Source organism: Coregonus clupeaformis, chromosome 35 (genome assembly GCF_020615455.1).
Source record: "Coregonus clupeaformis isolate EN_2021a chromosome 35, ASM2061545v1, whole genome shotgun sequence".
Classification (NCBI taxonomy): domain Eukaryota; kingdom Metazoa; phylum Chordata; class Actinopteri; order Salmoniformes; family Salmonidae; genus Coregonus; species Coregonus clupeaformis.
The window spans coordinates 17,211,988-17,284,076 of NC_059226.1; the positions used below are offsets into that span (position 1 = coordinate 17,211,988).

At 44.4% G+C, this 72,089-nt stretch overlaps 1 protein-coding gene and 2 pseudogenes across 2 annotated transcripts; 2 read left to right on the plus strand and 1 right to left on the minus strand.

Annotated features, from left to right (window-relative positions):
- Nucleotides 1-6,575, plus strand: part of LOC123482675 — a 7,314-nt pseudogene extending 739 nt beyond the window's left edge.
- Nucleotides 6,576-10,128: 3,553 nt separating this feature from the next.
- LOC123482604 lies at nucleotides 10,129-40,477 on the minus strand (annotated as a pseudogene).
- Nucleotides 40,478-53,285: 12,808 nt separating this feature from the next.
- On the plus strand, nucleotides 53,286-57,816 carry LOC121570541 (P43 5S RNA-binding protein). Of its 2 annotated transcripts, none has more exons than XM_045210655.1 (9): nucleotides 53,286-53,755; nucleotides 54,011-54,111; nucleotides 54,230-54,326; nucleotides 54,551-54,639; nucleotides 54,789-54,862; nucleotides 55,039-55,119; nucleotides 55,536-55,765; nucleotides 56,769-56,822; nucleotides 57,270-57,816. In XM_045210655.1, exons 1-9 carry the CDS (start codon nucleotides 53,624-53,626, stop codon nucleotides 57,582-57,584), a joined length of 1,173 nt encoding a protein of 390 aa, XP_045066590.1. In that variant the 5' UTR covers nucleotides 53,286-53,623; the 3' UTR covers nucleotides 57,585-57,816. The 2 variants fall into 2 exon arrangements, with proteins under 2 accessions (XP_045066590.1, XP_041737946.2); XM_041882012.2 differs by having other exon boundaries at nucleotides 53,287-53,755; nucleotides 57,267-57,816.
- Nucleotides 57,817-72,089: the final 14,273 nt, after the last annotated feature.

Consider the following 72,089-nt stretch of genomic DNA (forward strand, 5'->3'; position numbering starts at 1 on the left):
GCCTATCGAACATAGACAGTGAGTGAAAGTTATTTGCTCTGTGTGGGAATACCCCACCCGCTTCTATAGAAAGCTGATTTAACTGGGAGGGCGCCCATCTGGCTGAGTCGGAAAGAAAGGCCTGAATAATTATGTTCTCGCAGTCCTAAATTCCAACCTTTGGACTACTTCTCTATTTAAATATGAATTGTTATTTATCTAACTATTTACAAATAGGCCTATGTTAATTTGCTCATATTTTCACTGTTTAAAATTCAAAATAAAAAACATGTCCCTCTCCATTGGGCATCTCATCTGGCGACTGTGTTCAACATGGTTGCTGGAATGTTTGTAAAATTCAACAAACCTACCCATGCAAAAAAACAACATTGAAGAGATGTCGAACTTGTGAAAAAGTATTTGCTTTAGAAGTTTAAATATGGCAATAATAGCATAATCTTTATTGAACCACCACACAGTCATACATAGGCTATATTTAACATATTTTTTGCACTTTATTCAGTGTTCTTTTCCTCCCAAATATATATTTTAAATAATGTAGGGCCTACCATGTCGGCCCATCAAAATGCTAAATTATTAAATGTTTTTTTGTATTTTTCTACTTAACTTGGTCAGTATTAGTTCTAAAAATCAAAGACGTGTGGCCAGGCTAACCTAACCCCAGGAAATCACTGCCTTCGACTGACTCCTGTGAAACTCCTGCAACCCTGACTTTCTGTCCCTCCTCTCCCGTCTCTCCAAGCCGGGCCAAGGCTCTGTACGTGCAAAAACAGACATGACCATTCACTTGTGAAGAAAACCCTGGAGAAATTATCCCGAAATCGTGTTTGGTTGGAGAAACTATAATAGAAGAATAAGCATAATGGCTAAAACGTTAAAGAAACCTGGCTTTCATTTGGTTTCTGTGTAGTTTTGGTCGCTCAGTTCTGGTCGAAGCCCAGTATGAGAAATATAGCTTTAAGAGTTTCCCACAGAAAGATCTGATGCCACTTGAATCTGCGTATGGACATGCTCTGGACCAGTATGGAACGCAGAACTGGAAGGACAGCATCAAGTACCTGGAATTGAGTTTGCGTCTTCACCGGCTCCTGAAAGACAGCGAAGCGTTTTGCAGCCAGAACTGTAGCGCACTGTCGGTCAGGACAATGATACCCCTCTTCGCGGACAGCAGTCTCCGCATCATGCGGCATTTCTTACTCCGACCGTGCCTTAAAAAAGTGCAAAACAAATTTCCCAGTGTTTACAGTGGCCTATCCCAAGAAGATGTTCTGGAAGCTTTTGAAGAGGGTACCCTACCGGTACATACAGTATGCTTACTACCAGGTGAGATCAAATAGTTATTCTGCTGAATTGGGTGGACATTAAATACATTTAGGGTAAAGATATCCAAATAACGGTTTATAAACGTCTACATGTCTATACTATTGTTGGTCACAGTAGGTTTTCCATATTAGATAATAGGCCTAATTGTAAAGAATCTTAGGATATGTTTAATAAATGATTCATTCTAATATTCTCATCTAATTGTAATAACTAATGTTACATATTACACCGTTATACGTATCTAATGCATAATAGGCCGATATTTACAGAAGCTACTGTCATAACCTGATACTTCAAATGAAATAGCATATAGTAACCTTTCCATCAGCAATACTTTGTCTGGCGTAAACAAGCGGAAAGAATAACGTTTTCCTAGACTTTCCTCAGCCCACCTGTTGAGAAATGCAGCAAACTCGGCAGTTGAACACACATGCCACGTCTCTTAAGCAGCGCCCCGTTAAACAGTCCCCCGGTAAGAACAAACGCCTTCTTATTTTCTACCAAAAGCAGACACCACACGTAGGGCTATGAGGCAGAATACCATTAGGCAAATCAACAGCGTTTCCCCGTGGCAAAATAAAGGGGTTTACTTTTAGTGAAGTAAGCCAAACACGCTTGCAACTGGAATGTGTAAAATATATGTGTGCAACTATTTCACGCGGCCTGTGCGCACCGCATTAGTGTTATAATTTGAATGTTTCCTCCGGCAAGCCTACTCACTCCCTTGGAAACATCATATAAGGCCATTCCCTCTGCATGCTCTCAGCATCTTCCTCTATTCACATCCAGACGTTCTCATAGGTTTTCCATGCGCGTGTCAGCCAAACCGGTGATCTCGGCTCTGTTTAGAGCATTCTCCGTTTCTTCACTTGTTCAGATATATTCCAAAAACCCTCCTCCATAAGACAGACCAAGGTCACTGTTTGAATCTACACAGCATGGGTTCTTCACAATTGCCAGGCTTAGCTACTACATGGCCAACCTTTGAATATAGGCAGAATAATATTCTTCTTACTGCCAAAAGTGTTGATTGACAGTTGATAATTTCAGCACATGCCTTAAAGCCATATAGTGTCAGTGGCTGAAGCACACCTCTTAGCAGTTGGTGAGGTGATTTGAGTTTAAGTCATGTTATTCTAAGGACTAAATAGTGTTAGCAGGACCTGCTGCATGTAGAGAAACCCTTGATTCAGCTAGGCATCCATTAGGGAATGAGAGATAGTGTCTATAGAAGTCATCCAACGATGACACCAAGTACCAAAGTAAGACCGACCAATCAACTACTGGACCCTATGCCACACCAATAACAATAACAATGATCCATTCTGTATCTCCTCTCTCCCACAGTTAAACAACATAGAAGAGACCGTGTCCAAGCGGCCCACCACGTTCCTCAGAGGGCAGAAGACCTTTATCTCCAAGAACATGAACTACTACAAGACCCTGTTTGAGCTAGGACGAGTACCTCATCGACCACGAGGAGGCGACCCCTAGGGGTCAGTGTGAGTCGCGCCACCATCCGCCACAAATCATAGCTAGCTCGTCTGATGCCCATCACCTGACACAGTAATAGAACCATGGTAGAATGGCTTACCAAGAAACACTTCCAAAAGGACTAATTCAAGGTAAAAGGAGTTGGAGCACTCAACAAAAAAAGCTGTACAATGGATTAAAGTGAGCAAAAATAAATAAATCCCAGCCTTTTTTTTTTTTGAGTGCTCCAACTCATTTTTACCTTGAATTAGACCTTGAGTAGTTTTTCTCAAGATTTTTGTCATGGTTGTTGAAGCACCCCTCCTTTCCTTTGTTTGCTGAAGCGCTTGGCAGCCCACCTGAACACAGTACTAGAATGATTCATTGAAAATATATGTGTTGGTTAGTATGTTATCGATGGCTTTCTCAATCTAAACATGACAATGGCTGAGAAACATACTATAATATTTCTTCACAACTCCGTTAGCAAAAAGTCTTCTGAAATAGAATGTAGGTTTTGAATTCTATCCAAATGTTGGTTGTTGTTCTGCAACTGTATGCACTATGCTTCCACCAGTCCTCCCCTACTCCTGCATCCCTCCTGTCCGCTTCAGCCCTTATCTAGTGTCTCTAACTGTGCTGTCCTTTCTGACCCCTGGCTGTTGTTTCTTTCAGCCCTTATCTTAGTGTCTCTAACTGTGCTGTCCTTTCTGACCCCTGGCTGTTGTTCTTTCAGCCCCATATCCCAGTGTCTCTAACTCGTGCTGTCCTTTCTGACCCCTGGCTGTTGTTCTTTCAGCCCCATATCTAGTGATGTCTCTAACTGTGCTGTCCTTTCTGACCCCTGGCTCTGTTGTTCTTTCATGCCCATATCTAGTGTCTCCTAACTGTGCTGTCCTTTCTGGCCCCTGTGGCTGTTGTCCTTTCCAGCCCGTGTCTGGTGCTCTCTAACCACTTTGCTTTGTCCTTTCTGTCCTCCAGCCTGCATGTTCCTGAAGGCTGTGAAGCCCTGTATAACTCCGGAGATTTCTAGCGCCCAGTGCTCGGGACATGGAGCAGAGCCACCACGGAGTGCCGCCTCCAAAATATCACGACCTCTGCCTGGTAGGCTACGAGGGGTCATATGAGGTCACAGAGTACAAAGGCTTCTACCCTACACTGGCAGGTGAGTGTCTGACAAATCCCCATCTACTCACTTGGTCCCTATTGAGAGGGCAGAAACTCTGGTCGTAGTAGTATAATGTTTCTCTCTCTCTCTCTCTCTCTCTCTCTCTCTCTCTCTCTCTCTCTCTCTCTCTCTCTCTCTCTCTCTCTCTCTCTCTCTCTCTCTCTCTCTCTCTCTCTCTCTCTCTCTCTCTCTCTCTCTCTCTCTCTCTCTCTCTCTCTCTCTCTCTCTCTCTCTCTCAGATCTCTACACAGAAGTTCCGAAGTGTAAAGTGAAGTGTGAGGAGAACCTGATGGTCGGTGGTTTCTTCGTAGAAAAGGTTGTGGCTACCATGTACACTCCTCCCGTTTGCCTCACACTATAAGCGTACGCACATAAAAGTGTCACTCCTTCAATATAAACTTTACTGCACTTGCATTTCATGACCGTAAACTAGTACAGCAACTATTCAATGATATACTTACTACCTGAGTAGAAGGTTGATATGCAGTTGTCAGATGACCCCCCCCCTCCCTCTGTACAGTGAATGGCGTGCGTGTAGCGGCTCCGTGTGCGGCCAGCTACATGCTGTTTGGCGCTAACGACCAGGTGATGCACCAGAACATGGTGGACTACCGCTTCTACCGAGAACAGTGGGGCCTGGAGGAGATGCACTTCCCTGCCTCGCCCGGTGAGTAACCAGATTGCTTCGACATAACCTTCACGCCCAACTCAGCGTCCCAGTATGCCTGTCAAGACTTAACTTATAATTTCTGATTAATATGAACTATCATCTAGAACAGTGGTATTCCAAAGTCAGGTTCGCGACCCGGGAACTGCAGTGGGATGCGGCAAAATTTTTTGATTGAATGGGACAATATACAAACGTTTTTTGAGAAAGATAATTTGAACAAAAAAACGTTTTATTGTATAAATATATTATTATTGGTTTTCTTTTCATTTTCATGGGAGATGACAATGCAATGAATGAAAGGTTATTTGTTGATGTAAAAATCAAAATTTACAGATTCTAGGGGGATCCCCCATAAATTCTGGTGAAAAAAATGGGGTCCTGGCTGAAAGGGTTTGAATACCACTGATCTAGCATTATGGTAATAAACTTTACCCAGATTAACCTCAGCCCCTGAACCTGATTCCATACAAGATACATAATAGTTTCAGATTTGGTGTATGTGTAGCTGTTGTTTCCTTACTAAAATGTGCTATGGAGCACCACAGCTCACAAAAACCAAGAAAAGGAAAGCTGGAACATATACTGTAGCTATGGTGTGCTCCAACACCCTACAAATTAATTAAAATATTTTATATTCAAATTAAAAAGGATTAGGTCCTATAATTCCTTGGTTATGCTCTACCAGTACAGCACTTGCAGCAGCTGCTACGCCATCAATTAAATAAAACCAACAAAGCTACCTGAAAGATATAGGCCTTTTGAAACTGTGACAATTTCTAATGGGTTAGTGGTGCTGTAAAAACTTCATGGTATGCTAACTGGAGGGCAAAAGAGCATTTGAAACAAAGGGAAACAACATAGAATGTTTGGTAGGTTAGCGCCATAAACAAATGAGGACTGTAGCTTTGTGTTCTCCTTGCTTCTTGAGTCAACCAATGATATTGACGCGCCACGTTTGTTGCGCAGGAGGCACTGAGGTACTTTAACCAAACAACCAAGCAGAGGGAGATGCTGGAGTTTGCACTGAACTACCTACAGACAGATGATGAGGTAAGGCTTGCCTGCAAAGGGGTGGAGATGGAAGTAACAGAGGAAACCAGTTTTTATGAGCAGGACAAATTCTTGACAGAAGCACCAAACTCAGAAGTAATAAACTGTAATAAATTGGCTGGTTCGCTTCAAATCTGGCGAGAATTTGGTTCTGGGTTGCCGTAAATATTTCCAATGTGCACAAAATTTTTGGGGGTACAGTAGCTAGTATGCTACTTTGCTACTTATTTTGTGACTGAAAAATGACCGGCAAAGTGTTTGAATTAACTTCATGAAAAGAGGTGGGGGAAGGACCACTGTATCACAGTATTTACTTTGGGGAAGCTGATTCTGACTACAGGGGATCTGTGAGGGAGACTACTGTGGAGAGAGTGGAGGATAGAGATTGAAAGAGGTCAGTAGCTGGAAGAAAGAGAAATGGAGAGAGATTGAGATTGATAGGGTGAGGGGAGGGGGTTGTGTTTTCCGACAGTGGAGTGTGGTATGTAGCTGGGTGGTGTCGGCCTCTGAGGCCCTGCCACATGGGCTTTTCTCTGGTCAGCCCCTCCCAGCTAACCACACAGCCTCAGCCTAGACCTGAGAGGGGGAGGAGGACAGAGAAGGGGAAAAGGAGGGAGGGAAATTACAGCATGCACTAGTAGTGAGAGATTTATAAGAGCCAGAGAAAGGCAAAGAAAGTGTGAGAACGATGACAACGTGTGTTAGAATTCTATCCCTGAGATGTCTGCTAAGTGAAATCAAGCCTCATCTTAAAGTGTAGATGTGTTGTTGTATGTAACTCAGTGTTGTGTTCATTGGCAGGATGTGGTGAGTCCAGGAGGAGGTGGCTGCTCCCTCGGCCCCCCTGACGCTGAGTTTGAGGGGATAGGAGATTACGAGAGTCCTTCGTAGCAGACTGGTGGCAGGAACCCAAAACCAAGGGGACGCTGGGGAACCTGCAGCCTGACCCCAACCACCAACTCCACCATGAACACCACCCCTCCCCCAAACAGAACACTACTCAATTCCCCTCTCAAAGAATATGGACAGCCCTGCAGAGCCAGACCTTCCCCCATCCAGAAGTGCCAGGATACTATATTTAGTACACCCCAAACCCATTAAATTGTTCCATGGTATATATACTATATATTTCACAGCTAAAGGAACACAAAGGGAGAATTTACTTGCCAGTTGCACACAGTTCCACCATTAGCAAGATCACACAAACACCCACACAGGACCTGTTGAAGGTCAGAGCTGTACATGTCTGAACTGAAAGCTAAATTGTGCATCTGTTTTAGCATAAGGAAAGATGTATTATAATTGTTAATACTGAATGACTGTTATTGTTGTTGTTACATTTCTTATTTAATGAAATGATTTGCCTTTGTGCCTTAGCCCTGGTAATAGGGCACTGAACTATGCCTTCTGTCAATATCTAGGATGTTTGATGTTGAATTCTGACCCATTGGAGGTGTCTTTTGTGGGTCCAGCGGTAAGATAAAAATCCACACAAAATGCCAAGTGAACAACTGCAGAAAGTGTGGAATAAAGTTACATATTCTTTTAGTACATCTCTGTTATTGTCTCTTTCAGCAAATCCATTGCAGGACAGACATATGGTATAATGGAAACTTACTTGTGACATCCTTAGGCTGTGTTTTCACAGGCAGCCCAATACTGATCTTATGCCTAGTTATTGGTGGGATTACTTGAGATACTCTGAAGAGGTAGGGTTTCAGATGTTGGTTTCAGACCCCAACTCGGGTTGGGGTGTAAGGTTTGAGCATAGCCTGAAGGTAGGGAGGGGCAGTTCCTCTTGCTGCTCCGTAGGCAAGTACCATGGTCTTGTAGTGGATACAAGCTTCTACTGGAAGCCAGTGGAGTGTGCAGAGGAGCGGGTGACATGGGAGAACTTTGGAAGGTTGAACACCACGGGCTGCGGCGTTCTGGATAAGTAAAAAAAAATTAAAAAAAGGAGTTTAATGGCACAAGCGGGGAGCTGTCAACGTGATGGAGAGGTCTTGGAGTGTGCAGGCCTTTCCCGGGAGGGGAAGCTTGCAAGAGAGGAGTGTGGAGCACTGCCATTCCACATCTTCATTCAAGGGAACATTTAATGAGGTGCAATGAAGTCTGAAACTAGAAATACATCTAATGGAAAAGAAAAAGGTGTCAGTCAAAAATGTAAATGTATTATCATTGGCAAAGTTCAAGAACATAAAATACAAGGCAATGTACACTTTTCCTAGTCTCTTGAAGTTTCCCTTCAAGAATCTTATATAGAGAATCACATTTAGGCAGTAGTTACTGAATATAGTTATTCTAAACAATAAGTAAACACATTGCGCAAAGGACATACATCTTGGCCTCAAGTTATGACACCATTGACATAGCATCACATATATATTCACACAATGGAACCAGAGGAAAAAAAGACAACTTTTTTCATTTCAATTCATCTACATTGTTTATTTCAATTGTCTATTTAAAAATATGGGATATGATGAGTTTCTTTTTCTCTGCTTCCTAAATTCAAAACGCAAGCAAACTAACCATCATCTAAAGATTGCACATATTCTGTACATATGGTAAATAACTATAGTGCATCTGTCATAGTGCAGAACTCAGCTGAATCAAACAGACCTCTCCATACACCTAGTATACCAGACCCCAGGTTGTGTCCCAAATGGTAACCCATTACCTATATAGTGCACTACTTTTCACCTGCAGAGCCCATGGATTCTGGTCAATAGTAATGCACTAAAAAAGTAATGCACCTTATCTCATCAAATTTCCACTGTGCTGTCCTGGGGTCATTTCAAACTCACTGTGTTAAAGCATCATCAGCATAAGGCTCAGAGCCTATCAACAAGTGTCCAATATTTAGATGGCATTTAGATTGACAGCTGGAATGATAGATAGATGGCCAGATTACTAGGCATGTGCCTGACAGATAGACAGATAGATGGACAGCTAGAAATGGCTTAAAGGAGAGATGTACAGTTGTACGGCAGGAGACAGATAGATGCTTAGTTGAAACAGATAAAAACGAATCAATATTAACATTGAATTTTAAAACAATTCCATAGAGTGTATTCAACATTCAGTATTATCTTCTTGTACATACTGTATATACAAATAGATATGTGTTCTCACATTCTGTAGGCTAGTGCTCGTTTAAGTTGGTTGTTACATAATAAATAAAAAACATGTTTGTAAGTGTGCTGCCATTGGCTCCAGAGCACAAAGCCAGGTAACAGAAAGATAACTATTTCTAGAAGTAAAAATCTATAAACTATCTACCAGTGTTGTTGGCAGGAGTGTTACGGTGAACAAGGGGCACAACTGTCCCAAACACAACAAGTACGCTTTCTCATTCACCTGCTCTCTTCCTCTAAAATATCTCACTCACTCAATCTCTCTCACACACCCACCGCACGCACGCATAAACACACACACACACACACACACACACATACTGTAGGGTTGCAAAATTCCAGTAACTTTCTCAAAATTCCCTGCTTATTCCTTTACAATTCCGGGAATCTTCCAACCAGGATTTCAGTAAAACTTGGAAATGTTGGGAAAGTTACCAGAATTTTGCAACCCTACACACACACACACATGCTCACACACGCTCACACACACACGCTCACACACACAGTTTCAACCTCCTTTACCATACACACTTTGGGCCTCTTCGAAGGTGGTGAATAAAAATACAGACACATACAGACAGGCTCTGTTAACTAACACTATGTGTGGAATGTTGTGTTCGTAGATCTACGGTTGAAAACACTGAGTTATGGTCTCTGCTTCTTTTTAAATATGATCCCAAAACCATAGGGTCTAACTCCCCCTTCCTACATCTCAACAGACAGGAACAAAGAATGAACAATCAACATAAACCCTAACATCAGTCCAGGATGTTTTGAACGGTCTACTGCTTTTGTTTCATAGTCATTCTCACAATAAGTTGCTCTTCTTTCTCCGTGTTGTTGTAACTAGATAATGTCTGAATCTGGGTTGTCATCCAGTCACTTGACAAGGCCTCTCTGAAAGGGGGAGTTTAGCTGATCCAATAGCCACTTGAGAGTCTTTGATCAATGTTTGTTTTGCTGTGTTTCCTTGACAACTTAAAGTTGATTTAAATCGTTTTTCAGATGGCAGGTCTGGGCTAGTCCAGCATTCTCAAACAGCGGTCAGACGTTTGTTTCCAGACAAGCATTGGAAAGTTGAAATGTTGACATGTTCTTCATTGGACTGTTGTAAGCGGAAGGAAAAGGAACTACAGTACGCAGACACCGAAGTGCATCCTACTTAGTCGCTGGAAAGGAGGAAGACCCTGACGCCACTCTAGGGACCAACAACAACCTTCTCATTCTGGCCGTGGCAAAGACTTTATCCTGATTGGATAATATAAGTGGCTGGTATGCAATGTGGGAGGTGCTACACTGGCGGAGGGGCCGGAGATAGACAGGTGGACAGACAGGAAGTGGACAGGAGAGGAGATGTTAACGGAAGAGGTCTGGAGAGGTTCGGGACAGGAGTGGAAGACTTGTTCTTTTTCCCTCTTCTCCGACTTGGAAACAACACAGAGTGAGAGAAAGACAGACAAAGACAGACATCTTATCCTCCACCAGATCTGGAAAGAAAGGAAACAGTGTAAGAGAGTAAAAGTTGTAAGGTTGTAAATAAGTCGAGCAGTTGGCAGAAGGTGATTGTAGGACTTGGTGTGAGGAGAGTAAAGAAGACATGAAATTGAACTGAAAGAAAACTGCATTCTCTGTGGAAAAGGTCATGAGGTGGAGAAGACAAAGGCTGAGACTGATACTAGAGTTTTGCTGTGCTATATGGGATTAGGTCAGAGGATGAAATCAGCTGTGAAATGAGGTCAGTGGCGGAATGAGGTTAAAGGTCAGAGGCGGGATGATGTCCGAGGTCACCTGTGAGATGGGGTCTGAGGCCATGCTGTGAAGAGCTATGGGATGAGGAAGGGGGATGAAGGATGTCACCATGCAGTGTCAGGGGCTAGGTCATACCTTCCTCTTCGGATATTCCTTCAACCAGGAAGGAGGAGGAGCAACACATTGGCAGAAGAGATATGAGGAGAGGAGACACATCAGTAATAGCAGGAGACAAAGAAGGCTTAACAACAGTAGATACTGTATAGTGATGACAAGGCATTTCAGAATCATGGTATATTGCCTCGCAAAAGTATTCATAAACCCTTGGATTTCTACACATTTTATTATGTTACAAAGTGGGATTAAAATGGATTTAATTGTAATTTTTTTGTCAACCATCTACACAAAATACTCTGTAATGTAAAAGTGGAAGAAATAGTTAACATTTTAAAAGGTTAATAGAAATTAAATAACTAAAACATAGTCGTTGCATAAGTATTCACATAACTATTCAACATGTTAGAAACACCTTTGGCAGCGATTACAGCTTTGAGTCTTCTTGGGTAAGGCTCTAAGAGCTTTACACACCTGGATTGTGAAATATTAGCCCATTATTCTTTTCAAAATTCTTCAAGCTCTGTTAATGTGTTGGGGATCATGGCCAGACAGCAATTTTCAAGATTCCTGGCGACTCAGGAACATTCACTGTCTTCTTGGTAATCAACTCCAGTGTAGATTTGGACTGTCTGGTGTAAAGCAACCTAAAGCAGGGTTTTTGCTCTAGGATTCTGCCTGTACTTAGCTCCATCCCATTTCTTTTTGTCCTGAAAAACTCCCCATTATTTGCCGATGTCAAGCATACCCATACCATGATGCAGCCACCACCATGCTTGAAAATAAGGAGGCAGTTACTCAGTGATGGGTTGTGTTGGATTTTCCCCAAACATCAGGCTTTGCATTTAGGCCAAAAAGTGTATTCCTTTGCGTGTTTCTTTGCAGTATTACTTTAGTGCCTTGTTGCATACAAGATGCATGTTATGGAATATTTGTATTCTGTATATTTGTATTATTCTTTTGATTCTATCATTTAAGTCATTATTGTGGTCACTACAATTTTGTTGACCCATCTTCAGTTTTCTCCCATCACTGCCATTGAACTCTGTAACTGTTTTAAAATCACCAATGGCCTCGTGGTAACATCCTGTCCTGCAGCTCAGTTCAGAAGGAAGACTGTATCTTTGATGTGTCTGGGTGGTTTAATACATCAACCACAGCATAATTATTAACTTGACCATGCTTAAAGATATATTCAATGACTGATTGTTATTGTTACCCATCTACCAATCACTGCCCTTCTTTATGAGGCTTTCGAAAAGCTCCCTGGTCTTTGTAGTTTAATCTGTGCTTGAAATTCAATACTTGACTGAGGGACCATACAGATGTGGTATGTATTTTTATAAATCTTTATTTTTTTTTATTCTTCTACTTTGACAGTAGAGAGAATTTTGAGTAGATTGTTGACCAAAAAATGACAATTAAATAAATTGTAATCCCACTTTGTAACACAATAGAATGTGAAGAGATTCAAGGGGTCTGAATACTTTTGCAAGGCACTGTATAAAGCCCATTCAAAGTGATGTGTAGTAGACAGTGTTCTCCCACTGCTCACTCCAAGACTACAAGAAGTCCAGATTTTTTACACTTTTTTTCATACTCTAATTAATTATGTTGTAATTAGGGCTGGCACAATTACCGTTTAATCGTGTAACTGACGATTATGGATGAAGGCCGTCATGAAATGTAATAACCGTCATACATTTTTTTGGGGTGTATGTGTGTGTGGAACAAACAGCCGACTGAAGACGGGATGGCCGGGTATTCGTGCGGTTGAGTCCGTTTCCGCAGTATCATGGACTCTTTACAACGTGATGAAACTTTGTTGCTCCTTGCTGAAACAAGCAAAGTGTTGTCGCAAACAAGTATTTGGTTGCCTAGGCAACTCCCACTTCCTTGCAGCAGCACAGCACATGTAGTCAGCAGCAGAGGAGAAAATGTGCGTCTTAAAAATAAAACAAGTTTGCTATTCAAACGATTATTACGGTGACTGCGGTCATTTGGCTGACTAATAACAGTCATCCAAAATTCCATGGCCGTCACAGCCGTAGTTGTAATAAACAATTTTCTTGTTTGTTCAAATGAGTGTAAAGCTTACCACTAAAGAAGATATTTAACAGACCACGTTAATATTGACACAGCTCATGCACACATGCACACACAGTTACCCCTGCCCCCAAAAGGATTAGTCATTATTCCCAGCAACATATTAACTATTTTGAGAAATGGATCAATCAAATTAATTTTGATGTACCAGACAAATAAAATAAGAAAAGTAACACAAATTAGATCATTCTTGATGCAAGTGATGACAGGGAAGTGGTATAATCCTTTTGGATCAGAGACTAAGGAGTGAAGCGGCATTAGCAGGCCAGGCATGCACACAGCTAGGGCTCCACTGCAGCAAGGGCACTTTGGTTAGGGCACTACTGAGTGGGCATTACTGAGTGGACACTACTTTAAAGATACTCCAGATGAAGAGCTGCACTAAGGAGAGGCATCATAGAATGAACACTCTACAGGAGGCTTTAAAGAGAACCATAACAGTTTGGGAACTTCATAGAGGACATAGGAGACTATAGGGGAACTGTCCACTCCTGTCCCTGGCAGGAGTGCTGGGTTGAAGCCAGTCTGAAGGTGTGAAGGGGAGGCATCTCTCTCTCTCTCCCTGCATGGAGGAGGTCAGGGTTAAATTCTACTAGGTCTTATAAAGTGAAGTATCAGAGTTACCAGCCCGATACTCATTCTAAATATCACTGTATGTTTCAAAGCAATTGGATGGTGAACTCAACCCATCTGTCCCCACCATTGGTGGGGCGATGAGTTGCAGCCGTTCTTTTGGAGGGGTGTGAGTGGGGGCCTTGGGGAGAAGCAGACAGGTACAGAGGCATGCCAAAACTCTTACTTAAATCCCCATCCTGTTCCCCCTAGGACTATAGCTGCCAGAAGAATAGCACCTGCGATGGACCCTATTATGATATTGGTGCCACTGGGACCTGCGCAGAGGAAGGAGGGGGAAGGAGGGGTGCAGAGGGGAACAAAACAACACCACCAAAAACACACGTCAGAGGACAGCATCAACACTGTACATCAACAACATCAACATCCGGAAAGAGAGAGAGAGAGAGAGACAGAGAGAGAGAGACAGAGAGAGAGAGACAGAGAGAGAAAGAGAGACAGAGAGAGAGAGAGACAGAGAGAGAGAGAGAGACAGAGAGATAGAGAGAGAGAGAGAGAGAGAGAGAGAGAGAGAGAGAGAGAGAGAGAGACAGAGAGAGGAGGAAGAAAGAGAGTAGGATGGAGAAAGAGAGAATAAGAGAGGACGTGGGGTGGAGGAGGGAGAGCGAGGGGAGATCAGGGAGGCGACAGTTAAAAAAGGAGGGTGTTTTTATTACTTCTTTCTCATCCCCTCTCTTACTCTTTCAGCTGGACACCCTCTTGCATAGGGTGGGTTTGGTTTTTTGGGACCTATGAGAGCCCTATGAGCCCTGTGTCAATGGAAAGGGAAAGGGGGATATCTAGTCAGTTGTACAACTGAATGCATTCAACCCGAAATGTGTCTTCCGCATTTAACCCAACCCCTCTGAATCAGAAGCAGACTGTAAGATAGTAAGGAAGACACTTGAAGATAGAAGCCAGGTGCCTGTAACTTATAGAAACACAAAGACACAGACGCGTGCATACAGTATATGCACACATGTACACGTTCAGCATACACATTCTCACACTACCTCACTCACACATGCAGACACAAAGTCAGTCAGTTTCCCTTACTCGACTCCAGTGCCGTTTCACCCAAAACACAACTAAGGCAATAGCTATCTTAAAAGCTAGACTATAGATACCCTAAACTCCATATATGTACACAAAGATATGACGTGATGGTAGACAGATAATGAGAGGGATAAGGGGAGAACAGACAGACAAACAGACAGACAGACAGACAAACCGACAGACACACAGAGGAGATTTGGACCTTTCTTCTCCGTGCTGGCAGGCGGCGTGGGGTCAGGGATGGGGTCAAAGACACTGCAGTCCTTCCCGGTGTAGTCCCTGTCACAGATACACTTCACCTCGTTACTGCATGTCTGAGAGAGAGAGAGAGAGAGAGAGAGAGAGAGAGAGAGAGAGAGAGAGAGAGAGAGAGAGAGAGAGAGAGAGAGAGAGAGAGAGAGAGAAAGAGAAAGATTAAATAATTGATAACACAAACCCAACAAGCTAACATGACTCTATTTCAATGCAGGCATGTGTGGTGGGGTGGTCCCTGTGTGTCTCCTCACCCCGTGGTCAGAGCAGGTGCGTCCCAGCGTGGAGCCAGAGCAGGTGCTGAGGTTGAAGGCTGCCACGGGGAGACAGCGACGCTCCAGACACATCATGTTGGGGCCGCACGGCGTACCATCCTCTACGTAACCCAGGTCTGACCCATCCTCCAGCAGGACATGGCCCCCCTCTGGACACACAGACACACAGATGGGAGAGAGGAGGAGGAGGGAGAGGAGGAGGAGAAGGAGCAGGGGAGAGGAGGAGGAGGAGCAGGAGGAGGGAGAGGAGGAGGAGGAGGGAGGAGGAGGAGTTGAGAGGAGGGGGAGAGGCAACGAGGGATAAATTCATAAATTAATCTATTCTGTTCAATCTATGAGAGCCTCCCAAACACAAACATTAAAGGGGTAGAAAGGTACAACTCACCGGCAGTCCAGGTACTTGTTCTGGTGGTATATTGTAAGGCTGGTCACTTCCCCCTCCAGATCCCCAAACTTTGGCTTCACTGTCATATTGGCACAGAACAGGAAACCACACAGCACATCCCTGAGAGAGAAAGAGAGAGAGGGGAGAGAGAGAGAGAGGAAAGAAGATGGGGGAGAAAAACATATACATCTCCGGTCATGTCTATTGTGTAATAATGAGAGTGATAGAAGGCTTACGGCTTGTTGCACTGCAGCCATCCCTGGCCCTCAGGACTCCGCCCACAGTTGCCCTTCTCTGTGCCCTCTGCATTCAGCTTTTCATAGCAGAAGCGGTCTGCTGAATCTGAGACAGCACACAACACAACACACATTAGATCCATATCATTGCCATCTGTAACTCAGATGAAGTTCCATATCAGTCCACAAGATGGCAAAGGACTGCCATGGGCATAGCCATTGAAACAGTACCAATACATGACTACTGGCCAGTGAGTAATTCAGGGGTGTGAAAGACATTCAAGAAATGAATTAATCATTAATACTTACTGTAGCCCCACAGTCCCTTACACTGGCCATCGAGAGTCCTGCACCGACCACTATAACAACGACCCTGAGAGGGGGAGAGAGAGAGAGAGAGAGAGAGAGAGAGAGAGAGAGAGAGAGAGAGAGAGAGAGAGAGAGAGAGAGAGAGAGAGAGAGAGAGAGATGAAAACAATGGTTAGCAGTAGGACAGACATATCTCAACAACACACTGACTGCAGAGCAAAACCCCATTCAAACAAAGGTGTGCCTTACCTGACTACTGTCACACGTGTATCCATCCAGCTTGTGCACATTATGAGGGCACTGCAACAGGAGAAAATGACATACAGTATGGTTTACGCCAATTTGTAAGTCGCTCTGGATAAGAGCGTCTGCTAAATGACGTAAATGTAAATGTTTACTTCAGACCAACTCATGCTCCCAAAGACTCCATCTCCCAACATGCACCAGGGTAATAGTGTAGTGTAGAGTACAGTACCTGGCTGGAGTCTCCTGTGCAGCTCTCTGGGATGTCACAGTCATTCACAGCCTGTCTGCACACCGCTCCTCTCAGCTCATACTGACACACAAGAACAACATCCCACACATGACCTCTTCCTGTCAAGACAGTATAGTAGCACTAGCAGACTCCTAATTCTCAAGATCGGACGCTTTTATCATTAAAGCTGTGTGTAACCCCTTAATAAAAATGTTGGGTAATTCAATGTTCGGTAATGAATTAGTTAAATACTGAAGAGGCACTAGCCTCCATAGAGTGGAGTATGATGAGTGTGATGAGTAATATGTAAATGAAGTGGTGGTGGTAGTGGAGGGACTCACCCTGCACCCACGGCAGCACAGTCCGCTACTGCACATGGCATCATGGGTCAGGGTACACTTCTTACAGCATGCCCCTCCACTACGGGCACACTCCTACAGCAACACAGACAAACACACACAGTCACTGAGACTGTTCATCATACCAACATCACCATGACAGTGTCTGTCTCAAATGGCACCCTATTGCCTTCATAGTTAAATGAAGGTTAACTCAAATAAATAAATAAAATAGTGCCCTACTTATGAGCAGGGCCCATATGGCTGTGGTCAAAAGCAGTGCACTATATAGGGAATAGGGTGCCATTTGAGATGCAGAGAGTAGCTCCATCCACACTGGAGGGTTCTGGTTCCCTCATCATGTATGGGTTACAGTGCCAGTTCCTTATAGAGACCCTCACCAGCTGAGACCCACAGTCACACTCCTCCCCGTCTCCACGAAGCCGTTCCCACACTCAGGAGGGTCCAACAGCTGATACAGAGATGGAGGGATGGAGGGACAGGAGAACAGATGGAGGGAGAGATAATAGATGGAAGGAAGAAAAGAGGAGAAGAAAAGAAAAGAGAAGGTCATAAAGAAGGGGAAGAGAGAGATAATCATGGATGGGCACAGAGCTTTATGTAAATATCTAATATGGAGAAATGAGGACATTGGGATAATTAATTAGGCTATATATAACAGCACTCCAGGGACCTTCAGCTTACACTCCACTACCCACTAGACCACCAGGCTAGGCCACCCTCCCACATCCCTCACCCACACCAGCCTCACCTTGTTGGGCTTGTTGAAGAGGCAGCTCCCGCCCCCCTGGAGCAAGAACTGGATATACTCATCAATACTGCAGCGAGAGAACTTTCTGGGCAGGTAATATCTGTACACACACAACAAGTACACGCACACATACAGAGATGCAGGGAGAGAGACAGAAGAGAGCGAGAGAGAGAAAATGGTCAAAGCCAATGATAGTGTGTTTTTTTCCAACATGTAGTGCCAAATCAAATGTAAAAATGTTTTCAGCAATTTTACAATCTGACTCAAATGTTATCATCTGTGGTACAAACATGCTGATTGTAGTAGATGGATTTGACAATAGCTTGACAATGGCTTGTCAAATCAGCATTGTACCATCTGGTATTGAATAAGCCGAAGCCAAATCCCTCAAACGCTTGTGAGGTGTGTTCTGAAGACTGATGTACTGTATATGTAGTCCTAAAGTCAATCTTTACCCAGTGTCTTCCATAATACAACCAAGCCAAGCATCAGGACATCTGCAGTCTCCTGAGAGAGATGGAGGTAAAGGAAGAAAAGGAGGGGGAAAGAGGGAGTGAAAAGTCATGCAAGAAAATTAGGTGGTTAATGACATTCATCTTGACAAGAAGGAATTTACATTTACTCACTGAGTTAAATCCTTGAGAAAAAACTACTACTATTATTTCACGAGTAGGTTTAAATGAAATCAATCCATCACTGCCTGTACCACTCCCTCCATCTAGCCCTTCCTCCCTTCTTTTACTGAATCCATGGGCTCTCTCTCTCTCTCTCTCTCTCTCTCTCTCTCTCTCATCCATCCATCCATCCATCCATCCATCACCCTTCCCCTGCTCTGATTGTCCTTACCCGCAGAGCTGCGTATGTTGTTCCACCTCATCCCAATGTTCTGACCCAGACTCTGGCACAGAGTGATGGCCATAGGACCCACATTCCCATACTGGAACACAAATACACACATCCACTCTGTATCAATGGCTTTCTCTTTGACTGAAGTTACACTCCTCACATTCCTCACTGAAAAAACAAAGAAATCAAAGAAGAGTCATTCTTAAATGTAGTAGCTGTGTCAGTTCCTAAACCATGAGCCTGGAGTATAAGCTCATTGTTGTGAGTCACAGTCCTTTGATGCTGAGTAGGAAACACACAGTTGTCTCTCTTACCTCGTTGATGCCCCCTCCTCTGGTGAGAGAGCACACACCTCCTGTGTAGGCCGTCCCACTTCGACTGCTCTGGAATGTACGCCCCCTGGAGGACAGAGAGGAGAACAGGGGTCAAACCTGGACATGTAGTACATATAAACCTGCTGCAACCAGTCAACTATACTGACTGTGTCCCAAATGGCACCATATTCTCTTTATAGTGCACTACTTTTGACCAGAGCCCTCTAAGGGAATAGTGTGGCATTTGGGATGCAAACACTGACTGCCCAAGGTTAGATACAGGAGTAGGCCCTCATATATCAACCTCCTTTCCATTTCAGGGGGACAGAGACAGGGGGCGCTCACGAGAAGAGGTGCACGACATCACTCTGCTCCTTAATGCTGTCCTTCCTGTACTTCATGAAGTTCTGCAGCGTTGTCAACGGATCCGTCACCACGGGAACCATGTTGGCCGACGACCAGGTCTCCATGGCAACCAGCACGATGCGTGTGTTCAGCTGTTCCCTGTAAATCTGCAGGCCAAACATATATTGATGGTTAGGAGCAGGGTCGTTGAGTTCAAAGGTATAAACAAATTCATATCTAGGATCATGGACATAATAAGTAAGATATGATAGATTGTTCTTGTAGGCTACAACCTAGCCTATGATCACTGATATGACTTTAACATAACAATATCATCATAATTGACTATTGGTATCAGTACAATATAAAGTACAAAAGTTAAGTATGGAGTGACAAACAGAGCTCTTACTGCATCTGCCATATTCACCACTGCTTTGGCAAAGTTCCTGGCCTGGGTAGTGGAGCGTCGCAGCTGCACAAACTGCAGACAGACAGCAAACGTTAGGTACAGTGTGCGTCACACACACGGATGCACGTATGAACACACACACATCAATTTTTTCCAGAAAAGGCTAACTCACCATTTCATAGTCATTGACCACCATCAGCTCGATGTATTTGGTCTCTGACTGCACGGTGGGCCTGCGTGGCAGCTGTCTCTTAGAGCGCCTCAGCACCTCACTGACCAGGGGATCCTTCGTCTGCTCATCACCATTACCTCTGACTCTATCACCCTCACTGTTGTCTGTGCAGTCTGGACACAATACAACACAGAGGATTGAGAAATGACATCAAAGAGAATGGATCTACCAATATCAATGTGTCTTCTCATTGGTAGGTATGAACATGAATGATTGTAGAGAGGAGAGAGGATGTAGGATGTTGCCAGTACCTGGACAGTCTGGGGATAGTCTGACATCAGGCATCCTACGCACCAGGTGGGCCCCCTCAGTCTGGAGAGGAGTCAATGAGACACCAGGAGAAAACAATGCCATCTTTACCATGTTCATCCATATTCATCAACTGCATCCATGTTACTATGAATGTATGAATCAATAACATCAACACTACTACACAGGGCTATCTATACCGTTATCTCCCAACCACCACACACACTCACCTGATTGGTCCCATCGAAAAGAGGCTCAATCCCATAAGTGAACATCCCATCAGAAAACATACCACTGAGAGAGAGAGAGAGAGAGAGAGAGTGAGAGAGTGAGAGAGAGGGAACACGTTCATTATACAGTGGGGAAAAAAAGTATTTAGTCAGAAACCAATTGTGCAAGTTCTCCCACTTAAAAAGATGAGAGAGGCCTGTAATTTTCATCATAGGTACATGTCAACTATGACAGACAAATTGAGAAAAAAAAATCCAGAAAATCACGTTGTAGGATTTTTAATGAATTTATTTGCAAATTATGGTGGAAAATAAGTATTTGTTCACCGACAAACAAGCAAAATTTCTGGCTCTCACAGACCTGTAACTTCTTCTTTAAGAGGCTCCTCTGTCCTCCACTCGTTACCTGTATTAATGGCACTTGTTTGAACTTGTTATCAGTATAAAAGACACCTGTCCACAACCTCAAACAGTCACACTCCAAACTCCACTATGGCCAAGACCAAAGAGCTGTCAAAGGACACCAGAAACAAAATTGTAGACCTGCACCAGGCTGGGAAGACTGAATCTGCAATAGGTAAGCAGCTTGGTTTGAAGAAATCAACTTTGGGAGCAATTATTAGGAAATGGAAGACATACAAGACCACTGATAATCTCCCTCGATCTGGGGCTCCACGCAAGATCTCACCCCGTGGGGTCAAATTGATCACAAGAACGGTGAGCAAAAATCCCAGAACCACACGGGGGGACCTAGTGAATGACCTGCAGAGAGCTGGGACCAAAGTAACAAAGCCTACCATCAGTAACACACTACGCCGCCAGGGACTCAAATCCTGCAGTGCAGGACGTGTCCCCCTGCTTAAGCCAGTACATGTCCAGGCCCATCTGAAGTTTGCTAGAGTGCATTTGGATGATCCAGAAGAGGATTGGGAGAATGTCATATGGTCAGATGAAACCAAAATATAACTTTTTGGTAAAAACTCAACTCGTCGTGTTTGGAGGACAAAGAATGCTGAGTTGCATCCAAAGAACACCATACCTACTGTGAAGCATGGGGTGGAAACATCATGCTTTGGGGCTGTTTTTCTGCAAAGGGACCAGGACGACTGATCCGTGTAAAGGAAAGAATGAATGGGGCCATGTATCGTGATATTTTGAGTGAAAACCTCCTTCCATCAGCAAGGGCATTGAAGATGAAACGTGGCTGGGTCTTTCAGCATGACAATGATCCCAAACACACCGCCCGGGCAACGAAGGAGTGGCTTCGTAAGAAGCATTTCAAGGTCCTGGAGTGGCCTAGCCAGTCTCCAGATCTCAACCCCATAGAAAATCTTTGGAGGGAGTTGAAAGTCCGTGTTGCCCAGCGACAGCCCCAAAACATCACTGCTCTAGTGGAGATCTGCATGGAGGAATGGGCCAAAATACCAGCAACAGTGTGTGAAAACCTTGTGAAGACTTACAGAAAACGTTTGACCTGTGTCATTGCCAACAAAGGGTATATAACAAAGTATTGACAAAACTTTTGTTATTGACCAAATACTTATTTTCCACCATCATTTGCAAATAAATTCATTAAAAATCCTATAATGTGATTTTCTGGATTTTTTTCTCATTTTGTCTTTCATAGTTGACGTGTACCTATGATGAAAATTACAGGCCTCTCTCATCTTTTAAGTGGGAGAACTTGCACAATTGGTGGCTGACTAAATACTTTTTTGCCCCACTGTATATCTGTAAGACTCCCATTATATAGCAGTGATATTAAATCAAATCACAGTGCAAATAGTCCGGGTAGCCATGATGAGCTGTTCAGGAGTCTTATGGCTTGGGGGTAGAAGCTGTTGAGAAGCCTTTTGGACCTAGACTTGGCGCTCCGGTACCGCTTACCGTGTGGTAGCAGAGAGAACAGTCTATGACTAGGGTGGCTTGAGTCTTTGACAATTGTTAGGGCCTTCCTCTAACACCGCCTGGTATAGAGGTCCTGGATGGCAGGAAGCTTGACCCCAGTGATGTACTGGGCCGTAGGCACTACCCTCTGTAGTGCCTTGCGGTCGGAGGCCGAGCAGTTGCCATACCAGGCGGTGATGCAACCAGTCAGGATGCTCTCGATGGTGCAGCTGTAGAACTTGTTGAGGATCTGAGGACCCATGCCAAATCTTTTCAGTATCCTGAGGGGGAATAGGTTTTGTCGTGCCCCTCTTCACGACTGTCTTGGTGTGTTTGGACCATGATAGTTCGAACTTAAAGCTCTCAACCTGTTCCACTACAGCCCCGTCGATGAGAATGGGGGCGTGCTCAGTCCTCTTTTTTTTCCTGTAGTCCAAAATCATCTCCTTTGTCTTGATCACATTGAGCGAGAGGTTGTTATCCTGGCACCACACGGCCAGGTCTCTGACCTCCTCCCTATAGGCTGTCTCATCGTTGTCGGTGATCAGGCCTACCACTGTTGTGTCGTCTGCAAACTTAATGATGGTGTTGGAGTCATGCCTGGCCATGCAGTCATGGGTGAACAGGGAGTACAGGGGGGACTGAGCACGCACCACTGAGGGGCCACCGTGTTGAGGATCAGTATGGCAGACGTGTTATTACCTACCCTTACCACCTGGGGGCGGCCCGTCAGGAAGTCCAGGATCCAGTTGCAGAGGGAGGTGTTTAGTCCCAGGATCCTTAGCTTAGTGTTGAGCTTTGAGGGCACTATGGTGTTGAACACTGAGCTGTAGTCAATGAATAGCATTCTCACGTAGGTGTTCCTCTTGTCCAGGTGGGAAAGGGCAGTGTGGAGTACAATAGAGATTGCATCATCTGTGGATCTGTTGGGGCGGTATGCAAATTGGAGTGGGTCTAGGATTTCTGGGATAATGGTGTTGATGTGAGCCATGACCAGCCTTTCAAAGCGCTACATACGTGAGTGCTACGGGTCGTTATTCATTTAGGCAGGTTATCTTAGTGTCCTTGGGCACAGGGACTATGGTGGTCTGCTTGAAACATGTTGGTATTACAGACTCAGTCAGGGACATGTTGAAAATTTTAGTGAAGACACTTGCCAGTTGGTCAGCACATGCTCGGTGTACACGTCCTGGTAATCCATCTGGCCCTGCAGCCTTGTGACCTGCTTAAAAGTCTTACTCACATCGGCTATGGAGAGCATGATCACATAGTCATCCGGATCAGCTGATGCTCTCATGCATGCTTCAGTGTTGCTTGCCTCGAAGCGAGCATAGAAGTGATTTAGCTCATCTGGTAGGCTTGTGTCACTGGGCAATTGCTTCCCTTTGTAGTCTGTAATAGTTTTCAAGCCCTGCCACATCCGATGAGCGTCAGAGCCGGTGTAGTACAATTCAATCTTGTCCTGTATTGACTCTTTGCCTGTTTGATGGTTCGTCAGAGGGCATAGGGGGATTTCTTATAAGCTTCCGGGTTAGAGTCCCGCTCCTTGAAAGCGGCAGCTCTACCCTTTAGCTCAGTGTGGATGTTGCCTGTAATCCATGGCTTCTGGTTGGGGTATGTACGTACGGTCACTGTGGGGACAACATCATCGATGCACTTATTGATGAAGCCAGTGACTGATGTGGTGTACTCCTCAATGCTATCTGAAGAATCCCGGAACATATTCCAGTCTGTGCTAGCAAAACAGACCTGTAGCTTAGCATCTGCGTCATCTGACCACTTTTTTATTAACCGAGTCACTGGTGCTTCCTGCTTTAGTTTTTGCTTATAAGCAGGAATCAGGAGGATAGAGTTATGGTCAGATTTGCCAAATGGAGGGCGAGGGAGAGCTTTGTATGCGTCTCTGTGTGTGGAGTAAAGGTGGTCTAGAGTTTTTTTTCCTCTGGTTGCACATTGAACATGCTGATAGAAATTAGGTAGAACGGATTTAAGTTTCCCTGCATTAAAGTCCACGGCCACTACGAGCGCTGCCTCTGGATGAGCGTTTTCCTGTCTGCTTATGGCCTTATACAGCTCATTGAGTGCAATCTTAGTGCCGGCATCGGTTTGTGGTGGTAGATAGACAGCTACAAAAAATATAGATGAAAACTCTCTTGGTAAATAGTGTGGTCTACAGCTTATAATGCGATACTCTACCTCAGGCGAGCAAAACCTTGAGACTTCCTTAGTACATGAAGATCAAAGATGCCATTTAACTTATCAAAGGCATAGTGCCAGTATTGTACCAAGTCAGTGTGGTGAGGCAAGGCCATTGACAGACAGTATATAACTATGGGGAGAGGCTCACCATAGGCCAAGACAGGTGGAGAGAGCTCCCCAGGACTCTGGTAAGCCCCTCAACCTCCCTTGGTAGTAGCAGTGCTCCCCTCCCTGTGGACACAAATACCATACTATTGTTAATATACAGTCACATGCTCAAGTAAGTCGACTGCGTAGTGGTACATTGGTTTGTAGGTTTCCACACACTGACTGAGGAGGACGGGGATGCTCATTTCACAGTCCCCTAAAAAAACAATATGGAGTCCCCAGGAGTTGTGCTTTAAACAGTTTCTACTTCTATTCTCTCTGTCTCTCTGTCTGTCTCTCTCTCCCTCCCTCCATTATACTGCCAGCAGTATGTACTATATGTGACCTACTTGTCCTCCACTCTACTCTATTCCTACTTTAGCTACCGCTCTGACAAAGCAGGGTCTTCTTTTCAGGGAGCTTATACATAAATCCAACATTATGTTGCTCCACAGTGGAAACAGCATGGCAGGAACAACATGGAGTGAGAATGCATTGGGCTGGCTAAGAATAAACCTGTTCCTAGAGCAGTGGATGCTAAAGTGTGGAAGAGGAGAACCACACACGAGACCTCAACACAGAGGAAGAAGAGGGCATCCATTTACAACACTAATGCTCATTCTGAATAAAACATCTATCCATCTCACAATCTTGCCTGCAACTAGCTGAGCCCCATCCTTCATTGGTGTGAAAGAGCTGGCCTACTCTAACACTTAAAATGTTTAAAACAATCACTTTTAAAAACAGCAGAGCAAATAAAACCATTGGCAGTAAAAACATCACCTTGGTTGGAGAACTCCCCAAACACTTCTTACACATGGTTAGAAAGACAATGAGAACACAGTAACAATTAACAAGACAATTAGCAGTTGGGGTGTGTGCAATCGGTAATCAGGACAGGCTATGGAATGTTTGAATTGAATGGCAAATAAACAGAAATACAAAGAGAAGCATATTAGGCTACTTGCTTTGACAGTTATACACTCAGTGGCCTGTTTATTAGGTACACCCATCTAGTACTGGGTCGGAGCCCCCTTTGCATGGAAACGTTGCTCAATTGGTATCAAGGGACCTAACGTGTGCCAGGAAAACATTCCCAACACCATTACGCCACCACCAGCCTGTACAGTTGACACCAGACAGGATGGGGCCATGGACTCATGCTGCTTACGCCAAATCCTGACTCTGCCATCAGCAAGACACAACAGGAACTGGGATTCGTTGGACCAGGCAATGTTTTTCCACTCCTCAATTGTCCATTGTTTTTGATCACGTGCCCACTGGAGCCGCTTCTTCTTGTTTTTAGCTGATAGGAGTGGAACCCGGTGTGGTTGTCTGCTGCAATAGCCCATCCGTGACAAGGACCTCGTGAAGAGTTGTGCATTCCGAGATACCATTCTTGTAACGATCCCGGCAGTCTGAGTCGGGTCCTGTCTGTGGACTAGTTTTTCTGTTCGTGATCTCCAGTTTCCCGAGGGTTCTGGAACGCTCCGGGGAGCTCTCTTGATTTCCGCACCTGCATCCCATCAGCAATCTGCACACCTGGTCCTGATCATCACCCTTCTTAGGCTCTGGCCTAACATCCATTCCCTGCCGGATCGTTAGCCATTAACAGTATGTTTTGCCAGCGTATCAGCCTCAGAGTACTAGCGTTAGTTTTGTTGTTTTTTGCATCTTGTTGACCTGCCTTGTACTTACCTCCGTTTGTTCTGTCTACAGTCATTCTCCCGGAACCTTCACCCAACCCCTGCCGTGCCATCAGTTCATCTGCTACTTCACCACCACCTACTCATCTCCGCCACCCGCTCCGTCTACTGGACTATTCTGCATCTTTTCCCTGTAAATAAACACTCTCATTCGTTCAACTCACCTTGTCCTGGTCTGCTTCTGGGTTCGGTCTTAGAGAACCGTGACAGAACGATCCGGCCATTAATGAACCCAGCGGACCTGGACTCTGTTCGCCATGCCATTACCCATCAGGAGAAGATGTTGGGCCATCATAGCACGGTACTACAGGAGATCGCGTTGTCAGTTCGGAACCTTTCTACCGGTCTGACGGAGGTCCAGAACCAACGCAAGTCTCCGGTGGAGGCTCCACTACCGGTTTCACCCATCTCGCCTGCCGCTTCTGGAGCTGTGTCCTTCCGTGAGCCCAAGGTTCCGACGCCGGATAAGTATGAGGGGGAGCTGGGAAGATGCCGTTCCTTCCTTATGCAGTGTGGATTAGTGTTCGATCTACAGCCCTACTCTTATGCCACAGACAAGGCTAGGATAGCCTTTGTGATTGAGTTGCTGCGTGGTCGAGCGCTGGAGTGGGCTTCAGCCGTTTGGGAACGACAGGATCCCTGCATGGCGTCATACCAGGGGTTCACGGCCGAGATGAGGAAGCTCTTGACCATTCCGTCCGAGGGAGGGACGCAGCTAGGCGCCTGTTTCGCTCGCCAAGGAACTGCGCAGCGTGGCCGACTTCGTGATCGAGTTCAAGACGTTGGCTGTGGAGAGTGGGTGGAATGAGGAGTCTCTGCAAGCGGCCTTTTACCAGGGTCTGTCGGAGCAGCTCAAGGATGAGTTGATCTCCTATCCGAGCCTAGTGACCTGGACAGCTTGGTAGCCTTGTCTATTCGGGTGGATAATCGAGTCCGAGAGCGAAGGAGGGAGAAGCAATGGGGTCCGTCCAATCGATCAGCTTCTCAGTTCCCAGTCGGGTCGGGTGGTGGACCAGAACACGTCGATCCTTCTCCACCACAAAGGATTATTGGAGAGGTTCTCTCTCCCGATTCTGAACCCATGCAAGTGGGGCGGCACGGGTTAACCAAGGAGGAGCGTCAACATAGACGTAAGACCAACTGTTGCCTCTACTGTGGTAGCTCGGGACATTACATCTCCACTTGTTCCCGGCGGTCGTCAAACTGCCCGGCTCGCTAAAGTTGGGAGGACTTTTAGCGAGCCAGTTTCAACCTCTCAGTACCTCTGTCAGACCCCGTTTCCCGGCTACCCTTGTGAACAGGAATCAGAGCTTAGCGATTAACGCTTTGTCGATTCAGGTGCCGATGGAAGCTTTCTTGATGCCGAGTTGGTGGAACAGCTGGGGCTTTCCAAGGAGCAATTGCCGGAAGCCATTAAGCGACCACTCTGAACGGCAGTAGTCTGGCACGTATCACGATGAGGACTGAACCGGTTAAGATGCTGTTGTCGGGGAATCATTCGGAGATGATTTCATTCTTCATTCTGCCGTCTTCCCATGTTCCTCTAGTCCTTGGATACCCCTGGCTGAAGGAACACAATCCCACGTTCGATTGGGTGACGGGCAAGGTAACGAGTTGGAGCCTTGATTGTCATGCTAACTGTCTCAAGACTGCCTGTCCCCATTCGGTTCCCAGTCAGGTGATTGAGGCTAAACCCCCAGATTTGTCCCTGGTTCCCGAGACATATCACGATTTGGGGAAGTGTTCAGTAAGCAGAAGGCTCTGTCACTCCCTCCCCACCGACCATATGATTGTGCCATCAACCTGTTCCCTGGAGCTGTCTACCCCAAGGGAAGGTTATACAGTATCTCCCGCCCTGAACGTGAGGCTTTGGAGACCTACATCAAGGAGTCCCTAGCTGCTGGTCTCGTTCGTCCCTCGTCATCACCCCTGGGGGCAGGATTCTTCTTTGTGGGTAAGAAGGATGGCTCTCTTCGACCGTGTATTGATTATCGGGGGTTGAATGACATCACGGTCAAGAACAAGTATCCCCTGCCCTTGATGAGTTCTGCCTTCGACTCCTTACAGGGTGCTACGGTGTTCACCAAGCTAGACCTACGCAATGCGTATCACATGGTCCGGATCAGAGAGGGAGACGAGTGGTTGACGGGTTTCAATACACCGATGGGTCACTTCGGTATCAGGTGATGCCGTTTGGACTGACCAATGCTCCAGCGGTATTCCAGAGTATGGTGAACGGCGTCCTGAGAGATATGATCGGTCTCTTTGTGTTTGTTTACCTGGATGACATTCTGATCTTCTCGAAGGAACCTTCCGACCACGTCCAGCATGTCCGGCAGGTTCTGCAGCGATTGTTGGAGAATCGCCTGTTCGTGAAGGCCGAGAAGTGCGAGTTTCACGCCCACACGACATCCTTTCTCGGGTACATCATCTCCAGGGGAGAGATTAGGATGGACCAGGAGAAGGTTAGAGCGGTTCTGGAATGGGCCCAGCCCGGTACGAGATTGCAGCTCCAGAGATTTTTGGGGTTTGCGAATTTCTACCGCAGATTCATCCGGGATTACAGCCGTGTGGCCGCTCCGTTAACGGCCTTGACTTCCAGTATCAGGAGCTTCAAGTGGAATCCGGAGGCGGATCGAGCGTTTCTGGATTTGAAGAGGCGATTCACCAACGCACCGATTCTCTCTCAACCGGACACGGACCGTCAGTTTGCCGTTGAAGTGGGCGCGTCCGATGTGGGAGTTGGCGCCATCCTGTCGCAGCGATGCTCCACGGACAGTAAACTCCATCCCTGCGCCTACTACTCTCGTCGCCTTTCGCCTGCGGAGAGGAATTACGATGTGGGTAACCGGGAGCTTCTCGCGGTGAAACTTGCCTTGGAGGAGTGGCGCCACTGGTTGGAGGGGCGGAGCAGCCGTTTATTGTCTGGACTGACCACAAGAATCTTGCTTACGTGCAATCGGCTAGACGTCTCAACTCCCGTCAGGCCAGGTGGTCGTTGTTTTTCGGACGATTCAATTTTTCCCTGACGTTCCGACCTGGATCTAAGAACGGCAAGGGACGCCTTGTCTCGGATGTTCTCCAAGACGGAGGAGAGTGGGTCCAAGACCGAGACAATTCTCCCCCGGAACTGCGTCGTGGGAGCTGTTAGGTGGAAGATTGAGGAGGAGGTGATGGCGGCTCTTCGGACGCAGCCCGGTCCCGGTAACGGTCCATCCGGTCGGTTGTTTGTGCCTGAGTCGGTTCGTCCCTGCGGTCCTCAAATGGTCCCACGCCAGCAAGATGGCTTGTCACCCTGGCGTGGCTCGGACGATGGCGTTTCTTCGCAGACGTTTTTGGTGGCCTGCCATGGCCGAGGATACTCGGGGTTATGTTGCTGCCTGTCCAGTGTGTGCGCAGAATAAGAGTACCAATCGGCCCAGCTCTGGACTACTTCACCCCCCTTCCTATTCCCCGGCGACCATGGTCGCATCTGGCCCTGGACTTTGTCACTGGGTTGCCCGCTTCTGAGGGAACACGGTCGTTCTGACTATCGTGGACAGATTCAGCAAGTTCGCCCACTTTGTGCCTATTGCCAAGCTTTCCCTCTGCCTCGGAGACGTCCGAGATCCTGGTTAGGGGAGGGTTTCAGGGTCCACGGGTTGCCCAGTGATATCGTTTCCGACCGTGGCCCTCAGTTTACCTCTGCTGTCTGGAAGTCCTTCTGTTTGGCCATTGGAGCTACAGTCAGTCTCACATCTGGTTTTCACCCCCAATCTAATGGTCAGGCGGAGAGAGCCAACCAGAAGATGGAATCCACGCTACGCTGCCTGGCCTCTTCCAACCCCACCTCCTGGGTCTCTCAGTTGCCTTGGGTTGAGTATGCCCACAATACTCTCCCCTACATCTGCCACTGGGATGTCTCCCTTCCAGTGCCTGTATGGCTACCAACCTCCCTTGTTCCCTTCTCAGGAGAAGGAGCTCTCAGTGCCTTCTGTTCAGGCCCATATTAGTCGTTGCCACCGGACCTGGCATCGGGCCAGAAAGGCACTCCTTAGAGTTTCGGACCGGTATCAGCTCCAGGCGAATCGTCGCCGGATCCCCGCTCCCACCTACACCATCGGAGATAGGGTCTGGTTGGCCACGGGGATCTTCCTTTACGGACTGAGTCTAGGAAGTTGTTACCCGAGTTCATTGGTCCGTTTGTGGTGGAGAAGGTGATCAATCCGGTGGCAGTTCGACTCAAACTCCCGAGGACGCTCAGAGTCCATCCCACCTTTCATGTCTCCTGCCTCAAGCCTGTTTTCCTCAGTCCTCTGTTGCCTCCTCCGCCTCCTCCTCCTCCCCTCGGATGATCGGAGGTGGTCCTGCCCTACACGGTGCGACGCATCATGGATTCCAGACGGCGGGGCCGGGGTTTCCAGTATCTCGTGGACTGGGAGGTATGGTCCTGAAGAGAGGAGTTGGATTCCGCGGCGACAGATCCTAGATGCTGACCTCATCCGTGACTTCTACCGCCTCCATCCTGGCGCTCCGGGAGTCCGCCCGGTGGCGTTCGTGGAGGGGGTACTGTAACGATCCCGGCAGTCTGAGTCGGGTCCTGTCTGTGGACTAGTTTTTCTGTTCGTGATCTCCAGTTTCCCGAGGGTTCTGGAACGCTCCGGGGAGCTCTCTTGATTTCCGCACCTGCATCCCATCAGCAATCTGCACACCTGGTCCTGATCATCACCCTTCTTAGGCTCTGGCCTAACATCCATTCCCTGCCGGATCGTTAGCCATTAACAGTATGTTTTGCCAGCGTATCAGCCTCAGAGTACTAGCGTTAGTTTTGTTGTTTTTTGCATCTTGTTGACCTGCCTTGTACTTACCTCCGTTTGTTCTGTCTACAGTCATTCTCCCGGAACCTTCACCCAACCCCTGCCGTGCCATCAGTTCATCTGCTACTTCACCACCACCTACTCATCTCCGCCACCCGCTCCGTCTACTGGACTATTCTGCATCTTTTCCCTGTAAATAAACACTCTCATTCGTTCAACTCACCTTGTCCTGGTCTGCTTCTGGGTTCGGTCTTAGAGAACCGTGACAATTCTGCACACCACTGTTGTACTGCGCCATTATTTGCCTGTTCGTGACCTGTCCATTAGCTTGCACGATTCTTGCCATTCTGCTTCGACCTCTCATCAACGAGCTGTTTTCCCCCACAGGACTGACGCTGACCAGATGTTTGTTGTTTGTCGCATCATTCTCTGTAAAACCTAGACACTGTCGTGCCTTAAAAGCCCAGGAGGCAGGACGTTTCTGAGATACCACTCAAAATAGCTTAGGTCACTCGTTTTGCCCATTCTAACGATCAATTGAATAGTAACTGAATGCCTCGTTGCCTGTCTGCCTGCTTTATATAGCAAACACGGCCACGCGACTCACTGTCTGTAGGAGCAAACCATTTCCATGAACGGGGTGGTGTACCTAAGTATAAGTCTGAGTATAAGTCTCTAGTCCAGGTGAAGGCCTCTCCTTCAAAAATTAGTCTCCTTCAAAGATTAGAAACACTTTCCCGTAATGACTCATCTAAAGTGGTCATTGAGCCACTACTGAGTATGAGATTGGGATAGCAGGGAATACAATACCACTCTAATAAAAGCAGAGATAGAGAGAGACACAGCAACCACAGTTGGCATAGAGTCAAGTGCTTGGCCTGGTCTGGCAGGTCTGGCAGTGCGAGTATGTGGCTCCATCCCTGCAGGCGTACTGTACATCCTCCCACCCACACCACTGCTCTCTGAAAGAACCAACTGTCTGCAAAACCACACACAGAATTACTCTCTCTGATACCATCACCCATCCTGCCGTTGTATTCACTGGCCTTTTACTCTCATTTTTCCTCTTCCTTCTCCTCCCCTCTCTCTCTCTGTCTTATTTCATTCTCCTCTCTGCCAAGAACTTAATGACACTGCAGAGCTGACTCGTTGCCATGGGAACAGGCTCCTGATTGGCTAGTGTGGGCAGAGGGAGAGTTGGGAATGAGTGTGTGGATCAAAGGGAGGCTCTTGCTGAGGCTGGGGGGCGAGGGGCAGTTAGTAACGTGTGTAGTACAATGAACCAAATAGAAAAAAACACTACTTTTCCCCACTGGTTTTCTGGAGGCACTGACATTCCTGTAGTAGTCTACTAGCCACTCAATCACACAGTGCATTCCTGATACTGTAGCACTCATTCATTTTCACTTACTTTTCATGAGATTGTGGTCAACACTAATGTCATTCCATCTGATAAGGATGGGCGTATCTGATTTCAGTAAGACACAAAACAGATCTCTATAGCCTACTGGACAATAACATACAATGTCTACAATATGTCTACAGTATGTCTACAGTATGTCTACAGTACGCAGAAAACACAGGAGCTTTATCAGAGGCATGGTTAGAACTTCTATTATAACTAGGGACATGTGTTTTGCACAATCATGTGACATAGCAAGAATTTATCCTGTATTTTAAGCCTTATCCAAAAATGAATTACACCAAAAATGAAAGCAATTGTCTGAGGATGGTGCTGGATCTGACTTAAAAAGAAAATGGGACAGTTTGTTGAAAAAGCTTTAAATAACGGTTAAAATCCAGGCATATCATATGATTGCGCAAAATACAGGGCCCTAATTAGAACATACATACAAACACACACACAAACACACACACTACCATAGACTGTGAGGGTTTGCCGTCTTGGTGAAAGTGGCGCTCCACATAGTCTGAGGACAGGAGGTGGCTGTAGAGAGAAAACACACAGAAACACCTCTGTTATTGTGACAGACACCCTCTCATAAACTATACCTCAAGCCAAGCTCCTACACTATGTCTAAGACAACAAGGCATATCCTTTATGTTTACGGTTTATCCTCTTTCTCTGTAGTCTGTTCTGTTTGTGAATAGATATGCAGTCCCCCCCTCTCTCTTTCTGTCTCCTTCCTGTCTCTCTCTCTAGTCTCTCTAGGGTGGTTAGCTGTACTGATGGAGCTCTCAGGGTCTCTGTGTCCCTAATGCTCCACTACACACTTGATCATGTGTCATAAATGGAAGGAGCAAAGTGTATTTGCTAATGGTAGCGGTTATGGCAATGCCAATGTTGATGACTGTGGCGATTAAGAAAATACGGACTGATGGAAATGGATGTGGCGAATACGCCGATCAAGATGATAAATCAAAATTGTGCACAAATCAAATCTACTCACTGGTTTAACTCCAGGTCCAGGGTGAAGGTGTGTCCAAAGGCTTCCACCTGGAAACAACTCTGGGCCAAATGGACTGTCTTAAATAGTAAGAGAGAGAGAGAGAGACAGAGAGAGAGACAGAGAGAGAGACAGAGACAGAGAGAGAGAGAGAGAGAGAGAGAGAGAGAGAGAGAGAGAGAGAGAGAGAGAGAGAGAGAGAGAGAGAGAGAGAGAGAGAGAGAGAGAGAGAGAGTGAGAGAGAGAGAGAGAGGGGGGGGGGAGGGGGAGAGAGGGGAAGGGTGAGAGGGAGGGAGAGAGAGAGGGGAAGGGAGAGAGGGGAAGGGAGAGAGAGAGAGAGAGAGAGAGAGAGAGAGAGAGAGAGAGAGAGAGAGAGAGAGAGAGAGAGAGAGAGAGAGAGACATTACAGGAATAACCACTTAAAAGTAAACCACTCTAATAGCAGTTCACCCGTTTGGTGAGTCACAATGGCAGCTATCAACCTTTAAGAAGTATAACAAACAAAAATACATAAAGACATTTCTGCTAGCACAATACTGCATATGTATCAAAAGCAATTTAGCAGCTAACATAGTTGGATTGATAAAGTGTCCAGTGATTTGGCTGGACTGATTCCATTCCAACATGCATTACTGACGCCATCCAGGAAGTGCATTTGTGTTCAGTGATAGAGATGCAAGGGCAGAGGGTTTACAGGCTTTAAATATCCATCTACATTAAGCTGGTGTGAAGCCAATGTGTCCATACTGTCAGCTGCCAAAAAACTGAGAGGTAAGAAAGCAAGGAGGAGCTTTACTGGCTGCCAGAGATTTATAGCTGTCAAAACACAGTGTTGCAAGCACAAACAGTGCCAGCGTTCAATCCCATGCCACAGTAATTCAGTCTGCAGGATACAGGCTGCAGTGAATCACTGGACTTTCACTGAGACAAGTCTCCCATTCGGAAATCATTCCCTCCAATCATTTCACACAACTCAACTTCAGCTGGAGCAAGGAGAGGGTAGTTCTGCTGCTTGGCTCAAGGAAGGACTAAAATGTGGTGTCATGGATATCAATCCAAGGATTTTCGTGTGAAGTAATCAAGACTGTTTATTTTGGTAAATCAATAGATTAATAGATTTGTTTGAATCCATCAGTATTTATCAGCCCTGAATTATAACACCCCTCAGGATATTTAGGTGGTAACCAGCAACACCCTGTCTGTGAGACCAAGGCATCTTGATACTGTTCTAACCCCAATGTCATTACTCAGGGAACCTTGTCATAGCAGGTTCATTACTCAGTAACAACCAGTGATTTTAAATAACTATTTGAAATGTGCACATGCTGTAGAAAGATATATCTTCACTTCCAGTCCATTGATAAGGAAAGCCACTTGTAAAAACAGTAGGCTATACAACTTGGAATCAAAAGTTAACCCTATGGAATAGTTGATCAATCCATGAGTCAGAACGACAGCTAGGAATATTCCATCTAAACTTGTTTAGAATTCTCTGTAAAAAAATTAAGAACTTATGACTACAGAAAAAACTACTGAGGATAAAAATAAATTAAATGTAACCAACAGAATCCTCCTAATTAAGTAAAAATATCACTCTATACCAATTATACCACTTCTCAAAAACAACTCCAAAAACAACAACACCGGGTTTTTGCACGATCTCCATCTAAATACCCATGAGCCTCTTTAAATATTTCAATCACATCACACGGTAGGTTAAACCAATCAGTGTAATCAGAGCGAGATTTATCTCCAGATGAGTGTAATGATTCTCTCAACCAACTCAACACTCAACCCACCAGAGGGATATACTACAAAGCAGGATCAATAAATTAGCCAGCTAACTTTGATAAACAACCAGAAATAACTATTGATTTTTTGATTCATTAAGAAAGCTAAACTTAGAAATGTGTTTTGGTTGTTGAGTCAATTACACCATGCCCATTTCAAGCTTATCCTTTAAAATATAAAATAAATATATATATATATATATATATATATATATATATATATATATATATATATCAGAATATTTAGGCAAGTTAGCTGGCTAACTCATTGATCTCTGGTGTCCCATTGAAGGATGTAGACCTACATAGAACCTCACCCTCCATCCCACGTACACCTTACTCTTCAGAGACAGAGAGAGGGTGTATGAAGATAAAGAAAGAGAGGGGGTTGGAGGGTGAGGTAGAGTGTAGGGTCTGAGAGAGAGAGAGAGAGAGAGAGAGAGAGAGAGAGAGAGAGAGAGAGAGAGAGAGAGAGAGAGAGAGTAAGAGATAGAAGAAAAAAAAAAGTGGGTGATTTTGTACCAGTGGAGTTTTTGGCCCAAGTAGCACTTCTCACACAGGCCTGTTGAATCATTGATGGGGACATACTTCAACACACCATTGAATAATAGAGGAATGGAGGAGAGAGGAGCTCTCCATGAGAGATCTGAATGTTTCACCACACAGAGCCTTTTATCATGCGAGGAGATGAGGCCAAGCAGTTAAAAATCACATTCACACAACAGGCTTCTGTTTCAGATCTCTTTCAGATACTCTTGTCTCCGGTGGACTGTAATTATGAATATGTGGCATGGGGTGGCATAGTGGGGGAGTACAGTAGGTCAGAAGGTTTTGGGTTCAAGTCCCAGATATTGTGCCCCAACATAGGGTGTAATGCCTGTTGGTTACAGTTAAATACAGTGGGGAAAAAAAGTATTTAGTCAGCCACCAATTGTGCAAGTTCTCCCACTTAAAAAGATGAGAGAGGCCTGTAATTTTCATCATAGGTACACGTCAACTATGACAGACAAAAAATAGAAAAAAAATCCAGAAAATCACATTGTAGGATTTTTAATGAATTTATTGGCATATGATGGTGGAAAATAAGTATTTGGTCAATAACAAAAGTTTCTCAATACTTTGTTATATACCCTTTGTTGGCAATGACACAGGTCAAACGTTTTCTGTAAGTCTTCACAAGGTTTTCACACACTGTTGCTGGTATTTTGGCCCATTCCTCCACGCAGATCTCCTCTAGAGCAGTGATGTTTTGGGGCTGTCGCTGGGCAACACAGACTTTCAACTCCCTCCAAATATTTTCTATGGGGTTGAGATCTGGAGACTGGCTAGGCCACTCCAGGACCTTGAAATGCTTCTTACGAAGCCACTACCTTCGTTGCCCGGGCGGTGTGTTTGGGATCATTGTCATGCTGAAAGACCCAGCCACGTTTCATCTTCAATGCCCTTGCTGATGGAAGGAGGGTTTCACTCAAAATCTCACGATACATGGCCCCATTCATTCTTTCCTTTAACGGATCAGTCGTCCTGGTCCCTTTGCAGAAAAAACAGCCCCAAAGCATGATGTTTCCAACCCCATGCTTCACAGTAGGTATGGTGTTCTTTGGATGCAACTCAGCATTCTTTGTCCTCCAAACATGACGAGTTGAGTTTTTACCAAAAAGTTATATTTTGGTTTCATCTGACCATATGACATTCTCCCAATCCTCTTCTGGATCATCCAAATGCACTTCAGACGGGCCTGGACATGTACTGGCTTAAGCAGGGGGACACGTCTCGCACTGCAGGATTTGAGTCCCTGGCGGCGTAGTGTGTTACTGATGGTTGGCTTTGTTACTTTGGTCCCAGCTCTCAGCAGGTCATTCACTAGGTCCCCCCGTGTGGTTCTGGGATTTTTGCTCACCGTTCTTGTGATCATTTTGACCCCCACGGGGTGAGATCTTGCATGGAGCCCCAGATCGAGGGAGATTATCAGTGGTCTTGTATGTCTTCCATTTCCTAATAATTGCTCCCACAGTTGATTTCTTCAAACCAAGCTGCTTACCTGTTGCAGATTCAGTCTTCCCAGCCTGGTGCAGGTCTACAATTTTGTTTTTGGTGTCCTTTGACAGCTCTTTGGTCTTGGCCATTGTGAAGTTTGGAGTGTGACTGTTTGAGGTTGTGGACAGGTGTCTTTTATACTGATAACAAGTTCAAACAGGTGCCATTAATACAGGTAACGAGTGGAGGACAGAGGAGCCTCTTAAAGAAGAAGTTACAGGTCTGTTGAGAGCCAGAAATCTTGCTTGTTTGTAGGTGACCAAATACTTATTTTCCACCATAATTTGCAAATAAATTCATTAAAATCCTACAATGGGATTTTCTGGATTTTTTTTCTCAATTTGTCTGTCATAGTTGACGTGTACCTATGATGAAAATTACAGGCCTCTCTCATCTTTTTAAGTGGGAGAACTTGCACAATTGGTGGCTGACTAAATACTTTTTTGCCCCACTGTATATATACTAAACAAAAATCTAAACGCAACATGGAACAAATTTCAAAGATTTTACTGAGTTACAGTTCATATAAGGAAATCAGTCAGTTTAAATAAATGAATTAGGCCCTAATCTATGGCTTTCACATGACTGGGAATACAGATATGAATTTGTTGGTCACAGATGAATGTAGAGGCGTGGATCAGAAAACCAGTCAGTATCTGGTGTGACCACCATTTGCCACATGCAGCGTAACACATCTCCTTAGCATAGAGTTGATCAGGCTGTTGATTGTAGCCTGTGGAATGTAGTCCCACTTCTCTTCAACGGCTGTGTGAAGTTGCTGGATATTGGCGGGAACTGGAACACGCTGTCGTACACGTTGATCCAGACTCCAGAGCATCCCAAACATGCTCGATGGGTGACATGTCTGGTGAGTATGCAGGCAATGTTTTAACTGGGACATTTTCAGCTTCCAGGAATTGTGTACAGATCCTTGTGACATGGGGCCATGCATTATCCTGCTGAAGCGGATGAATGTCACGACAATGGGCATCAGGATCTTGTCACGGTATTTCTGTGCATTCAAATTGCACAGAAATATTGACAACAGAAAACTACGCGCCCACACGGCACCATACTGCGGTTGTGAAGCCGGTTGGACGTACTTCCGAATTCTCTAAAAACTACGTTGGAGGTGGCTTATGGTAGAGAAATGAACATTAAATTATCTGGCAACAGCTCTGGTGGACATTCCTGCAGTCAGCATGCCAATTGCACGCTCCCTCCAAATTTGAGACATCGGTGGCATTGTGTTGTGTGACAAAACCGCACATTTTAGAGTGGCCTTTTATTGACCCCAGCACAAGGTGCACCTGTGTAATGATCATGCTGTTTAATCAGCTTCTTGATATGCCACACCTGTCAAGTGGATGGATTATCTTGGCAAAGGAGAAATGCTCACTAACAGGGATGTAAACAAATTTGTGCATCAAATTTGAGAGAAACACGTTTCTTGTGCATATGGAACATTTCTGGGATCTTCTATTTCAGCTCATGAAACATAGGACCAACACACATGTTGCGTTTACATTTTTGTTCAGTGTGTATATATATATATATATATATATATATATATATATATATATATATATATATATATATATATATATATATATATATATATATATATATATATATATATATATATATATATATATCAGTTGCTGTTTTGCAAGACCAGAAAGGACTTGGTGGTCATTATCTGATGCTGGTTAATAAAGGGCAAACTTAGTGGGCTTAGAGGTTGCAGCAAACCACCTCCCTTCACTGTCATTCAGTGAGGGCAGAGCATGTGGCACAGAGTACTGCATTGCTCTTGACCAACTGGCAGAGGTGCGCCAGACATACAGCAGGAGAGAGCCAGTGGGTCTTGCATCAATTAGTCACACCCAAACCAGGTTTCTGACTAAGAATGGCTTTATCCCTCAGTGCAGACACAAGCTAGCTGAAGACACCTGGAGGTTCAGAGTAAGAAAAGCACACCTGCCAGTCACAGAGTGGAAGTTAGGGCAATATGGAACTGACAATAGGCTTGTGCAGTTTGGGATGGATCTCATGATAAACTTAGTAAACAAGAGACAGGCCAAAACAGGCAAGAAAGGGTTCGCACAAATAATTTGGGTGGGGAGAAACCATTAGTTTAAATAATGAACTGGGAATGTAATACAAGAGAGGGAATGCAAGAGAGGGAAAGGAAACGAATAAATAACTCCAATAAAAACAGGTTGCCACACCCACTTCTCCATTATAGACAGAGGTCTATACTTACCGAGGTGCCTCCCGTGGTATTCTTCACGCGGGTATCCAAATAGCCGTGGGACATTTCTTCCTCCGACTCCATCTGCTGCACCAGCCGCTTTGGATAGGTGACTTCGGCCGCAATGTCGCTGCTGTCTCCCTGCTCCTCTGGCGAGAACCAGTCCCACAAACTCGCATCCCGCACCAAAGTCGACCTGCCCCCGCCTGTAACGCGGGAGACCGGGTATAACATGAGGGGTTTGAGTCGACCTGATAACTGCCAACTTTAAACCCCACACAGATTATCACACAGAAAAACGATAATTGTTTTTAAAATGATATTTGACATAAATAGGCTGATATGGCACCGCGTCAGGCGCTGGTTCTACGCGCGAGCCCTGGATGTAGGGGCAATAGCGCTGCGGTGAAAATGTGTTGATGCAGCAAATCTACGGCATCCGTAGAACTGGAAGGGAGAGGGATCTTAAAAACACTACGTTCTTGGCACATAGGCAACTATCTCCAGCTGCGCGCTACCACCACACACACTATTGTAGACTAGTCTACAGAGGAAGAAGTGATTGCAGATGCAAAAATTGGGAATAGCCTACATTGGGCAGGGGTAAACTTGGAAATGAAAAGGGTGCTTCCCCCCTCTCCCGTCATCCCTCTTACCTGACACCGCAAGCCTCTCGCCCACTGCAGCAAAGACAAAGCACCACACCGCCAGCATGATGTTCACATATTCCCCCGAATTAACATCGAGTGCGTTACAATGTAACAGGCGCAGACAAAAAGAAAACCGACGCTCAAACGATTATGGCGAGAGAGAAAAAACACCGAGTGAATCTGGTTGACAGCTGATGCTCGTCCCCTCATCTCCCCGTTCAGCTCGTAGCCTACAGTCTCACCGATATCAGGCAATGTAATTAAATAGCCTATCACTAAATGAAGAAACAAATAGGCCTAATAGCCTATGCCAGAGCCGATCAATATTGGAATTGACATATTAGCCTAGATTATGTAGAATAGGTCAAATGGGGAGATTTGAGTGCACGTATGCATAAATCCTACAGGATTGTGCGTGTGTAAGCTGTATCTATGCATGAGTGTATGCGAATCTGCGGTATGTGGAAATGGTAGATATAAAATGAACAGAATTGCTTTGGGTCTGCGGTGATGAGGACACGTGGGACCATAGTACCCTCCCCTCATTCTATCTCCAAGCGTCCTCCCGTTGCCATGCAGTTCTCCAGCGGCACAAGAGATGATGCGACAACCTGGGTACCAAGGTGCCAATTGAGGTAGACATAGTAGGGTTCTGTGTGTTCATTCATTTTCTATCAGGATTTATGAATGGCAAGAGTCAATACGAGTAATTCATGAAGATTCTGAACAGATAGGTCCATGGATGGATGAGGTGGGAAAAATGTTCTTCAGAGGAAACACAATAGCCTGCAGTGTCCTATAGAAATTGACTTGCATTGTCCAGGGGCCTACATATTGGTTAGTATTGTGGTGCAGCTAAACTCACTAACATAATGTATTGTAATGAACAAAATGGAGATCCACACAGCCATTGAAAAGTGGTATCCAACAGCATGACATGGTGCACCCATTGTGCCCAGAGGTGTGTATGGTAAATACAGATTCCAGTTTCCCTCTCTATCTCCAGCTTTCCACTACCATGAGGAGACACAGAAGCTGCAGGCCCACATTGGGAAATGGGACAGTGGAGAGTGTGGAGTGATGACAAGCTATTGTTGGAAGAAGTGGGCTTGACTAGCAGGCTGTGTGTGTGTGTGTGTGTTGGAGCTGATAATACGTTTCCTGAGGAGACTCCCTGTAAGCTGGATGTCTTAGATGTTGTTGTGCACAAAGTAATAATCATGCCTCAATGTGCCAGTTCATTAAAGGAGAATTTGGCTTTTTTACAACCAAATATATTTTTTTGATGTAAATGGCATTTTATAGAAGGGTCCAGACTAGAGGTCTTCATGGGTCCGACTGAACCCGAATACTCGAGACCCGACCCAGGAACCGAGTGGGTCTGTGTCCAAAATTCTAACTTTTCCCTCGGGTCCGGGTCAGGTCCTGTTTGATTGTCGCCGGGTCTCGGGTCTATGTAACTATAGCTGATGACCCGAGTGGACCCAACTTGGCTGATAAACATAATTATTTGGTCACTCGGTTCCAATCGGGTCTGGTCTAGATGTACGGGTTGGGTCTAGGTCTGGTTGTCATCAGGTCTATTCGGGTTCAGGTCTGAATGTCCCCCCTTTTTTTGTTTATGATTGGGTTTGTTTGGGTCCAGGTCCAACTTTTTGGAACCTAGAAGACCACATTTTTGGCGATTTCACTTGTTTTTGAGAAACTTACCCCAACCAGCAATTCACTGCCTCATCTCATTGTGCAGTACGGGGCTCTGAAAAAACATGAACAAATGCTCCAAAAACACCCAAATATGTCATTTTAAAAATGGAAACACTCTCAGTATAGTGATGCAGGTCTTTAGATGTTGTACACGTGAAATTGTGTCACTCCGAACTTTATCCGCAACATTATATTCAATTTTGTTGCGACTCGAGCGATACCTCTCCGTCCATTCTAGTAGCAGGCTACACGGAGAATGGATCAGCTGGACAGGGAAAACAGCTTGAATCGCACAAAATGGAATATAACATATGTTCGGAATCACACAATTTCATATAATCTAAAGACATGCATCACTATATTGAGAGACCGTTTCCATTTCTAAAATGACATATTTGTTGTTGTTTTTTAGCATTTGTTCATGTTTTTTCAGAGCCCCCGTTCTGCACAATGAGGATGAGGAAGTTAATCGCTGGTTGGGGTAGGTTTCTCAAAAACAAGTGAAATCGCAAAAAGAAGTGTCTGGACCCTTCTATAACATGCCATTTACATCAAAAATTGAGATTTGGATGTAAAAAAGCGAACTTCTCCTTTAAGTAGCTAACAATAAAAAGATGGCATCCCCAAACAAACAAACAAAGAACAACACCAGGGTGGAAATGAACATTCGAGAAAATTATACAAGCACTCAGAGAGACAGTGACTTCAGGTCAGATTTAGAGTTTGTTTGCATGTTATTGCCAAATTGAGAAAACAAACAGTAGAACAAAAGGTAAGACTAAGAGAAGGGTAAGACCTGCAAACAAAAAAAGTGTTACCCCTATTGTTATGTTTGTTCCTTTAAATAATGACAAACCGGGGCATAGGTTGAACTACTTTTAATAAACTGATACTTTAGCTAGCAATCTCCTTGTGTAGCCATGCAAGGCATACTTCCACTTCCCCCCCTCGCATAGCCTGCTGGGTAACGTAGTCTTCATGTTATTAACACATAACAACACATCTTCCTTCCTTTGAAAGAAAACTACTTTTTCTATGTAACTAAACATGTCACATCACATTTGTTTACTCAACCTGCATAACATGCAATTTTCAATAACACACATTTCTTTCCCCCCTTTTTTTTCTCAACTAAATGCAGTCTCTGTCCAGCAATACTCCATTGTGGCTCTATTTCTTTTCACATAAACAAAAACATCCAATCCAGATGCCCCCTTTTTTTCATATATATATATTTTTTAGCAATTCTCAATAAGCCTTTCAGGGGCTCTGACAGTCCTTTTTGTTCGTTCTGCAGAAGTGCTTCCTGAAGCAGTTGAACAGCGTTCATTGTCAGTCAGGGTGTTCTGACTGAATTGACCATTGGTAAAGGCATTTGACACTTCAGCAGTATCCTCCTGATGATCCTCAGTCCCTTGAGTGAATGGCTGAAGCCTTAGATCCACTCTGTTTCGTCTCAGTTGTGATCCATGCTCTGTTTGGATCTCATAGGATCGCGGTGCAACTTCACTCTGCACGCACCCTTGCTGCATCCAGGTTCCTGTAGTGATGTCTTGGAGTCGTACATGATCTCCAGGTTTCAGTTCAGGTAAGTGTCTTGCACTTTTGTCGTGTCGCTGTTTATTTGTCTTTCTGTTTTTCCTTTGCGAGTTTGACGTTGTGAGCACCTCTGGGTGTTAGCAAGTCCTCATGGATGGGTAGGTTGGTTCTGATGTGACGTCCCATCAACATTTGTGCAGGTGAAAGTCCATTCTGCAGCGGTGCGCTGCGGTATATCAGACTTTTTAGGAAGTCCTCCTTTCCTTCATGTGCCTTTTTCATCAGACCTTTGACAATTTTGACTGAACTTTCTGCTAAGCCATTGGACCTTGGGTAGTTGGGGCTGGAGGTGTTGTGTCGGAATCCCCAGTCATTGACGAACGATCGGAATTCAGAACTTGAGAACTGCGGACCATTGTCCGAGGACAGTTCTGACGCAACACCATGTCTTGCGAAGACTGATTTCAGGTAGGTGATTACAGCTTTGCTGGAGGTAGTTGGCAGTGTTGCTACTTCAGGGTAGTTTGAGTAGTAGTCGGTAACAACAATGTGACTTTTGCCATTGCAGTCAAAAAGGTCAACTCCAACTTTGTAGTAGGGTCGGTTGGGTACTGGATGAGGCATTAGCGGTTCTGCTTGCTGCTTTGGCCTGTAGGTCAAACAGTTCACATGAAGCAGTGGTCTGGCTGATTTCTTGGTTCATTCTTGGCCTGTACATTACTTCTCGTGCTCGTCGTTTGCATTTTTCCTCACCCAAGTGGCCCTCGTGTATTTTCTGTAGCATTTCTTTGCGTAGTGTCATGGGAATGACAATCTTGTTGCCTTTGAACACTATGTCATCCACAACAGTGAGCTCTGCTCTGCACATCCAGTAATCCTGTATTCTCCTTGAACAGTTGTTTTTCTGTGCAGGCCATCCAATCAGTATTGTTTCTTTCAACTCTGTCATTGTTTGGTCAGCTGCTGTCTCTCTTTTGATCTGCGCCATTCTCTCAGAAGACACAGGATGCAATGTTAACTTGGCTTTCAAAAACGTTCGAAAGGCCGGGCAAGATGGATATAGGTCTGTAACAGTTTGGATCTAGAGTGTCACCCCCGTTGAAGAGGGGGATGACCGCGGCAGCTTTCCAATCTCTGGGGATCTCAAACGTTACGAAAGAGAGGTTGAACAGGCTAGTAATAGGGGTTGCGACAATTTCGGCGGCTAGTTTTAGAAAGAAAGGGTCCAGATTGTCTAGCCCAGATGATTTGTAGGGGTCCAGATTTTGCAGCTCTTTCAGAACATCAGCTGTCTGAATTTGTGTGAAGGAGAAGCGGGGGGTATGGGCAAGTTGCAGCGGAGGGTGCAGAGCTGGTGGCCGGGGTAGTGGTATCCAGGTGGAAAGCATGGCCAGCCGTAGCAAAATGCTTGTTGAAATTAATTCTCGATTATTGTAGATTTATCGGTGGTGATAGTGTTTCCTAGCCTCAGTACAGTGGGCAACTGGGAGGAAGTGCTCTTATTCTCCATGGACTTTACAGTGTCCCAAAACTTTTTGGAGTTAGTGCTACAGGATGCAAATTTCTGTTTGAAAAAGTTAGCCTTTGCTTTTCTAACTGCTTGTGTATATTGGTTCCTGACTTCCCTGAAAAGTTGCATATCGTGGGGGCTATTTGATGCTAATGCAGTACGCCACAGGATGTTTTTGTGCTGGTCAAGGGCAGTCAAGTCTGAGGAGAAGTATATCTGTTCTTAGTTCTGTATTTTTTGAATAGGGCATGTTTATTTAAGATTGAGGGGAAATTACTTTTAAAGAACAACCAGGCGGAACCATACTGACGGAATGAGATCTATATCCATCCAGGATACCTGGGCCAGATCAATTAGGAAGGCCTGCTCGCTAAAGTGTTTTAGGGAGCGTTTGACAGTGATGAGGGGTGGTCGTTTGACCGCAGACCCGTTATGGACGCAGGCAATAAGGCAGTGATCGCTGAGATCCTGGTTGAAGACAGCGGAGGTGTATTTAGAGGGTAAGTTAATCAGGATGATATCTATGAGGGTACCCATGTTTACGGATTTAGGGTTGTACCTGGTAGGTTCGTTGATAATTTGTGTGAGATTGAGGGCATCTAGTTTGGATTGTAGGATGGCCGGTGTGTTAAGCATATCCCAATTTAGGTCACCAAGCAGTACGAACTCTGAGGATAAATGGGGGGCAATCAATTCACATATGGTGTCCAGGGCACAGCTGGGGGCTGAGGGGGGTCTGTAGCAAGTGGCAACAGTGAGAGACTTATTTCTGGAAAGGTGTATTTTTAGAAGTAGAAGCTCAAACTGTTTGGGCACAGACCTGGATAGTATGATAGAGCTCTGCAGGCTATCTCTACAGTAGATTGCAACTCCACACACTTTGGCAGTTCTATCTAGACGGAAAATGTTGTAGTTGGGGATGGAAATTTCAGAATTTTTGGTGGCCTTCCTAAACCAGGATTCAGACACTGCTAGAACATCAGGGTTGGCGGAGTGTGCTAACGCAGTGAATAACTCAAACTTAGGAAGTAGACTTCTGATGTTAACGTGCAGAAAACCAAGGCTTTTACGGTTACAGAAGTCAACAAATGATAGCTCCTAGGGAGTAGGAGTGATACTGGGGGCTGCAGGGCCTGGGTTAGCCTCTACATCACCAGAGGAACAGAGGAGGACTAGAATAAGGATACGGCTAAAGGCTTTAAGAACTGGTCTTCTAGTGCGTTGGGTACAGAGAATAAAGGGGGCAGATTTCCGGGTGTTATAGAAATGATTCAGGGCATTATGTACAGACAAGGATATGGAAGGATATGAGTACAGTGGAGGTAAACCTAAGCGTTGGGTAACAATGAAAGAGATAGCATCACTGGAGGCACCGATTGAGCCGGTCTCGGCGTGTATCGGGGGTGGAACAAAGGAACTATTTGAGGCAGTTTGAGAGGGACTTGGGGTTCTACAGTGAAATTGTATAATAAGAACTAACTGGAACAGCAATAGGCAAGGCATATTGACATGGGAGAGAGGCATAAAGCAATCACAGGTGTTATTAGAGAGAGCTAAGACAACAACTGGTAATGGCGATAAAGTTTGGGCTGAGGCTAAACAGAATAAACAGGACAGGGTACCGTGTAAAGGAACAGTCCAGCAGGCATCAGCTGTGCAGCTGAGTGATCATAAGGTCCAGTGAACAGCAATATGTGAATCCGAGAGCAGTTCAAATTGGTGCTTCAGTACAGCGAGCAGGAAGCACGGTTGTAGTTTGCGTGTGCTAGCGGGCCGGGGCTAGCAGATGGATCTTCGTGGTCGTCGCAACGGGAAGCCTGCTGAAACCACAGACGATTACGTTAGCAGACCAGTCGTGATGGCTCGGCAGGGCTCCGTGTCGACTCTAGGAGGTCCCGTCCGGTTGACAGAGAGGTAGATAGCCGGGAGATGTGCTTGACTCAAGGCTAGCTCAAGGCTGATTAGCCAACAACAACGTTCATTTGGTTGCAGCTAGCTAGTTGCGATTATCCAGAGTTAAAGGTCCAGTGATTCAGTGATTCCAGCAGAAAATCCGATAGGTTCTGGGTCGATAACTCGCTGTGCAGACAGTACAGACTGGCCGATAATAGTCCAGGCTAGAGCTGGCTGGTAGGTAGTGCAGGCCACGGACAATGGAGAAAATGCCGCTAATGGTGGCTAATAGCAAGTAGCTAGTTAGCTGGTTAGCTGGCTACTCCCGTCCGGTAGACAGAGAGGTAGATAGCCGGGGCTAGCTCAAGGCTCAAGGCTAACTGGTGCTACGGGGGCAGTGGTGATTAGCCTACAGCAACATCCATTCGACATCCATTTGGTTGCGGCTAGCTAGATCCGGTGTTAAGGTCCAGTGATTCAGTTATTCCGGCAGAAAATCTGATGTTCTGGGTGAAAACCGCTAACGGTGGCTAAAAGCAAGTAGCTAGTTAGCTAGTTAGCTGGCTGGCTAGTTTCAACTGGAGATTCTAGATAAAGGATGAAAAGTGTGATAGACGCTATAAACGCTAAAAACCCAATCTTACTGAAACATATATACATTTTTTTTGTCATTTAGCAGACACTCTTATCCAGAGCGACTTACAGGAGCAATTAGGGTTAAGTGCCTTGCTTAAGGGCACATCGACAGATTTTTCACCTAGTCGGCTCGGGATTAGAACCAGCGACCTTTCGGTTACTAGCACAACGCTCTTACCCACTAAGCTACCTGCCGCCCCATATATAACTTTCTTGCCTATCCCTCTGTACTGGTACATATCTCCTACTCTCACCAATCCCCACCCCTTGACCCCTCTTCCTCTACTTTCTTCACTGCCTCCGCATATGACAACTTCTTCTCTACTCTTACCCTGGAAACCTCAACCTGCTTCTCTCGCACTGGACATGTCTGATCCCCAGCCCCATGGCCACCCCTACAATTAGCACACACCACCACTTTCCCCACTGCTTCACACTCCTTTGTCTCATGCCCTTCTGCACACTTCTCACACCTTGGAATCTCCATCCTACATACTGCTGCCACATGCCCATAAGTTTGACACCTGTAACATCGTAATGTACTCGGCACATAAGCTCGCACAGGATAACTTATATATCCTAACTTCACTTTATCAGGGAAAGACTAAACTTCAAAACTCAAAAGAACAGACAATGACCCTTCTGTTTCCCCACTCTCACCACCCTGTTTACGTCGCACCAAACGACGAGCATCACACACACCGGGAATCTTCTCCTTCAGTTGATCCACTTTTACATTTACTGCTACCCCAGCAATCACTCCTCTCAATGGCGCCCTTTTCCTAAGAGCGAAACAATTCACAATTCTTTCCCCCATTTGTTTAACTCTGAGTGCCTTCTCCCTCTGCCCAACAGAAACACAAACAATTATCACTAGACCACTTCTGGTTACCCTCACCGATTCCACTATACCCAACACTTTTTTCACCCATCTTGAAACCACAAATGGATCAGCCAAAAGGCAAGGATCCACTTTTTTTCCACAAACTTCACTCCTACTGTCACAGACTCATCTTTATCCTGACCCTCTGTGCAAGCCTCTGGCTCCGAGCACTTCACCACACCTACCACCTCCGATATTTCACCCTCTTCCATTTCTACTCCTGTCTTCAGCTCACTTTGCTTACATTTCCTACCACTCTTCTTTAACAAACCTTCTCCCTTTTTCCCGCCATTTTTTACCGACTCAAACTCACAGTCTTCCTCCCTCTCTCTCTTAGACCTCCTCTGCCTCTCTTTTTCCCTCCATTCCTCCTCATTCATCCAAGTATACGTCTCCTTATGATAATACTGCATTTCTCCTGACCAATATCTGTTTCAAAGGACTCAATTTTCCCCCTCCTTTCCCTTCCGGCGTCTATTCTATCCTCGGCCTCACAGTCCACAATGACGTCTTCATTGCTTTCCTCTTCTGATCCGCTGTCCTTCTCTTCTGAATCACCATCGTCATCGTTATCCTCATTTTCAGCTGGATTTTCTCCAATTCCAACTGCTCGTCTTTTCGCTGAAGAAGCCATGCTGCCAAAACAGATACCACGCTTACGGGCGACTACTCACGTCACTTGACTTGTGGTAGAATTTTCAATTTTCGTCGCGGAAATTTGCAGAGTTAGTCCTTTCTTTTCTCTCTGTCTCGTCATAGCGACTACCAATCTGACACCATGTTATGTTTGTTCCTTTAAATAATGACAAACCGGGTCGTTGGTTGAACTACTTTTAATAAACTGATACTTTAGCTAGCAATCTCCTTGTGTAGCCATGCAAGGCATTCTTCAACTTCCCCCCCTCGCATAGCCTGCTGGGTAACGTAGTCTTCATGTTATTAACACAAAACAACACACCTATAGGATGCTGTCAGTCAGTGTCTCGTGTTGAGTGCGACCTGTAATGTCCCTAAGAGTTTAGACCTGTGTGTTAAAGTCCTCTCATTTCCTTTTCAAGCCATTAATACCAATCTACTCTAGCCTCTATGAACAGGATGTAGTCAGGCCAGCTGCAAGTAGCACATCCCGCTAATGGACCAGACACATTGTGCACGCTGGAACGGTTCATCCCCATTTCTGGGAGGAACAGACAGAAAGAGACAGAGAGGGACTAACATCTCCCTTAAACAAAATGGCAGAGACTAAGAGAGAGAGAGAGAGAGAGAGCAACACAATTAGACCCAACCAAATCATGAGAAAACTAAAAGATAATTACTTGACACACAAACAGAGAGTACACAGTGGCAGAATACCTGACCACTGTGACTGACCCAAATTTAAGGAAAGCTTTGACTATGTGTAAACTCAGTGAGCATAGCCTTGCTATTGAGAAAGGCCGCCGTAGGCAGACCTGGCTCTCAAGAGAAGACAGGCTATGTGCACACTGCCCACAAAATGAGGTGGAAACTGAGCTGCACTTCCTAACCTCCTGCCAAATGTATGACCATATTAGAGACATATTTCTCTCAGATTACACAGACCCACAAATAATTTGAAAACAACCCAAATGTAATAAACTCCCTTATCTATTGGGTGAAATACCACAGTGTGCCATCACAGCAGCAAGATTTGTGACCTGTTGCCACAAGAAAAGTGCAACTGGTGAAGAACAAACACCATTGTAAATACAACCCATATTTATGTTTATTTATTTCCCCTTTTGTAGTTTAACTATTTGCACATAATATGACTTTGAAATGTCTTTATTCTTTTGGAACTTTTGTGAGTGTAATGTTTACTGTTAATTTTTTGTTTATTATCTATTACACTTGCTTTGGCAAGGTAAACATATGTTTCCCATGCCAATAAAGCCCTTAAATTGAAAATTGAATTGAGCTAAGGAGAGAGACCGAGAGAGAGAGAGAGAGAGAGAGAGAGAGAGAGAGAGAGAGAGAGAGAGAGAGAGAGAGAGAATGGATATTGTGCACTGTACCAGCAGTCTTTGGCCCATGCAGAGAGGGCTTTAGCTCACTACCACAGCCAGTGTTATGTTCTGTCAGCCCACATTTCCACTCCACTGATGACCACAATAACAAAGTTATGAGCTCAGTTTCATACTTATACAAAATGTATAGCGCTACAATTTTAACAGGGACCACACCTCTGTGTCCCCTGTTCCTATGTCTCTACTTTTCTATCAGTCTATCATACATTAAAGGGATACTTCAGGATTTTGGCACTTCAGGATTTTGGCAATGAGGCCCTTTGTCTACTTCTCCAGAGTCAGATGAACTCATGGATACCATTTGTATGTCTCTGTGTCCAGTATGAAGGAAGTTAGAGGTAGTTTCGCGAGCCAATGCTTACTAGCATTAGCACAATGACTGGAAGTCTATGGGTATCTGCTAGCATGCGCTAGCGCTAGTTAGCAACTTCCTTTAAACTGCAAGCAGAGACAAACTCATTGGCAAAATCCTGAAGTATCCCTTTAACTCCTTCAACATAACTGGCTTCTGTGATGAGGTGAGTTGAGTTTACAGCAGGATATCATTACAAGTCAGTGTTTATTGGCCATAGAAAGGTATCAACATTGATACTTCTAAGTAATAACACCACACTGATAAAGTTAATTAACCAGGTAGTTTGTGTCCTGGATGCTGATTGGCTGAAACAACATTCCAGTCGTGTGTATTTTAGACAATATTCCGCAGGTATGACACAAGCATACTTGTTTACTGTTCTATTTATGTTGGTAACTGGTTTATAATAGCAATAAGGCACCTCAGGGGTTTGTGGGCTAAAAAGTAGAACTCTATCGTGAATATCTTCTCCTCAGCCACCCAGGCCATGGGGCACCCAGACCATCCTTCTGGTTCAGGGGCGCCCAAATACCTGGTTTGCACTAAGGCCATGACAGAGATGCACTTGCCAAATTCGCGTCCTGCCTAATGCTGCATTCATATTCATAACCAAGTGGGAAGTTGGTAATTTCCAGTAGTAAATACCAGTTGGATGCATGTGCTTTGAACTCGTTGAGAAACGCTGATTAGCTAATGGCAAACAAGCTGCGTCAATCACAAACTAAAATTACAGCTATCATGCTCACAAATTATAGTGTTCAAAAACCATAATTAATAGATTGCTTTTTATAAATAATGTTTTGTTGCATTTAATTCATAGGGTAACATCTTCCCCTTAATCATATCACAATCAACTTTTACCAATTGAATGTAGACACAAATATAAGACAATTTTCTATTACACATTTAAGGAAATACTTGATTAAAATATGCAAATTAGGTGATATCTCATTAAATATGTGCATATTTACATATCGTGCAAATCAATTTTTCTGGACACTGGGTTAAGTTAGCCTAAATATTTTGGTTTAATTTTGTAAGACACTCCAGGAGCGGACTTGACCACAGCAGATTGTGGATAAATATATTTTGTAAACTTTCTATCTGTATTTTTCCAAAGAAAATGTTATTTACAATAAACTATTTACAACATATTAACAATTCCCTCTGGGCAAGTCTGGAGAATATATCTAAGGATAACCCCCCAAAAAATGTATGAATGCAGATGCTTCTGAAGCTGAGGAAAATGAGTTGGCGTGTGGGAAGAGTCTGACTTTCGGGAAATGTCAGTTAAAGACAAGTACACTGAATTTAGACTACCAAACGCCAAACGCCTATTTAGATCTCTTCAAAGTTACTAAATATAGTCCAGTTTGTAACACTCTCTATGAAATGGGATTTTAAATGTCTCTATGAAATGGGATTTTGAATGATGTGTAATTTAATGTAGTGAGATTTGAAATGATTGAGGTAAATCAATTTTAAAGTGGTTAAAATTCATTAAAATGTTGAGGGACCAAAATAATATTACTGGATCAAAATACCAACAAATCTCCAAATGGATAGGTAGATGCAAAAATGTCATTTCAACCTGTGGTGCCTGGCTTTAACTGCCGAAAATGATGTTATTGAGGGCATTTCCTTAGTGGGTTACGTCAGAATTCAGCATGTGGGAGAAGTCGGAGCTGTGGTAGGTGGTGTGGTATATATCGGAGGTGTGGTATATGGCGGCTAATATACCATGGCTAAGGGCTGCACAACGCAACGTGGAGTGCCTGGATACAGCCCTTAGCCATATATTGGCCATATACCACAAACCCTGAGGTGCCTTTTTTTTACCCCCTTTTTCTCCCCGATTTCGTGATTACGATCATGTCTCATCGCTGTAACTCCCCAACGGGCTCAGGAGAGGCGAAGGTGGAGTCATTCGTCCTCCGAAACATGACCTGACAAGCCGCGCTTCTTAACACCCGCTTGCTTAACCCGGTAGCCAGCTGCATCAATGTGTCAGAGGAAACACTTTTCAACTGGCGACCGAGGTCAGCCTGCAGGCATCCGGCCTGCCACAAGGAGTCACTAGAGCGATGAGCCAAGTAAAGCCCCGCCTGGCCAAACCCTCCCCTAACTCAGACAATGCTGGGCAAATTGTGCGCCGCCCTATGGGACTCCTGGTCACAGCCCGGGTGCCTTATTTCTATTATAAACATATTTCTATTATAAACTGGATACCAACATAATAAGAACAGTAAACAAGTAATTTTGCGTCCAGAACTAATCCAGAGCTGACTGTAGTAGGCTAGTAGAGGCTCCTAAATCATGGGTGATGTGTTCTGTCTGGGAATACTTGGGATTGGGAATAATAGCTTCGTATAATCAAGGAATTAATCAACTCTTGCAACAAATGCTACATCACTATCGCTCTCTCAAATATGATTGTAGTAAGATATACTACCTTCTGCTGTAAGAATACAGTATTTGCATCGCAGCTTGTTGGATACATGATGAACATTTGGGATCTGTTGATTGCTAAAAATATATATATATATAATACATGTTTTTACGTTCTGGAATGTTCAATTGAACGGAAACGGTGCTGTACTGAACGACCAGTTGAAAAACGGGGAGGGGTTGGGTTATGGGTTGGGAACGCTGTCAGCATGGCCACTGGCCTTTAAATACGTCACTCCTTGCTTCAAGCAACACCTCGCCAGTCCGCCACAACCACCAAACGGGAGCAAACGTATCTCAAAGTCTGTTCAATAACATTTTGGGGAAACGTGTCATTCAGTGCAAACCGTTCCGCAACGTAGCAAACGTTCAAGCGAACTGAATGCACCTCAGGCATTGTGATATCTGACATGTCTGCAATCAGTCAGCCTGGAACCAGGCCATTCACTGCACACACTGACACCTGAATTTAGCAATAAATTCTGCACAGGTGCTACCTGGGTCAATTAACCTCAGTGCCCTTACAGAGGCTACAAGAGCAGTTGGCGTGCGGTGCAGTGTCCTTTTGATTGAGAGTGTGCAACCGAATAGACGACTGTTTTCAGGAGACAATGAACGGGGTACCCCACAAACAGGACTCGGGTCATCGACAACAGCTCTTCAACTGCAACCATGCTGATTATAGGGCAACGTTCACACGAGAGTGGCGTTTGAAAGAGCACGAGACCGTGCACACGGGAGAGGTAAATATGATCTGGGGACATGGCTGATATTTGCGTGATATTCGAATTCAATTATGGTTTATGTGGCTGTAACCTCATTATCGGGCTAATTGAGTTAATGTGAAAAATGTGCGGTAGTGCGTAGACTAATTCTGCCATAAATGTGGCGCGATAGTTCGAATGGCAAAGTTATTTCAGAAATTTGAGCCTCATGGTTGGAGTCAAATATTACGATGGTGTAAACTATTATTTATAACCCTATTTGTTGTTTCTCAGCAACCTCTTCAATGTAAAGTGGCTGATTGTGGCAATCGTTTCTCACGGAATTCTCACATGCGCCGCCACGCACTTGGCCACACCGGGGTGAAAAAATTCAGGTAGGTTAATACTTTCAGTTTACGTTTCATTGCAAACCCATGGGTTAGGCTATAGTTTGAAAAACTTGCTATAGTTTGAAAAACTTAACTAACGCTAGTGTTATTTGTCACTCAACAGATGTACCTTTGTGAGTTGCACAAAGACTTTCTTCAACGCGGACAAGTTGAAGAGACACGTCCATTATGCCCACGGAGAAAAGGACACGTACTTTAAGGTTATAGTCCACTAGATGGAGCCAAATAACCACGTTGCAATTTGGACATTGCCCACTTTCTGCATCCTCTCTAGTCCCTTTTTAATCGGACCCCCTTGGCCCTGTCATGTGTACTTTATGAAATGGGTTCTTGCAATTAATTTGTAGAAACCCTTTCCCTTTATTTACCGTTATCTTAATGTGCTGAATGTTATTTTTACCTGCTTAAATGTCCCCATGTGCAGTGCAATTTCCCAAATTGCTCATTGACATTCAAGAAACGGAGGGTGTATAAATTACATTTGAAGGCGCATGGAACATCTTCTAATTTCAAGTAAGTCACAATCTTTAAATGTCCTTACATCCTTTGAATACTGCCAAAGGCCTAAGCTGATGCACAAGTTGAGGAAGTATACTCTATTTAAAATGTATGCATGTCTCAGTAGGTTAATGGTTAAATGATTCTGTCCCTGGTTTTCTCAGATGTTCAAAGAGAGGATGTGGAGTCACGTTTGACACCCATGTCGCTCGCAAAGCCCATGAGAAGAAACATGCAGGTTTGTCCCTTTTGACTGTTTGTCGGTCTTCTATTGCTGTACTGTCTTGCATCAATCAATTCAAATAAATCTTGCAATCATTTTGTATTACAACTATCAAAGGGGTAGTAGGAGTTTTATTTATTCATTTTACTCTTAACTTAAAACTGCCCATGCATATCTCTCACACTCTGCAGGGTACCGCTGCTCACAGCCTGAATGCAATCATTTTGAGCAAACTTGGGGGAAAATGCACAAGCACATGGCGAAACACCAGGGTAAGCACCACCAAACACCCTTAACTGGCGCTGTTACTGAATGTGATGAGAAAAGTACTAATTATTGTACCAGTCAGGGCCAACCTGCCTTTCCTCTCACAGGAAAACACTGTTCGAATGTCATTGTTTTCACATTTAGGGTGATTCTGATTTTGTCATCAGCCTTCTACCACTTCTGTAAATATCCTGCCTTGTACCCTGTTAGTTGTAGTGACAGTATTTGAGAAATGGCTTATAATGAGTTAGCTGATTAGTAATGCAGTTAAGGGGACGTTTATTTTATTGTGGACCTTTTTTAGTTTCAAGAAACATTCATACTCTGCCACCAGCTGCCTGCTCATAACCTCTGTTTTGGCTAATGGACAACTTGTTGGGCAGGAATCCCGTAGTAACATTTGCCTCTCCTGTCCCTGCAGCCACATTCACCTGTAAACTGTGCCAGAAGGTGTTTAAGCATGTGGACTCTCTGCGTAGACACAAACGGACCCATGCCCTGCAGAAGCCTGTCCTGCTGTGCCCCAGCAGCGGCTGCAAGGCCTACTTCTCCACTACCTTCAACCTGCAGCACCACATCCGCAAGACCCACCTGCAGCTCCTCAAGTACCATTGTTACTTCCCCGACTGCCATAGGACATTTGCCATGCGGGTATGCACTGTACCCCTTGTGGTCCTGTGTTCAGTAGGAGTAAGAATGGTGATCTAGGATCAGGTCCTCCTGTTCAATATGATCTAAAAGGTGAAACTTATCCTATATCAACACTACTGAGACTTTCACTCTTTTTGAATAAGGGCCCTGGTTATAAAAATTCCTGTGCTCTGCTGGTTAAGGGTCCTGTCTCTATCTGCCCAGATACGTTTATGCAGTTAAATGGTAAATACTCCAACTTTCCAGAGGGCATTGTTTTAGTCATTCAAGGCCCTAGGTATAGTGAAATTGTTTGACATTGTCCTAGGCATAACACAGGTGTAGCCTAGAGTGCTTTCAATTTATTCTGTATTTGTTTAGACCAGGGATGGACAACTCCAATCCCGGGGGGGTGGGGCTGATTGGTGTCACACTTTTGCCTGAGCTAACACACCAGACTCCAATCAACTAATTATGACCAGTTTAGAATGTAATTAGTAAATCAGCTGTTTTCTAGGATGGGGGAAAAGTGACACCACTCTGGCCCCTGAGGACTGGAGTTGCCCATCCCTGATTTAGGCAGTCTCGTTTTATCTGAACACACTTGTAGCATTCTGCCCTAAGCTGCCACTGAACTCTCCTCTTCAGCCTGCTCTTTCTGACGTCCATTTGTCAGCGGTCTTACTAAGAACACGCGTCCTTAACTGTCTAGTCTTCTACACGGTGGTGACGACGTGCAGTTGGGTTTCAATCACTGCATGCAAAGCAGCATCATGAATTTCTAAGCAGTCACTGAATGTCTTGTCATTGAACTACTAGTGGCTGATTTTTCCATCACCTCCCTGTGGACCGACTGGAATTTGAATTCCAAGATAAACGTGTCCATGTAGTGGATGGAGATGTTTGCCATTGTGGCACTGGTACTGTATGAATGTTTAGAATAGATGGATGTTCATAGTTTGCTGGTGTCATAATGTTTATACTCCATCGTTGTCACGACTAACATCTCTGTTCAATCTCACAGGAGAGCCTGAGCCGACACCTGGCTCACCACGACCCAGAGGCCAGCCCTGAGAAGGTAAGCATGGTTTTATAGTCAGTCTATCCCCTGTGGGTAAGATGACGTGGGCTTGAGCCAACAGTGGAGCTACTGTTTGTGGTGTGCCAAGTGTCTGGCTCTGGCCAGGTGACCATTGATCTGTATGTGTACCCTGAACCATGTCTTTGAACCAGTTGAAAGCAGAGTCCCTTAGATGTCTGGCAGAGTTAAGGGAATCTATAGTAGCTTTGGGGCTCAAGGTAGGGGTGGTGTTTACTCACACAATGTCGGTCTTGTCTCAATTTGTCCAGCTCTGGAGCTCCTACAGGAACTGAAGTCCTAATACACAGGCTTCCTGTCTAGTGGGCAGTTTTTTTTAAAAGTTAATGACCCTTCTGAACAGTTGTGGGGAATTGTTCCACTAGACATTTTATACCTCCGAACTCAATTTTCCTTTGTCGCATCTTGTGTTTTTCTCTGTAGCAGAAGCGCAAGCGGAACAAGAAGGCCTGGCAGAAGCGTCTGGAAGGCCACCACCAGCTGCCACTGGTGGAGGACGACCTGCAGCACCTCTTCGCCTTGCGCATGAGGGTGTCACGACGGGTGACGGTGGAGGCTGGCCTCTTCAACGAGCGCAAGATTCCCCACTTTGTGGACTCGGAGGTCAACCTGCGTGACCTATTCAGCATCAAGCCCCCTCACTCCCCCCACCCTGCAGAGCAAGGCCCTGTGGAGGTCACCCAGCCAGAGGTCACTGATCAAGGGTTAAAGGTCAAATCAAAGGATCAACTTGTAGCCTGAAGGTGCCATACAAAGTATAGATGTCTGACAGTACCATATTGAAGTAGTTGTAAATACTAGTAAAGTACCATTGCTCTCTTAGTTGATTTAAACCGTTTGAGTTTTTGAATAAATTAATATTTTATGGTACAGCTAAAGCTATTGGTCTTATTGATTTCCTGTATAAAAGCACTTGAGTTTTGTTTATCTGCCTGACCAGAGCTGACCCAATAAAATATTCATTTGAAGGCAAGTCATTGGTTCTCTTAATGTTTAGGGCAGGGGATGATGGGACTGTGCCACCTAGTTTCTCCAACTAAATCAGTGATAACCTGTCAGGGTGATCAATTATAGTCCCCTGTAGCTCAGTTGGTAGAGCATGGTGCCTGCAACGCCAGGGTTGTGGGTTTGTTTCCCACGGGGGGCCAGTATGAAAATGTATGCACTCACTAAGTCGCTCTGGATAAGAGCGTCTGCTAAATGACTAAAATGTAAAAATTACCCTGCAACAGTCCTTAGTGTAAACACTGGTTGAGTCCTGCGTCTCAATAGATTAAAGGGAGGTAATGACTCAGTTGCATTTTAATGATGCCAAGGAATGCAACTTGAACCAGTCAAGAACAGCAGAAGCCATTTTGTGTAACGTTAAAGTTGAAACCTAATGCCATAACAGGTGTGCAGGTTGACTCTCATTGAAGCTAACTTTCCTTTGAGCCCATTTAAATATGAACAAAATAACTGACCTAGGAGTAACAAGTCCCCCAACTTTAATTTTTCAAAGCACAGGGCTCTGCTTGGGCACCAGGTCCATGTCCCTAGATGACTCCTTTAATCCAAACCACCAGGAGAGGGTAGAGGGGGAGAGCTGAGAACTATGGAAGCGTAAAATCGTCAGCTTTACAATTGCTGTGCCTCTTGAAAGACTGCAGATTAATTGAACTGTGAAGTCTGACCAGTGACCGATTTGTATTAGACATAATTTCTTCCATCAATCTCCGCCCCTATCTGCCACTTAAACTGAATTGCTGTAATATGGCTAGCTTTCCACTGTTAATGACCAGTCTCTGCTGTAGTATTGCTTCCAACAGAGCGCTCTCCCTGTCATGATTAAAGCACTTAGTTTGTTCCACCTGAACTTGTCCAATAAAGCTACAGTGCCTTGCAAAAGTATTCATCCCCATTAGTGTTTTACCTATTTTGTTGCATTACAACCTGTAATTTAAATTGATTTTTATTTGGATTTAATGGAATGGACATACACAAAATAGTCCAAATTGGTGAAATGAAAATAACTAGTTAAAAAAAAATCTTAACAGAACTCATGCGCATATGTATTCACCCCCTTTGCTATGAAGCCCCTAAATAAGATCTGGTGCAACCAATTACCTTCAGAAGTCACATTAGTTAGAATGCACACAGGTGGACTTTATTTAAGTGTCACATCTCAGTGTATATATATATATATATACACCTGTTCTGAAAGGCCCCAGAGTCTGCAACACCTCTAAGCAAGGGGCACCAAGGAGCTCTCCAAACAGGTCAGGGTTGTTATAAAAAAATATCTGAAACTTTGAACATCCCACGGAGCACCATTAAATCCATTATAAAAAAATTTGAAAGAATATGGCACCACAACAAACCTGCCAAGAGCGGGCCGCCCACCAAAACTCACGGACCAGGCAAGGAGGGCATTAATCAGAGGCAACAAAGAGACCAAAGATAACCCTGAACGAGCTGCAAAGCTCTACAGTGGAAATTGGAGTATCTGTCCATAGGACCACTTTAAGCCGTACACTCCACAGAGCTGGGCTTTATGAAATAGTGGCCAGAAAAAAGCCATTGCTTAAAGAAAAAAATAAGCAAACACGTTTGGTGTTCGCCAAAAGGCATGTGGGAGACTCCTCAAACATATGGAAGAAGGTACTCTGGTCAGATCAGACTAAAATTGAGCTTTTTGGCCATCAAGGAAAACGCTATGTCTGGCGCAAACCCAACAACTCTCATCACCCCGAGAACACCATCCCCACAGTGAAGCATGGTGGTGGCAGCATCATGCTGTGGGGATGTTTTTCATCGGCAGGGACTGGGAAACTGGTCAGAATTGAAGGAATGATGGATTAACGCTAACAAAAATATGAAGGCATTTCAAAGATTTTACAGTTCATATATGGAAATCTGTCAATTTAAATAACTGAATTAGGCCCTAATCTATGGATTTCAAATAACTGGGAATACAAATATGCATCTTCACAGAGCTTAGAAAAAAATCTGGTCACTATCTCTGCATTCAAATTGCTATCGATAAAATGCAATTGTGTTGTCTGTATTTTATGCCTGCCCATACCAGTGGAGGCTGCTGAGGGGAGGACAGCTCATAATGGCTGGACGGAGTGAATGGAATGGCATCAAACACATGGAAACCATGTGTTTGATACCAATCCACTCCAGCCATTTCCACGAGCCCATCCTCCCCAATTAAAGTGCCACCAACCTCCTGTGGCCCATATCATAACCCCACCGCTACCATGGGGCACTCTGTTCACAACGTTGACATCAACAAACAGCAAACCGCTTTGGCAACAGCTCTGGTGGACATTTCTGCAGTCAGCATGCCAATTGCACACTCATTTACATTTTAGTCATTTAGCAGACGCTCTTATCCAGAGCGACTTACAGTTAGTGAGTGCATACATCATTTTTTTTTTTCATACTGGCCCCCTGTGGGAAACGAACCCACAACCCTGGCGTTGCAAACGCCATGCTCTACCAACTGAGCTACATCCCTGCCGGCCATTCCCTCCCCTACCCTGGGCCAATTGTGTGCCGCCCCATGGGTCTCCCGGTCACGGCCAGCTACGACAGAGCCTGGATTCGAACCAGGATCTCTAGTGGCAGAGCTAGCACTGCGATGCAGTCCCTTAGACCACTGCGCCACTCGGGAGAACACTCACTCAACTTGAGACATCTGTGGCATTGTGTTGTGTTATAAACCTGCACATTTTAGAGTGGCCTTTTATTGTTCCAGCACAAGATGCACCTGTGTAATGATCATGCTGTTTAAGCAGCTTCTTGATATGCAACACCTGTCAGGTGGATGAATTATCTTGTCAAAGTAGAAATGCTCACTAACAGGGATGTAAACAAATTTGTGCACAACATTTGAGGGAAATATGCTTTTTGTGCATTTGGAAAATCTCAGGGATCTTTTATTTCAGCTCATGTAACATGGGACCAACACAACATGTTTCGTTTATGTTTTTGTCCAGTGTAAATTTCATTTTCCATTTCGTAGCCACTGAACAATTTAGGGCTCTATTCAATCCACATCACGGAAGTTCAGTTTTACAGCAAGATTTTAATTTAAAGGTGGAGACTGCATTCACGGTAAACACTGCATATGTCGGCTCAATCGGAAATAACCTACATTTCTATCGCGGAATCTTTAACACTTCAGCTTTACAGATTGAATAGAGCCCTTAAGAGTCACTTGAATCACTTTTTACCCTATCAACTCACCAGTAAATGGACTGAGTGCAGAAAGACTAACTTGTAACCATACACCTACAGTGTACACAAAATAGTACACATTAGGTGTTCAATACATAAGAATGGTTTGCACGCAGATCCTCTTTCACACACTGGTGTTCGATCATATTCCAAGGTGTCTAGTTGTCCAAGGCCTGTGTTGTAGTGTACCATCATATTCCAAGGTGTCTAGTTGTCCAAGGCCTGTGTTGTGGCTGTAATATGTCTGGGTCCAGTTTGACATTTCAAAGCCTTTACTAAGCCCCCTTCCAGCCTGTCAGTGGAGCTCTATTGGTGTCATTACTTTTGATGTGTTTTTCTTCTGTTGTGGTGCTCATTCTCCAGGGCTCCTCCTGCCGCCTCAGGCCATGGCAGCTCTTAATCCTTCACATAAACCTGGCCTATATGTCTGCTGCTCTGCTGGCTAACAGCCCACACCATTCATTTTATTTCATTTTAGTCATTTAGCAGACGCTCTTATCCAGAGCGACTTACAGTTAGAGTGCATACATTTTTTCATACTGGCCCCCCGTGGGAATCGAACCCACAACCCTGGCATTGCAAGTGCCATGCATACCAACTGAGCTACACAGGGCCATGTGGTTGTCTAGTGGCTCTGGATCCTGGATGGTGCTCACATTGTTCAGCTGTATTCCTGTTATAACAAACAGACAAACGCTCCTTGACACTCTCTCTCTCTCTCTCTCTCTCTCTCTCTCTCTCTCTCTCTCTCTCTCTCTCTCTCTCTCTCTCCCCTCTCTCTCTCTCTCTCTCTCTCTCTCTCTCTCTCTCTCTCTCTCTCTCTCTCTCTCTCTCTCTCTCTCTCTCTCTCTCTCTCTCGGTGGTAATGTACAAGCGTTTATAATTACTTTGCTTTTGGTGCTTTGTGTGAAATGTGTTTTCTCCCACATGTCCTTTTTTCTGCTAAAGTTAATTTACAACAGATTAGACAATAACAGAAAGTATTTGTTGCCCTCGTGTCCAAAGCATAATTGAAATGTAAATGATTCACCAGTGTTCAGGGTGATACAGGGAATTATAAATTGTGTGAGTCTGTGTTTGAGGGCTTTCAAAACAATGTGTTGCTTGGAAGATTTATGATTTATTGTAATCAGGTGGTCTCCAGGAATTTACAGTTTAAATTCAGCAGGCTAGCTGTTTGGAAGATGGGCCCTGGCTGTCTCCATGGTAATAAAATGCTTAAAATTCAGCATATATGCACAGACCACTTTCCTTTGATCATCTTTCTTTCCCCAGATTCATAAACATTTAATTTCCCAGAACAATAATTCTAATGAAAATATTTTTATATAGAATGCTGAATATATATATATACAGTGAGGGAAAAAAGTATTTGATCCCCTGCTGATTTTGTATGTTTGCCCACTGACAAAGAAATGATCAGTCTATAATTTTAATGGTAGGTTTATTTGAACAGTGAGAGACAGAATAACAACAACAAAATCCAGAAAAACGCATGTCAAAAATGTTATAAATTGATTTGCATTTTAATGAGGGAAAAAAGTATTTGACCCCCTCTCAATCAGAAAGCTTTCTGGCTCCCAGGTGTCTTTTATACAGGTAACACTCTCTTAAAGGGAGTGCTCCTAATCTCAGTTTGTTACCTGTATAAAAGACACCTGTCCACAGAAGCAATCAATCAATCAGATTATAAACTCTCCACAATGGCCAAGACCAAAGAGCTCTCCAAGGATGTCAGGGACAAGATTGTAGACCTACACAAGGCTGGAATGGGCTACAAGACCATCACCAAGCAGCTTGGTGAGAAGGTGACAACAGTTGGTGCGATTATTCGCAAATGGAAGAAACACAAAATAACTGTCAATCTCCCTCGGCCTTGGGCTCCATGCAAGATCTCACCTCGTGGAGTTGCAATGATCATGAGAACGGTGAGGAATCAGCCCAGAACTACACGGGAGGATCTTGTCAATGATCTCAAGGCAGCTGGGACGATAGTCACCAAGAAAACAATTGGTAACACACTACGCCGTGAAGGACTGAAATCCTGCAGCGCCCGCAAGGTCCCCCTGCTCAAGAAAGCACATATACATGCCCGTCTGAAGTTTGCCAATGAACATCTGAATGATTCAGAGGAGAACTGGGCGAAAGTGTTGTGGTCAGATGAGACCAAAATGGAGCTCTTTGGCATCAACTCAACTCGCCGTGTTTGGAGGAGGAGGAATGCTGCATATGACCCCAAGAACACCATCCCCACCGTCAAACATGGAGGTGGAAACATTATGCTTTGGGGGTGTTTTTCTGCTAAGGGGACAGGACAACTTCACCGCATCAAAGGGACGATGGACGGGGCCATGTACCGTCAAATCTTGGGTGAGAACCTCCTTCCCTCAGCCAGGGCATTGAAAATGGGTCGTGGATGGGTATTCCAGCATGACAATGACCCAAAACACATGGCAAAGGCAACCAAGGAGTGGCTCAAGAAGAAGCACATTAAGGTCCTGGAGTGGCCTAGCCAGTCTCCAGACCTTAATCCCATAGAAAATCTGTGGAGGGAGCTGAAGGTTCGAGTTGCCAAACGTCAGCCTCGAAACCTTAATGACTTGGAGAAGATCTGCAAAGAGGAGTGGGACAAAATCCCTCCTGAGATGTGAGCAAACCTGGTGGCCAACTACAAGAAACATCTGACCTCTGTGATTCCCAACAAGGGTTTTGCCACCAAGTACTAAGTCATGTTTTCCAGAGGGGTCAAATACATATTTCCCTTATTAAAATGCAAATCAATTTATAACATTTTTGACATGCGTTTTTCTGGATTTTGTTGTTGTTATTCTGTCTCTCACTGTTCAAATAAACCTACCATTACAATTATAGACTGATGATTTCTTTGTCAGTGGGCAAACGTACAAAATCAGCAGGGGATCAAATACTTTTTTCCCCTCATTGTATACACTACCGTTCAAAAGTTTGGGGTCATTTGGAAATGTCATTTTTTTGTCCATTTAAAACAACATCAAATTGATCAGAAATACAGTGTAAACATTGTTAATGTTGTAAATGGCTATTGTAGGTGGAAACGGCTGCTTTTTGATGGAATATCTACATAGGCGTACAGAGGCCCATTATCAGCAACCATCAGTCCTGTGTTCCAATGGCATGTTGTGTTTGCTAATCCAAGTTGATCATTTTAAAAGGCTAATTGATCATTAGAAAACCCTTTTGCAATTATGTTAGCACAGCTGAAAACTGTTGTGCTGATTAAAGAAGCAATAAAACTGGCCTTCTTGAGACTAGATGAGTATCTGGAGTTGAAAGAAAATGCCATATCTCAGACTGGCCAATAAAAAGAAAAGATTAAGATAGGCAGTCTGAGATATGGCTTTTTCTTTGCAACTCTGCCTAGAAGGTCAGCATCCCGGAGTCTCCTCTTCACTGTTGACGTTGAGACTGGTGTTTTGCGGGTACTATTTAATGAAGCTGCCAGTTGAGGACCTGTGAGGCGCCTGTTTCTCAAACTAGACACTCTAATGTATTTGTCCTCTTGCTCAGTTGTGCACTGGGGCCTCCCACTCCTCTTTCTATTCTGGTTAGAGCCAGTTTGCTCTATTCTGTGAAAGGAGTATTACACAGCGTTGTACGAGATCTTCAGTTTCTTGGCAATGTTTCGCATGGAATAGCCTTCATTTCTCAGAACAAGAATAGACTGACGAGTTTCAGAAGAAAGTTTAATCAGCAAAACAGTTTTCAGCTGTGCTAACATAATTGCAAAAGGGTTTTCTAATGATCAATTAGCCTTTTAAAATTATAAACTTGGATTAGCAAACACAACGTGCCATTGGAACACAGGACTGATGGTTGCTGATAATGGGCTTCTGTACGCCTATGTAGATATTCCATTAAAAATCAGCCGTTTCCAGCTACAATAGCCATTTACATCATTAACAATGTCTACACTGTATGTTTACATACACTTAGGTTGGAGTCATTAAAACTTGTTTTTCAACCACTCCACAAATTTCTTGTTAACAAACTATAGTTTTGGCAAGTCGGTTAGGACATCTGCTTTGTGCATGACACAAGTAATTTACAGACCAGTGGATCAGAAGTTTACATACACTAAGTTGACGGTGCCTTACACAGCTTGGAAAATTCCAGAAAATTATGTCATGGCTTTAGAAGCTTCTGATAGGCTAATTGACATCATTTGAGTCAATTGGAGGTGGACCTGTGGATGTATTGAAGTCCTACCTTCAAACTCAAAAGAAATCAGCCAAGACCTCAGAAAAAAAATTGTAGACCTCCACAAGTCTGGTTCATCCTTGGGAGCAATTTCCAAACGCCTGAAGGTACCACGTTCATCTGTACAAACAGTAGTACGCAAGTATAATCACCATGGGACCACGCAGCCGTCATACTGCTCAGGAAGGATCAATAATATAATAATACTTTTAGCAAAAGTTTCTACAATCTGTAGAAACAATGAGAATAGAAGGATTCAGAACTTTTGTAAAACATCACAGTACAGTTGAAAAATATATGGCAAATAGAAATCCAATATGGATGGTGTTAAGAGATAGATGGGTGGTGTTGAATGGAGTTGAAGGATGGGGCTAATAACAACTAACAACAACTAATAACAACAAGATAACTAATGTAAAGCATACTGTGTCCATAATAAGTATATTGGTTATAGGTTGAAAGCTTTTGTGAAAGAGCACAGTTAGAAAAATATGGCATATAGAAGCAAACCGGATGGACATCATGAAAATGATCGGAGAGGTTGAGGAAGTTCATGAGTAAAAAGTTTCATGAGGAAACAGGTACAAAAGTATCTATATCCACAGTAAAACGAGTCCTATATCGACATAACCTGAAAGGCCGCTCAGCAAGGAAGAAGCCACTGCTCCAAAACCACCATAAAAAAGCCAGACTACGGTTTTCAACTGCACATGAGGACAAAGGTCGTTCTTTTTGGAGAAATATCCTCTGGTCTGATGAAACAAAAATAGAACTGTTTGGCCATAATGACCATCGTTATGTTTGGAGGAAAAAGGGGGTTGCTTGCAAGCCACAACATCATTCCGCAGGCCACAATCAACAGCTGCATGAGGCAAATGGTGTTCACACCAGATACTGACACCCCTACCTTTTATTTTAAGGTATCTGTGACAAACAGATGAATATCTGTATTCCCAGTCATGTGAATCCATAGATTAGGGCCTAATGCATTTATTTCAATTGACTGATTTCCTTATATGAACTGTAATTCAGTAAAACCTTTGAAATAGTTGCTGTTGCGTTTATATTTTTGTTCAGTATATTTTAAACAGTAAGCTTTTCTCGGTTGCCCCAGGCTGTGGCACATGCTGTTTTCCACTAGCGTCATCTTATTGGCACAGCAGCATCACGAGAATTAGACTAGCCAAGCTTTGTTTCAAGCACAGGACACGGCTGGCTGGTTTGACCTGCACGTTTGGGTTTGTAGCTCTGACAAGAGCAACAGCGCAGATCAGAATCACACACGCTGTTAGTTGCAGCCAGCCCTTCTCCCATCAGACCAGGCTGAAATGCCACACTAGTTATTCCAGCCAGTCATGACCTTTGAAAGGCTGGACTTCACTACTTCCTTATTTACCTCACACAGTGCAATGGAGGCACAGAGCTGCATAATCTGCTCTGGATCCATCTCAGCAGGGAAGAATAGGATGGTGGGATCAAGGGGAGGCTTATTCCTGAATTCATTATCGATTTTCTGATTGTCTCCCTGCCAATTGCAGTTTTGCCGATATACGGATTGAAATTAATTGCATTGAATAGTGGTGGTGTGGAGATTGGAGCAATTTGTCATGGTGGCCCCACACATGGGAATGCATAAGCAGTGCTGTTTCTGTATGAGATGTAGAGAGAGATACAGACAGACACAGTGGATGGAACGAGCTGAATCCTGATTTGTGGTCAGCTCAATACATTTAATGAATTGTTGCTGGCTTGTCATCATGGTTCCGTCGCTCAATCACACTAGCGTCTTTGTAGAGATGTCCAGCAGGCATGACAGCTGTCGTTGCACTAGATGAGTAGCTAGCTTGGCTTACAGAATGGCTGATGAGTGGGCTGAAGTAGTAGTCAGTTTAATATCCTGGTTGGATGTAAGGATCCCTGAGTGAATCGATTGTACATTGACTAATTGGTGAATTGATTGATTGGGTTATCTGGTGCCACTAGGACTGACCTGAGAGCTGTAACAGAGTTGAGGAGGAGAGAGTGGGTTAGTGGGTAGCCTATAGTCAAATCCTCAATCCTGTTTGCTCAACTACACCAAATAGGGCATCTACATTATGTAACAAGACTCTACTGAACCTGCTATTCACTGCAGTAGTTGAGCAGCTCTATGATATGATGTGAAGGTTTAAATAACTTTGTCCCACATCCTTCTGTCTCAGTTGGAGGTTGATTAAGGAGAAATAGGACAATCAGAGGAGGATAGTGGCTGCTGTAGAGCCGAGCATTAATTTGGAGAACCCTGTGAAACGGACAGGGACTTAAAGTAAAGTAGATTAGCCGTCAGTCCTCCACACCCTGATTTAGCCCTCCTATCTCCAGAATAGATGACCCACAACTGTGAGAGACCTCTTCTCCCCCACCCTTCCTCCCTCCATCTCTCCATCCCTGGCCCAGTTTGAGAATATAGCAGCTGTAGCTGTCGTGAGTAATAACATTTTCCCTAACTAGAACCCAGCTTTAGTACTATTTAGACTGATTACAAGAAGAAATATATATCCTACTTAGTTCCCCCTGCATTACGATGTTTCTGGTCCTATATACCATAATGGAAATATCGATTGCCTGGGAATGAAGATGCATTCCTGGAAATGTACAGTAGAGATTTATATTATTATTTATGTTATTTATTTATATGATTACTTCACACACGCCACACACACGCCTCCACGCACACACATCCACTGTTTTGTTTGCTGTTGTATTTGTGCTGTTGCCAGTGTCTTCTATCTGTGTTGTCCGTTTTGTCTTACAATGTTTTTTTTGTTTTTTTTATCCCAGCTCCATCCCCACAGGAGGCCTCCTGCCAGGCCATCATTGTATATGACAATTTGTTCTTAATTGACTTGCCTGGTTTAAAGCGGCAATCATCAGTAGAAACAATAACAAAGCGGACTCCCCGCCCCTGTTTTGGTAAAAAGCTGAGGGATGGGGCTGGAGAAATGTAACCACTCTCAGATTCATAGACAGAGCTATGGATGCAAGCACTGACCATCCATGATATCAACATTATATTTGTAACATTTTTTTGGGCTATATAGTGTTTCCAAACATTGGAGTGAAACAAGCTTATTTTGGGGGTTTTGATGGGGTACGACAGTTGAACTAGGCATTTCTAAGTTATATTCTTCAAGAATCATGGGTACATTTAATTCAGATGTCCAACAATGGATGAAGCAACTGCAGATTGCTCCTTTAAATAAAGGTTAATATATATAATATACTTCAGGAATTGCTTTTAACGATCCATATGTTCAAACCAAAGTTGATACTTCTGTCACGTGCCATAATGCTCAGTGACGGCTGTTCAGAATCCCTTATATCAACAAGCTATAAAAGACGGTGATGTAAATGCCTACCAATGGAGAGGCAGAGTAGCAGACGCTTCATGTTGGCATTCAGAGTCAATATAAACCCTACTTCCTTCCTGTTTGTGAAATTGGCTTAGATTATTGGATATCTAGGCAGGGGGGCTGGGTTCCTAGGAAACAGGAGCCAGCAGCACAGTAGTGGTCAGGACACTGAAAGCAACCAAAAAGGGGGCAGAGGTGCAGGGTGATGGTTTACTAGAGAACAGCCACTCACTTTCCTTGGAGGGGTAAATAGTGAATTAGAAAAAATACCATGTCCCAATACAATATTATTGATGAAGTTGTTTTTGTCTTCTCTGTGCTCACTCACTTCCATTTTCTTACGTCATTTTCCTGTTTTGCTGCGTTTGTTTTTCTGTGGTTGTCTAGTGGCTCTGGATCCTGGATGGTGCTCACATTGTTCAGCTGTATTCCTGTTATAACAAACAGACAAACGCTCCTTGACTCTCTCTCTCTGTCTTACTCTCCCTGTCTCCTCATTTACTTCCGCCAAGGTCATAGCAAGGACAGTAACTTGTCAATCTCTTCTCCTCTTTCCTCTCCTTCTCTCACATCTTACACTACACTGTCACGGCCTTGTCTCTGCCCATATCTCTCCTTGCTTATGTTGCCAATATTTCTCTACTTGCACTTTTGCTTTCTCTGTTTGTGTCTCCTCTTCCATTCCTCCTGAGTTTATCTTCACAGTTCCCCCTCAGTCTGCATCCAGTTGACTTGTTCTCCTTCCTGCCCCCAACTTTTCATCCCCCTCTCATTGAAGTACTGTCAAATGCTTCATGAATACATGAAAAGGGCACCATACATCTCAGTTAGTGTCTGTCTGTCTGTCTGTCTGTCTGTCTGTCTGTCTGTCTGTCTGTGTCTGTCTGTCTGTGTCTCTCTCTCTCTCTCTCTCTCTCTCTCTCTCTCTCTCTCTCTCTCTCTCTCTCTCTCAATGCAAATAGATTATATTTCTATTCATCTTGTGAGATGGCTCAACGAGCGGAGGGAGGCTATGAGGATGGTGTGTATATATATGTATTTGATTGTCTGGTGAATTGTGTGGTGTTGCCACTTCAGTTCACAGCACGGGTCAGATATCACAGGTAGCAATGCGATCCCTGATTAAATTGTGGATGAATAGCAATGAGTTTTGACATCTCCAAACTCCAAAATTGACAAGGGATTGATGGCGTACGTTGAGGGGAACCATATTATGCATTCTCTGTGGCCCGGGATTTGCATAATATAGTCATGAATGTGAAACGAGATTTTATGAAAAGGACACAGTGACATTATTGATCTCGGCAGTGTATCGAGTTCATTTACAGTGGGGAAAAAAAGTATTTAGTCAGCCACCAATTGTGCAAGTTCTCCCACTTAAAAAGATGAGAGATGCCTGTAATTTTCATCAAAGGTACACGTCAACTATGACAGACAAATTGAGGAAAAAAATCCAGAAAATCACATCGTAGGATTTTTAATGAATTTATTTGCAAATTATGGTGGAAAATAAGTATTTGGTCACCTACAAACAAGCAAGATTTCTGGCTCTCACAGACCTGTAACTTCTTCTTTAAGAGGCTCCTCTGTCCTCCACTCGTTACCTGTATTAATGGCACCTGTTTGAACTTGTTATCAGTATAAAATACACCTGTCCACAACCTCAAACAGTCACACTCCAAACTCCACTATGGCCAAGACCAAAGAGCTGTCAAAGGACACCAGAAACAAAATTGTAGACCTGCACCAGGCTGGGAAGACTGAATCTGCAATAGGTAAGCAGCTTGGTTTGAAGAAATCAACTGTGGGAGCAATTATTAGGAAATGGAAGACATACAAGACCACTGATAATCTCCCTCGATCTGGGGCTCCACGCAAGATCTCACCCCGTGGTCAAAATGATCACAAGAACGGTGAGCAAAAATCCCAGAACCACACGGGGGACCTAGTGAATGACCTGCAGAGAGCTGGGACCAAAGTAACAAAGCCTACCATCAGTAACACACTACGCCGCCAGGGACTCAAATCCTGCAGTGCAAGACGTTTCCCCCCTGCTTAAGCCAGTACATGTCCAGGCCCGTCTGAAGTGCATTTGGATGATCCAGAAGAGGATTGGGGAGAATGTCATATGGTCAGATGAAACCAAAATATAACTTTTTTGGTAAAAACTCAACTCGTCATGTTTGGAGGACAAAGAATGCTGAGTTGCATCCAAAGAACACCATACCTACTGTGAAGCATGGGGGTGGAAACATCATGCTTTGGGGCTGTTTTTTCTGCAAAGGGACCAGGACGACTGATCCGTGTAAAGGAAAGAATGAATGGGGCCATGTATCGTGAGATTTTGAGTGAAAACCTCCTTCCATCAGCAAGGGCATTGAAGATGAAACGTGGCTGAGTCTTTCAGCATGACAATGATCCCATACACACCGCCCGGGCAACGAAGGAGTGGCTTCGTAAGAAGCATTTCAAGGTCCTGGAGTGGCCTAGCCAGTCTCCAGATCTCAACCCCATAGAAAATCTTTGGAGGGAGTTGAAAGTCCGTGTTGCCCAGCGACAGCCTCAAAACATCACTGCTCTAGAGGAGATCTGCATGGAGGAATGGGCCAAAATACCAGAAACAGTGTGTGAAAACCTTGTGAAGACTTACAGAAAACGTTTGACCTGTGTCATTGCCAACAAAGGGTATATAACAAAGTATTGAGAAACTTTTGTTATTGACCAAATACTTATTTTCCACCATCATTTGCTAATAAATTCATTAAAAATCCTACAATGTGATTTTCTGGATTATTTTTTCTCATTTTGTCTGTCATAGTTGACGTGTACCTATGATGAAAATTACAGGCCTCTCTCATCTTTTTAAGTGGGAGAACTTGCACAATTGGTGGCTGACTAAATACTTTTTTTCCCCACTGTATGTCTGATTAGATTTGAGTTACTCTGCCATGGATGACTGTCACCTGTGCTGCAACTGACATCTTTGCTATGATTAAAAAGTGGGAGCAATTTTGGTTTGATTACATTTTAGTTGATTTGATTACATTAACTTTGTCATTATACAGTGAATAACTACCAAACTATATTTTTGGTACTCAATCAATGTCCCCCTCCTTATTCTCTCTGTTGTTCGGAATAGGAAACACAACTGTTGCAGTCAGTTCTGCAGAGGATACAACCAATGAATTACTCACGCATAGCCTGTCATCCTCTACCAAATTATCTCTGTCTCAGCTTCCTCCTCTCCTATGTGTTATCTGCTGGGGCGTCTGTGGTAGTGTTATCTGCTGGGGTGTCTGTGGTAGTGTTATCTGCTGGGGTGTCTGTGGTAGTGTTATCTGCTGGGGCGTCTGTGGTAGTGTTATCTGCTGGGGTGTCTGTGGTAGTGTTA

What these genes read in the sequence shown, in the direction of transcription:
- LOC121570541 (XM_041882012.2), top strand. Translation starts at nt 53,624, where the DNA reads ATGAACGGGGTACCCCACAAACAGGACTCGGGTCATCGACAACAGCTC. An exon ending in CCATGAGAAGAAACATGCAG is followed by an intron (nt 54,863 to 55,038) that starts GTTTGTCCCTTT and finishes CACACTCTGCAG; the next exon opens with GGTACCGCTGCTCACAGCCT. An exon ending in GCACATGGCGAAACACCAGG is followed by an intron (nt 55,120 to 55,535) that starts GTAAGCACCACC and finishes CTGTCCCTGCAG; the next exon opens with CCACATTCACCTGTAAACTG.